Source organism: Vitis riparia, chromosome 14 (assembly GCF_004353265.1).
Source record: "Vitis riparia cultivar Riparia Gloire de Montpellier isolate 1030 chromosome 14, EGFV_Vit.rip_1.0, whole genome shotgun sequence".
Lineage (NCBI taxonomy): Eukaryota > Viridiplantae > Streptophyta > Magnoliopsida > Vitales > Vitaceae > Vitis > Vitis riparia.
The window spans coordinates 17,587,511-17,659,599 of NC_048444.1; the positions used below are offsets into that span (position 1 = coordinate 17,587,511).

Here is a 72,089-nt window from a genome sequence, read left to right on the forward strand (position 1 = left end):
CTCTAGGTCGTGATCTTTGGGCTCTAAATGGAAAAGAAATGACTCTGGGTCATAAATAACAAAAATGACTCTAGGTCGTGAGCTCCAGGTTCTAAATGGAAAAGAAATTACTCAGGGTCATAAATGAGAAAAATGACTCAGGGTCGTGAGATTAGGGCTCTAAATGGAAATGAAATTACTCTAGGTCATAAATGAGAAAGATGACTCTGGCTCGTGATATCTGGGCTCTAAATGGAAAAGAAATAACTCTAAGTCATAAATGAGAAAAACGACTCTATGTCGTAGGCTATGGCCTTTAAATGGAAAAGAAATTACTCTAAGTTATAAATGAGAAAAATGACTCTAGGTCGTGAGCTCTAAGCTCTAAATGGAAAATAAATGACTATGGGTCATAAATGAGAAAAATGACTTTAGGTCGTGAGCTCAGGACTCTAAAAGGAAAAGAAATGACTTTGGGTCATAAATGAGAAAAACGACTCTAGATCATGAGCTCCGGGCTCTAAATGGAAAAGAAATGACTCTAGGTCATAAACAAGAAAAACGACTCTAGGTCATAAAGAAGAAAAAAGACTATGGGTCATAAAGAAGAAAAATGACTCTGGGTCGTGAGCTCTATGCTCTAAGTGGAAAAAAAATGATTATGTGTCATAAATAAGAAAAACGACTCTGGATCATGAGCTCTGGGCTCTAAATGGAATAGAAATGACTCTAGATCATAAATGAGAAAAATGACTCCGGGTTGTGAGCTCAGGTCTCATAATGGAAATGAAATTACTCTAGGTCATAAATAAAAAAACATGACTCTGGGTCGTGAGCTCTGGGCTCTAAATGGAAAAGAAATGACTCTGGGTCATAAATGAGAAAAATGACTATTGGTCGTCAGCTCTAGGCTCTAAATGGAAAAGAAATTACTCTGGGTCATAAATGAGAAAAACGACTTTGTGTCGTGAGCTCTAGGCTCTAAATGCAAAAGAAATGACTCTAGGTCATAACTGAGAAAAATGACTCTAGGTTGTAAGCTTCGGGCTCTGAATGGAAAAGAAATTACTCTGGGTCATAAATGAGAAAAACGGCTCTCAATCGTGAGCTCTAGACTTTAAATGGAAAAGAAATTACTCTGCGTCATAAATGAGAAAAACAACTTTGGGTCATGAGCTCCGGGCTCTAAATGAAAAAAAAAATGACTCTAACTCGTGAGCTCTAAACTCTAAATGGAAAAAAAAAATGACTATGGATCATAAATGAGAAAAAAAATGACTCTGGGTCATGAGCTCAGGGCTTTAAATGGAAAAGAAATGACTATGGGTCATAAATGAGAAAAACGACTCTAAGTCGTAAGCTTCAAGCTCTAAATGCAAAAAAAAATTACTTTGGGTCATAAATGAGAAAAACGACTCTAGGTCGTGACCTCCGGGCTCTAAATGGAAAAAAAAAATGACTCGATGTCATAAATGAGAAAAACAACTTTGGGTCTTGAGCTCTAGGCTCTAAATGGACAAAAAAAACTCTAGGTCATAAATGAGAAAAAACAACTCTTGGTCGTGAGCTCTCGACTCTAAATGGAAAAGAAATTACTCTAGGTCATAAATAAGAAAAACGATTGTGGGTCGTGAGCTCTGAGCTCCAAATGGGAAAAAAATTACTATGGGTCATAAATGGGGAAAAAAAAATGACTTTGACTCGTGAGCTTAGGGCTCCAAATGGAAAAGAAATGACTATGGGTCATAAATGAGAAAAACGACTCTAGGTCATGAGCTCTAAGCTCTAAATGGAAATATAAATGATTGTGTCTTAAATGAGAAAAACGACTCTGGGTCGTGAGCTTTGGGCTCTAAATGGAAAAAAAAAAATGACTTTAGGTCACAAATGAGAAAAAATGACTCTAGGTTGTGAGCTCCGAGCTCTAAATGGAAAAGAAATGACTATGGGTCATAAATGAGAAAAACGACTCTAAGTTGTGAGCTCTAGACTCTAAATGGAAAAGAAATGACTATGTGTCATAAATGAGAAAAACGACTCTGGATCATGAGCTTTAGGCTCTAAATGGAAAAGAAATGACTTTGGGTCGTAAAGGAAAAAAAAAAACTCTGGGTCGTGAGCTCTGAGCTCTAAATGGAATATAAATGACTTTTGATCATAAATGAGAAAAATGACTCCGGGTCATGAGCTCTGGGCACTTAATGGAAAAAAAATGACTTTGGGTCATAAATGAGAAAAACAACTCTAGGTTGTGAGCTCATGGCTCATAATGGAAATGAAATTACTCTAGGTCATAAATGAAAAAAAAAAAACAAAAAAAACAACTCTGGATCGTGAGCTTTGGGCTCTAGATGGAAAAGCAATGACTCTGGGTCATAAATGAGAAAAACGACTATTGGTCGTCAACTTTGGCCTCTAAATGGAAAAGAAAATACTCTAGGTCATAAATGAGAAAAACGACTTTGTGTCGTGAGCTCTAGGCTCTAAATGCAAAAGAAATTACTCTAGGTCATAAATGAGAAAAACGACTCTAGGTTGTGAGCTTCAGGCTCTAAATGGAAAAGAAATGACTCTTAGTCATAAATGAGAAAAACAACTTTGGGTCATGAGCTCCGGACTCTAAATGAAAAAAAAAATGACTCTGGGCCATAAATAAGAAAAATGACTATGGGTCGTGAACTCTAAACTCTAAATGGAAAAAACATGACTATGGGTCATAAATGAGGAAAAAAAAAATGACTCTGAGTCATGAGCTCAAGGCTCTAAATGGAAAAGAAATAATTATGGGTCATAAATGAGAAAAACGACTCTAGGTCATGAGCTCCAGGCTCTAAATGGAAAAAAAATAACTTTGGGTCATAAATGAGAAAAATGACTCTGGGTCGTGACCTCCGGGCTCTAAATGGAAAAAAAAAAAAATTGACTCTGGGTCATAAATGAGAAAAACTACTTTGGGTTGTGAGCTTTAGGCTCTAAATGGACAAAAAAAAAAAAAAAAAACAAAGATCCTAGGTCATAAATGAGAAAAAACAACTCTTGGTCATGAGCTCTTGACTCTAAATGGAAAAGAAATGACTTTGGGTCATAAATAAGAAAAATGATTGTGGGTCACGAGCTCTGAGCTCTAAATGGAAAAAAAATGACTATGGGTCATAAATGAGAAAAAATGACTCTAACTCGTGAGCTCAAGGCTCTAAATGGAAAATAAATTACCCTGGGTCATAAATGAGAAAAACAACTCTAGGTCATGAGCTCCGGGCTCTAAATAGAAATAAAAATGACTCTGTCTTAAATGAGAAAAACGGCTCTGGGTCGTGAGCTCTAGGCTCTAAATGGAAAAATAAAATGACTCTAGGTCACAAATGAGAAAAAAAAATGACTCTAGGTCATGAGCTTCAAGCTCTAAATGGAAAAGAAATGACTCTGGATCATAAATGAGAAAAGCGGCTCTGGGTCGTGAGCTTTAGGCTCTAAATGGAAAAAAAATGACTCTAGGTCATAAATGTGAAAAACGAATCTGGGTCATGAGCTTTGGGGTCTAAATGAAAAAGTTATGACTTTGGGTCATAAATGAGAAAAACGACTCTAGGTCGTGAGCACAAGGCTCTAAATGGAAAAGAAATTACTCGGGGTCATAAATGAGAAAAACAACTCTAGGTCATGAGCTTTGGGCCCTAAATGGAAAAGAAATGACTCTAGGTCATAAATGAGAAAGACGACTCTAGGTCGTGAGCTATAGGCTCTAAATGGAAAAGAAATGACTCTAGGCCATAAATGAGAAAAATGACTCTATGTCATGAGTTATGGGCTCTAAATGGAAAATATATGACTCCGGGTCATAAATGAGAAAAACGACTCAAGGTCATGAGCTTTGGGCTATAAATGGAAAAGAAATGACTCTAGGTCATAAATGAGAAAAACGACTCTAGGTCGTGAGCTCTAGGCTCTAAATGAACAAAAAAAAAAACTCTAGGTCATAAATGAGAAAAAACAACTCTAGGTCATGAGCTCTCGACTCTAAATGGAAAAGAAATGACTTTGGGTCATAAATGAGAAAAACGATTGTGGGTCGTGAGCTCTAAGCTCCAAATGGAAAAAAAATGACTCTTGGTCATAAAAGAGAAAACCGACTCTGGGTCATGAGCTCTGAGCTCTGATTGGAAAATAAATGACTTTAGGTCATAAATGAGAAAAACGAATCTGGATCATAAGCTCTGGGCTCTAAATGAAAAAGAAATGACTTTGGGTCATAAATGAGAAAAATGACTCTAGGTTGTAAGCTTAGGGCTCTAAATGAAAAAGAAATGACTTTGGGTCATAAATGAAAAAAAAAAACGACTCTAGGTCGTGAGCTTTGGGCTCTAAATGGAAAAGAAATGACTATGGGTCACAAATGAGAAAAACAACTCTAAGTCGTGAGCTTCAGGCACTAAATGGAAAAGAAATGACTTTGGGTCATAAATGAGAAAAACGACTCTGGGTCGTGAGCTCTGGGCTCTAAATGGAATAGTAATGACTCTATGTCATAAAGGAGAAAAACGACTTTGGCTCGTGAGCTTTGGGCTCTAAATGGAAAAGAAATGACTATGGGTCATAAATAAGAAAAACGACTCTAGGTCATGAGCTCTGGGCTCCAAATGGAAAGGAAATGACTCTAGGTCATAAATGAGAAAAACGACTCTAGGTCATGAGCTCGGGGCTTTGAATAGAAAAAAAATGACTCATGGTCATAAATGAGAAAAACGACTCTAGGTCTTGAGCTCGAGGCTCTAAATGGAAAAGAAATGACTATAGGTCGTGAGCTTCGGGCTCTAAATGGAAAAGAAGACTTTGGGTCATAAATAAGAGAAAGGACTCTGGGCTGTGAGCTCTAGGCTCTAAATAGAAAAGAAATGACTCTAGGTCATAAATGAGAAAAACGACTCTAGGTCGTGAGCTTCGGGCTCTAAATGGAAAAGAAATGACTCTAGGTCATAAAGGATAAAAATGACTCTAGGTCATGAGCTTTGGGTCATAAATGAGAAAAACGACTCTGGGTCGTGAGCTGTGGGCTCTAAATTGAAAAAAAAAATGACTATGGGTCATAAATGAGAAAAACAACTCTAGGTCGTGAGCTTTGGGCTCTAAATGGAACAAATAAAGAAGACCAACTCGAAAGTGGATAGGTAGCAAATGGGCTCAAAGTTGTATACTCGAAATGTTGAGGGTCGGACTACTAAACTTTGCAAAAGAAATATGCCTCAGTATCTAGAGTGCCCGCACTACTGAAACAACCAGTGAATCAATTATCCGTTGAAATCAACAGGTCAAAAACCAGTGCATCATGATGAACCATTCAAAAATTTGAACTAAAGGAACTCTTTATGTCTCAAGAGCTGCTCTGTCGACGAATCTCAAAAGGTAAATCTCAAAGTGTGTATATCGCAACTCATCTTAAAACAAATCTCAAAGTGCATAAAAATACTGTTCATCTAGATAACCCAATCTGCATGGTAATCAATGACGAAAGCAATCTATCTCATGAGTATCTGGTTAAAGGATCCACCTATGCTCCTCAGGTGAAACCTAATGTGATCCATCTCTATCTCAACAAATCCATGTAGGGTGGTCCTAATACAATCAATCTTTAAAAGCCCCATACTAGTACTCAATCTAAAGCCAAGCTTACCACTTTCCCAATCTCAAGAATACCCAAAGAAAATGGGTAGATATGCCCTAGTATAAGATTTGATGTCAAAGTCATGAGGTAAATAATCAATTCCTATCATCCATCCTCATAACACTATGCAAAAAAAATCTTGAAAAGAAGAAGAGAATATGCCCCAATATAGATATCTGATGTATAATAAATAATACTTCAAAATCAATCAAACATCTCTATAACCATGAATAAGGATAGCCATACCATCCAACAACAACTAGAAACCTCGGAGAAAGGTGGAAATATGCCCCAATGTGGGTATCTAATGCACAACAAAAGAAAGAATCCAACATCATCAATCAACTATCTCCAGCTCAACAATAATCCACTAGTCCATCTCAAAAATACTCCACAAATGGAACCTAGAATCATGAAAACGGTCAATGAGCTCAATAATCCTCCACTAGAATTGATATCATCTCAACATACTCCATTAGGGATCTCTAATCGATGAAAATGCCCAGGCTCAAAGTAGGGGCTTATCTCAACCAAGTGAAAGGAGAATATGCCCTAGTATGATAGCTGATACACAGTAGAATGGGAAGCCAAACAACGTCAAATATCATCCATAAGATGAAGCAATCGTCTATATCTCTCACTAAATCACCTCCAAGCATTAAAGAAGCATCTTCTAGAAGAAGAAACGAGACAACATCTATATGTCAACCAAATCCCAAACACTAGCCTAAGTAAAGGTTGTCAAAGATAGCATCTAATCTCATGGCCTCAGTGTGGTCTTAAGACACGGGACGTAATGTAGGCCAGGGTGAAAGGGTGAAAGAAATGAAAGGAAACTAGGCTCAAATACCCAATGATTCAACCCATACCCTTGTGTACAACATGTAATGCATAGAAAAATCTCATGAGCCATGGACCTAAAGTTAACCAAAGGAAATGTCTATGGCGGAACAAGAAAAAGGATAAGTGGTCAAACCATCAATGAAACATGTGAATGATGTGAAAAAGGTATCGAATCAGAAATGTGTATCAATATGTAGGAAATGGATAAAGGGTGGAATGAAGATCTGGAAAAATGTGATGAGATACAAAATAAGGCAATAAGAAAGTGGAATGAATGATGATCAACCCATATAAGTACAATAAGGGAAAGTCATATCACCAATGATGGAATGGTGGATAAGACAACGATCCGGAGACCCTAGTAAAAAGTTACTTATTTCTCATATCTAATACATATCAACCATGATCCAAGAAGCATAGGATCTCATAGAACTCTCACATGAACCCTCGACACTCCAAATGCATAACAAGAGTGGCTCAAGGAGTGAAAACTCATATGAAAATCTCACAAGAATCCACAATGACAAATACATCCAATAAATATACCTCAAAAGGTGACATAAGTGCCTAATGGAGTAAGATACCATATACGAACATATCATTGTGCTTTTTTTTTTTTAATACACATGCTTTGATCATCAATAAACTAAACTCCAATGGGAAAGATATAAGGAATGAACGAACTCTCTCAAATCACTGATGAATACATGAACCCCATCCCATGAGACAACCTCTCAAACTAAAATCTCTAAATCAATGCAAAATGATGGGATGAATAGAGTGATATCACTGCCCTTTTTATACCAAGATGTGAAGAATCATCAACCTATGGAAGAAAAGAGATAAGATGAAGCAAATAATGATAAAAGCAAGAAAGATAATGAAAATGTGATGATAATAAAATATAACAAATGGGATGATAAGGATATGGTAACAAGAATGAGAAGATAGACCTAATAGTCCAAAGCTCATGAGACTTTCCTAGCAAAGCATGCATATACATCAAAGGGCCCCAACCCGAGTGTAGAAATGGTAATCAAGGCTATAAGAAAAGAAAAAAGGCTTTAATGTACCGCATGAGGCTCAATGGGCTAGCAAAGATCCAATATATAGATAGAGGGAGATGAAGTGTAAGGCTAACCAAAATGATGGCCACCCATCCTGTGACCATGGTCTCAAATGTAATACTTCTTCAGCTTATCCACATTGGTAGGGTATGGGAACTGGTCTCTAACATCAAAAAGACCCCCCTACCCCTAGTCCGAAGAGAGCTAGCCATGTCATCTGCCTCAATCAAGCACAATCAGAACTCTTCCTCCCTAAACATAGCCCTTATTCTATCCATATACACACTGAATGTTTTCTTTTCCTCTACCCCTAATAGCTTTGGTAATTCATATTTCAGAAGAAAAAAAATGACATCATCCTCACGAATTGATTCTCCACTTTCTAAAAATCACTGCCTCTTTTCTAAAACTTTCCTATCTCTCTCTTTCCTTTTTCATATCTATCGTGGGCTAAATGCCACCATTTCACAGCCCTCCAACCTTCCTTCAAAGATTTCCTCCATTCCTTTCCATCACTTGTCGAATCATATCCTCCAAAATGTGTTGAAATTCTCCCTAAGGTATGGTCTTAAGCTTCCAAAAAAATGTGTTAACTTTCCTTCTTCATGGACTCCCCCTCAGGAATCTCTTCCAATTCAGAAAAACCTTCTTTTCACGTGCCTTCTGGTAAACCTTACCAAAAGACCACCAAAACTAAATCCTACACCTTTTCATGTCAAAGCACAATCTGGTATCTTCCAAAAACCTTCATTTTCACATGCTAGTCAAATTTAGTACTCTACCATCTTAAAAATGGCATCCTTAGTGTCATCTCATGCCCATGGACTTTCTTTTTTTTCCAATGGGTTTGGTTCCCTACAAAAGCATAAAATTATTAGATTAAATAAATGAATTAAAGTGGTGTTTTGAAAAATGATAAAAAAAAAAATGAAAATAATAAAAAAGAAAAAAAATAAACAAAATAATAAATAAAATAAATAAATAATAATAATAAATCAAGTGTCATGTAGGCTATGTAAGAATGTCATGCAACCATGCAAACCACACAAAAATGCAATCCATACCAGCCATGCAAACATGTGAAACTTACTTAAAAGGCGACTTAAATGGGCCTAGGGTGCCTAAGTGGGCCTGAGGTGTTGCCTAATGGGCCAAATGCATCTAAATGGGCCTAGGGTGCCTAAGTAGACCTAAGGTGCCTAAGTAGACCTAAGGTGCCTAAGTCTAAATTAGGGATGTCAAGAGTCACAATGGGGTTATATAAATCCCTCAACTAACGTCCCCAAGGTGGCTTATAAAAGATAGGTCACACGAGTAGTACTGGGCCACCAGGGAATTATTGTAAAGTACTGAACAAATACCTGATAGGACATGTGCTAGGAGGACAAAATGGAGGGTCTACACAATATTTTTTATTTCCTTCATTGAGTTTGCTTTTCCAATGGGTAGAAGATCACAGACCCGAGTTTTGTATCTTGATCTAATATCATAGAATAATGAAATGCAATTGACTCTCTTTAGTGAAATTTGACTCAACTTCAAAATTTAATTTTGAGAGAGCTAGTATTTTCATATGGTTCATAGACTCTTAGTAGTCCTTAATCAAGCTCACATTCTTGGGTTACATTTATTTTGAGAGGGTTTTTAGTATTTAATTATAAGTGTGTAAAAGAGTGTTTTAATATAATATAAGGTTGCACATGGACTTATAATCGACTAACTTAAGGGTTTTGTTTTTATACTATTAATTAATTAGCCTAAAAGGCCTAATTAATTAAATTAGACTCATTAGACTAGATTAAGTTACCTAAGCTCTAGTCACTTAAGCCTAGTTAAAAGTCTATATAAACCGGTTTAGGGTTTAAGGTTAAACTAAATATTATCTTCTACTTTGTTTGGAGAGAAACCCTAGCCATCACTCCCTCTAAAGAGAAGCCCACTCTTATCCATTGGCAAGATGCAAGGGTCATCAGGTGTAAGATTATGATGTGTTCAAGATTTCTACTACAAATTGGAAAAGGGATTTAGGAATCCAAATCCAAAGTTATGCATTCTAAGAACACCTTAGAGTAATTTTTGAAAAATTATGCATCTTTTGTTGTGCCTAAGATCTTAATTGCATGCACCTTTAATCTAGATCTAAGGGTTGTTTTCCTAATAAGTACATCATTTGACATAATCTATATAGATTGAGACTTAAGGATAGAGAAGTAATCTTAAGAGGTTTATATCTACTACCTTATTAGATTACAAACATAAGTTCATGGGGAACCTGCATGCAATGGACAGTAGATAACATACCCGAGTTAATTAATTAATTAATTTCTATTTTGGTTTATAGCCATAGGATATAGAGTATAGTTGAATCTCTTTAATAGAGTATTAGGTTGAGGAAGCTAGTGTTTTTTTATGGGTCTCAATGGTCCCCGCTTGAACTCACATGCTTTGGTGTCACATAGTTTAAAGGAAATTTATATCTAATTAGAAATGTGCATAAGGGTGCTTAAGCACATAAGTGTTTTTGCATAAGCACAAGGTTGCACAAGATCTTATAATTAAGTATTTTTTGTTTCTACTTAGGCTATTTAATTAATTAAATTCTAATGGGTTAATTAATTAAATAGGACCCATTAGGACTAGATTAAGTGTCCCAAGGCCCATGAGATAGGTCCTAGTCACTCAAGCTTAATTATTTGTTTTTATAAACCCTCTTAGGGTTTAAGGTTGGACAATCTTTATATTTTTCCATTCATTGGAGGGAAATCATGGCCACCATACCTACTAAGAAAAGAAGCTCGTACTTCTCATGTGTCTAGATCTAGAAAGAGAGTCATCAGGTGGAAGACTCCCTTGCTTTTCAAGAGAGCTTCTACAACTTAGTAAAAAGGTTTGGGAACATCCAAACTCAAAGATATGATCTTTAACACCCTTGAGAATTTTTAATGATAATTAATTCCACTACATCTAGGATCTTAGAAGCATGCTCCTCTTTCTATTGATCTAGTGATCCTAACACTAACCACATTCTAAAGATACATGTTAAGCATTTTTTAAAAATATGATAGAGAATGTAGTTAAAATTTTCATGGACAACCTAATGATCTTCATAAATGACTTTGATGATTGTTTGAATAATCTTAAGAAGGTATTAGAAAGATGTGAGGAAACTAATCTGGTTTTGAATTGAAAGAAATGCCAATTCATGGTTTCCTCTAGCATAGCATTAAGCCATGTGATTTCTAAAAAGAAAATAAAGGTGGATAAAGCTAAGATAAATATAATAGCTAACCTGCTGACACCTACATGTGTGAGTAATATTAGATTCTTCCTTAGCCATGATGGTTTTTACAAGAGATTCATAAAGGATTTTTAGTAAAACAACAAAGTTGTTGTGTGATCTTTTAGCAAGAGATGTCCCTTTCAATTGGACTGGCCAAATGAGGAGACTTTAGGCAACTAGTATCTTCTTTGACTTTTGCCCCTATTATCCAACCTCAAATTGGTCTCAACCATTTGAACTCACATGTGATGCAAGTGATTATGTAATAAGATTGGTATTAGAACAGAATGGAGAATGTATTCCCTATGTGATGTTTTGCAAGACCGACCTTAAATGATGCTCAAATCAACTACATAGCTATTGAGAAAGAGTAGTCGGCAATCTCCTTTGTGTTAGATAAGTACAAGCTATGTGATAATCTCCCCAATAACAATATTCATTAATCACACAACCCTAAAGTACTTGTTTTCAAATAAAGATTAAAAAAAGGCAAGATAAGATGTATTTCATTGTTACAAGAATTTGATTTAGAGGTTAAAGACAAAAAAAGAGTTGAAAATATGGTGGTTGATCACATTCCAGATTCCCTTCTCGTCAATAAGCAGTTTCATGAATCTATTAATGTCAGCCAATTTTCCCCAACCAACTCTTTAGGAAGCGTGCACCCAATGAATAAATAGAGGATTTTCTTCCCATGTGCTACTAGGAGGCATGTGAAGGGCACTTTTCAACTAGGAAGGTAGCCCTGAAAATTTTCCAAGTCAAGTTTTGCCGGCCGCGTTTTTTTAAGGATGCTTTTGTATATTGCAAGGCCCATGACAAATGTCAATCAATGGGGATCTCCAAAAAAAAAACTAAAAAAAAAAAAAAAAAAAAACAAATGAGAAGTATTATCTCATCTTTTACTGGTGTTTGTTTTTTGGTTGAATAGAAAAAATCAAAATATTTGGTTTTTTCTATTCAGTTAAAAGTAATATATCGACATCATCCAATATAATTAAATTGAACCTATTGATAACAAGTTCATTTTAACTATATTGGATGATGTCAACAAGTTACTTTTAGCTGAATAGAAAAAGCCAAATATCTTGGTTTTTTCTATTCAGTCAAAAAACAAACACCACCTATTTGACAGTACTTTTAAAAAATAGTTCGAATATAAAAAAAAAAATGTTTAAAAAAATTGTGGGTATTTGATAAAATTTAAAAAGTACTTTTAAAAGTTGAAAAATTATTTATAATAATTCTTAAAAAAATATTAATAAATGATTTTTCCAAAAACCCTTTCGTTGAAAACACTTTCGTACATGTACTCTTAACTCTCTCTTAAACCCAAGCAAAGCGTTCTAACTGGGTCCAATATAACTCAGCCGCAGCTGTCCACCATCATAAATCAACGACAATCTACTGCATCTCACAATTCAAGATCCAGAGAGTCACCCACCAATGCATCATTATGGGGATGCATTAAACCTCCGTCCTTAAAAGCGTGAAAATACCAAGTCCCCTCCTACTAATTGTTGGCTCCGGACTAGTCTGACTTTTACACCAACCTCATTAACCACTTCAATGTAGCCTAAATTTTCGGGTAGTGGTGGGAGAGCTTGTCACAAATAGTATTTAGTACACAAAATTTTAATTGCTAATCCAAATATTTAAACAGATTTTTTTATTTGACTTAAAATTCAATATTACGCCAACCTCATTAACCACTTCAAAGCATTTTGTTTTTTACTTTTTTCTTTTAAAATAAATATCTTATTTTCTATTTTAAATAAATTTACATTCATATTTTAATTTTATTTATTTATTTATTTTGAATGTAAGAGGACAACTTAATAAAAGGGAATTATTTAAAGATGTAATGACTACCTTAAAATAAAAAGATCTAAAAAAATCATTTTTAAAAAGTTAGGTCTATGTGGCCATATTTTCTAAAACTTATTTTTTAAAATTATTTTTAAGTTAAAAAAATAAAAATATTTTTTTGTATTTACTAAAAATAAATGTATTTGATACGTGGTTTTTAAAAACAAAAAACAAAAAATTTAAATATAGTTTTTAAAAAAAATAATTTTTCTAATTTTATTTTATAAAAAACTTGTAAATTCAATTTTTGTATATTAATTAAATTTAATTAAGATCATTTTAAAAAATAATTATCTCACTTATGAAAAGTGTATATATTTTAAAATATTTTTAAATTGAAAAAGATAAAACGGATTTATAAAAGTTCAAGTTTTTTTATATTTTTTTCAAATTAGTAAGTCAAAACTCATTTTTCTCTTAGATTTAGGGAATAAATCTAATCAAACAAGTCTTATTTAATTTGAATTATTGAGGATAAAATATGGTCTATGACTATTTCATATTAATTAGATTAGTTTTGAATTTTATGATTCTCTAGTATTATTAATTAGATCAATTTTTGAATTTTAAATTATTTTTAAAAAGTAGCAAACTTAATTGGGAATCGACTTATAATTGAAAATATTCTAAAGAAGTTCAAAAGAAATCTAAAAAAAAAAAAAAAAACACACAAAGAGATTGTATTTGAAGATTTTACGTAATTAGGTGATGGAGAAAATGAAATAAGAAAGAGGTTGTTTTACTTAAGTTGCTTTTTACAAGTTCTGAAAATATTTTTTCATGTTTTTATTTTTAAAAATATTAAAAAATAAAAAATAATTTCTATTTATTTTTAATATCAATGATTAATTCTCAAAAACTGTTTTCAAATAATAAAGGTTAAATAATGCTATAAATTTTTTTAAATGTTTTTTAAAATATAAAAACACTATTTAAATCACAAATTTAAACAAATTCTAAGTGAATTATCTATTTTATCTTTTAAGAACCAGTCTTTTTTATTTCATCAAACAAGTTAATTATAAAAAAAAATGACTGTGGAAATGACTTTGAGGGGCTAAAATCAAGTTTGAAAAGGAGTCCATAATGAAATCCTATTTGTGATCTACCATATCACATTTGAGCTCATTCTTGTCATCTATTGAAAAATATTTTAACAGAAAAAAATAATTAAATTAAGTGTGGTCCAAAGTGAGCTAGAAAGGAGCCATGCAAAAAATAAAAAATAAAAAAATATATATATTTAAAGTGGAAGACAGCTAAGTGAGTTGAGGCATGTTGCATATTTGTATCTTTTAGGACTAGGAAGCTCCCTCCTTACCTTACGAAAGCGATTTGCGTGTGAATAAATACAAATTAGTAATGCTTCCTACGCTGCTTCTACATATTATATATATATATATATATATATAGAGAGAGAGAGAGAGAGAGAGAGAGAGAGAGCCAAAAACAAAAAATAAGAAGATATTTCCACCACCTACATATATCATTAAAAAATTTATTCTACTTATTAATAGAAGATAACGTCTTTTATATAATTTTCAATTTATTTTATTCTTTTTAATATTTGTTAATTAAATAATATGTAAGAAAAATATTATATTATTTATTTGAATTTTAATATTTTATTTTTATTAAAATTTATTAAATAAAAAAGGATAGTGGATAATTTTTTGTGTATAAACAAAAACAACATGAATTTAATAAATAAATAAAAAGAGTGATTTTGAAAATTTAAGATTTAAATGCTTAATTAATCATTTTTATCATTTTAATAGTATAATTTAAATTTGTAGTAATGTATGTATTAAAATAAATATTCAAAAAATGTGAATTAATTGAAAATTTAGTTAAGCAAATGAATTGAATTTGAATATAAATAAAGAAATCAGGGTTATGTACATTGTGAAGTATGCTTTGAGTGTGTTTGGTTGGAAGAAATGTGGAATGAGAATGAATATCATATTTTCATTCATATTTCCTCTTGAATGTGAATGAATTTGGTAATTAATTCTAATTCTTATACTTGACTGCATATAAAAATGTAAAGTTTGAATGATAATTTGTTTCGATTTTAGTGTAAGTAAAAATATGAATAAAAATAAATAAAAAATTGTTCATATGGTTTAAATTATATTTTTTTAATTTTTATTTTAAAAAAATCTCACATTATACATAGTTTGAAATAATTTTTTATTTTTATTTAAAAAATTTTATTTGAAAGTTTTTTTTTTTGTTAAATAATAAAAACCTATTTGAGCGTATGATTTAACAAAATTTACATCATTATAAAACCATAATAAAATTTAATTTAAATAATATATTTGAAATAATAGTTAACACAAATTAAAAGGTCAAGATCATTGTAAAAAAATAAATGTATATATTGTTTTACCTTTTATCCAACATAATGATAACGCATTTATTATTAAAATTCAAACGTTAAATTATTGATATTATTTAAATTTGGATTTAAAACTTTTTTGGAAATATTCTTTATCTCCAAGAATATAAAAAAAAAAACATCACTCAAACATCTTTAATTGAATTAATAAGTATTAATATTATGTAATAATGAAAATCATAAATTTAAAATATAGTTTATATTTTAAAAATCATTTAAAAATAAGTGAATATAAATTTATTATTAATTTATATTTAAATTTTTTTCTATTAGTAAAATATTAAAAAATTATACTTTACTAGCTGACATGCCTTGCACATGATTTTTAACGTTAAATAATTGTAATAAAAATTTTAAAAATTAAATGAAAACATAATAATTCCTTATAAATAAATCCATTGGCATAAGTATGAATAAATTATTAAACCATTCTACAAAATTAACTCCTCAGGTAATAAAATGGGAGATTATTAAGTAAATGTTGGATGCATTTCCTATTTTTATTTTTTTTAAATAAAAAGTCTCATATATTATAAATAAATTTTTATTTAAAAATAGGTAATACTTTATGTACTTGAACATTTTTAAAATTTATGGCAATAAAAAACTCAAAAGTTTTTCAAATTTTGAAAAAAAAAAAAAAGTGTTTAAGAAACTAATTGCATTAAGTAATTTAAATAAAATTGACAATTTTGTTATATCTATCCTAATTAACACTCTTTTGAACATTCGATGTTGCTATAGAAATCAATCGGAATTAAATAAGTAAATATGGTTAAGTGAGAAGAATGAGCTAAAAGACATAGAGTGGACTTATGCCAATTGGGAATAAAATTAATTGGAAGAAACTTCAAATTGAGAATTTAGAAAGAAAATTATTCAAATTTGGAAAGGAATTTTAAATTGAGAATTTAAAAAGACCATCTTTTAACATCTTTTAAGCAATTTAGAAAGAATTTAAATTAATAATTTTAAAGGAAATTTTTTTTTGCAAATCTTGTTGAAGTTAAACTATGATATCTTTCCAATTTTTTTTATTTTTTTAAATTCCTAAGTTTTCTATTTTTTATTTTTATTTTTGGTAAATATTATTTCTAAATCAATTACAAGTCCAATGAGCTTTCTCTAATATATAATTATAAGGAGAGTTCTTTTAAGATTTCATGTACCTAAATTTTAAATTCATTATTCTTATTCTTGGGCACATGAGGGTCGCATTCCTGAAAAATATAAGCATAAATTAAGTATAGGTTTTAGAATATAAGTCTCAAGGAGCAACAACTGACAAGTAAATCTTGGACCCTATGTTTTTACATTTGCAAAGTAGAGATTTTGTGAGTAGTTTTCTATGTAAAATCTTTTATATATTATGCATTATCCTTTCTTTTCTCTTCCTAATAACAAAAGAGAAAGTTAACAATAATAATTTTTGTTCTAAATCAATTTTAACCTTTAACTTTGATAAATCAATTTTATCTTTATTCATTTCAAAATATGTAAAAAATATCAAAAGATGAAATATGTAAAAGTTGAGGTTCCTTTTTCTATATTTTTTTCAAATTAATGAATCAAAACCCATATTTTAAATAAAAAGAAAAAAAAGAAATAGAGCCTGAATAGATTCCAAGATAATAAAAGTGCATGTAAGAACACCCTTATCCATATTCATTCATTTGAGCTTGAGAGTAAAAAAAAAGAGGGGGGGGGGGGGGGGGGGGCGGGGGGGGGGGGGCGCGGAATTTTTTTTTTTTTTTAGAAATTCTTTTAAAGAATATTCATATTAAAAGTAAGGATGATTTTGATATTTTAAAAAGTTAGTCAAGTCAAAATATGACTTATGTTTGAAAAGACTTTTTAAAAATTGAATAAATTGTAAGTAAGAACTTGTGTTTAAAAGCTTTATTTACTTATTAGAAAATTTGAAGAAAAATATAAGGGATGTTGTGGTAGCAGAAGCTATAATGCAAACAACTATGCCTGCATTTATAGATAAAAAAAGAAAAAAAGAAAAAAAAGTTCATCTCGCTATATCATATAAAATATTATAGAGACAGAGTTTCACGTTCCATTAGTGTCTCACATCTCTGTCCCTCATGTATAGTTTTTACAAGTTCATCTTTATCTTATAACTTTTTCTATTATTTCTTATAATATTTATAGAGATATTCATAATAAATTTTAAAAAAATCTATTATTACACTAACATATTTAGAAAATACTTTATAAAATATTTTTTTTAAAAGGTCTATTTTAATTAGGATTTTGAAACACTTTTCAACATCGAAAAAATAAAACATAGAAAAATAAAAGAAAAGAAAATATGAGAAAAAAAAAATAATAAAATTAATAAATCATTATTATTTACTACTATAAATTCATTTGACTTATTGTACATCCCGTATTTTCGCTCGATGTGTTCCCACTCAATGGTGAAACTCGCTTTTTTATTTGTGTTGGTGAAAATTTGATTTTTAGAAAAAAAATTTGGAGTTGCCACTTATTTTTGTTTTATTTTTAAGGGAAAAACAAAATAAGAAAGAAAAAGCCTAAGTGTGACTCATTATTTGGAAAAGATGATATATGGAAAACCAAAGTTGAGTTCGGGGGTCAGGTTACTTATCAGGAAGGTACGATAAAAGATTGAAGCACCCCTCTAAGTCCCTAAAAATGAGTTTCTACTAAATAAGGTGAAGCAAGCATGATAATTAACTAGGAAATCAATAGATACCAATGAAATGATCATACACCGGAAATCAAACATGCATAGAGAATGGTCAAGGAGAGAGTGCATGCGTACTTTGGCAGCAAGCGATAATGCGTTATCATGAAATGAGGTTAGTGCAGAATAATGAGTATAAAATATATCACACTCATATCAAATAGCAAGGCAAAGATCAGACGATATTCATTAAGTATAATAATTGATAATTAAAAGAGAAAACTCATATATAGGACCCCCACCAAAGCCCAATTGATTTTGCATGAATTAATCCCACAAATTCCATTATTTTGGAATTATGAAAATTGCATTCATCCTTATTAAAAATCAAGAATAATATAAAATTATTTTAAAATCAAAGGAAACTTGTGAAAGTGTTTACCTGAAAGGAAATGTATCAAATTTATTTAAAAACGGGATTTTTAGTGACTTAAAACCCTAATGATAAAAAGTTGTAGAAGTAGAATTAAAAAATATTTGAAAATTGGAGTGGAATTAAAATTATTTGATGGAAAACTATAGTTTTGAAAAATATTTGAAAGTTGAAATCTTAAAAATTAAATTTAAAAAGGAATTTAAAAAAAAAATTGAAAATGGGAGTTTTGAAAATTGGAATTTTGGAAAAGTATTTGAAAATGAAAATTTTGAAAATTGGAATTTTGGAGAATTAAATTTAGGAATTGAAGTTTTGAAAATTAAATCTAAAAATTATTTGAGAATTGAAGTTTTGAAGATTAAATTTAAAAATTGGAATATTGAAAAATTATTTGAGAATGGAAATTTGGGGAAATTATTTTTAAAATCAAAGAGGAAAAATGACACGTGGCTACTATGGTTGCATGCCAAAGGGGGCCATGCATAGAACGTTTTCTCCTGTAGCTTCTCTTTCCTTCATCAAACTCTGAAAGTGGGTGAAATTTGCTGCACTGCCGGCAGAACCTTTGCATCTGCTTTCCCACTAAGGCTTTGGATAACTGCTGCTACTATTGTTCAACCTCCCGCCTTGCCTTTGCAATGACCCTATCATGCACAGGCACGTACTCCTCAAGCTTTTGGACTAGCTTTTTGGCGTTTGGAGCTGACACAATGATATGGCGTTGTGAAGGCTTGATGAAGTCATCATCCACTGCTTTGTCAATGAAGGTGAGTAAGTAGTTGTAGTAGCCATCCACATTGAGCAAACTCATTGGTTTGTCATGGATTCTGAGTTGTGCCCAGGTGATGACTTCCATCAATTCTTCTAGAGTTCCATTCCCACCCGGTAAGGCAATGAAGCAATCAGAATGACGGGTCATTTATGCTTTTCTTTGGTGAGCGTCGACCACAGGCCTATCCCATCCAACAGTCTCTCCAGTTATCTCTTTGCACATTAGAGTTCTGGGAATGCTCCCAAGAACATGTCCTCTACCACGATGAATAGCTTGGGAAACCAGACCTATCAAGTCAATACTCCTACCTCCATGCACAAGGTCCAACCTTCTCGCTGTTAACAGTGGATGTGATAGATGGGGAGTGATTAGATGAGCATTGGGACTTTATGCACATGGGAAGGGGAAGGAAATGAACCTAAAAAGAGCTAGGTGGTGGGTTTGGGAAGGTGATGAGCTGAACGGGATGAATGTGTCATGGTGATCCGGTTTAATGGCTATGAATGATGGGAATTAGTGGGTATGAAATGTGTGGGTTATAGTGGTGGAAGGTAGTGAGAGAAATGAGTTTAGTTGGTATAAAAGATAGGGGAGTGGTGGAATGGTGATGGGTATGGTGGGTATGGTGGGTATAAAGAATGAGGACCGGTGGGTATGAAAGGTAGGAAGGTTGGGTAAGTGTGAAAGAAGTTGAAAGTGGGAATGTGGTGACAAGTTTGGTGGATGGGTTTGATGGATATGAGGGATCGAAAGATGAAGGTGGCCATGTGCTTAAGACTCCATGTACGTGGGAAGATAAAAAATAAACGAATGGGAAATGAATGGAATGGGTGGTGGAAGGTGGTGAGGGAAGTAGGTTTAATGGGTATTGAGAAGTGGAGGCCTGGGTGGTGTGGTTAGGGAAGTGATGCGCATGAATGGTGATGGGTATGGTGGGTATGTTGGGTAGGGGGTATGATTAGTGGATCAGAGATTGAGAACTGCTATACAGCATGTAACTTCCCATCTTCCTTTGCAGAAGCCAACTATGTTGTGTTTGGACGTAGTCCAAAAACAACCAAAGGCAGTCCATTTAGCAACCTTGTTAAGGTCGACATCCTCAAATACAAGAATGAGACTCTTTCCACCAAGCTCCAATGAAACCGGCTTCATCAATTGAGTTGCAGTTGTCATGATCTTGCTCCCTGTAACAGTGCTTCCAGTAAATGCAATCTTGTCAACATGGGGGTGAGATACTAATAGAACACCAGCTTCAGAGCCTAGGTGATTACTACTCAAAAAGTGCTATTTTGTAGCTTGTAATTAACTCTTTTAAACACTCTTGAGTAGTAATTATTACATTTTAACTCAATTGACATGTTAAGGACCCTTGCAATCGTTTCTAATCAAATTGTGTTAAGTTTTGGTGTTTTTGATAGCTTTTAGCTAGACCAAAGCAATCCAAGAATGAGGGAGAACTATATATAGTTCATGGCAAAGCTTTTGGAAGCTCAAATTCATGAAAAACCAAGCTTTGGAGCTCCATAGCCCTTTGCCAAAGTCGTTCAAAGTATGCAAGGAAAGAACAACGGAGAGAGGAAAAACAGAGTGAAGAAAACAGAGGACAACAGCTGCAGTCAATTGGTGCTTTTTCTTTTCTTTGTTAGCTTTAAAAGAAGACATAAGTTTGAATGAAAACGGATGGTATTAAGCTAACCTAACATAAAGTAACTAAAATTAACTAGAAAGAAATTAGAAAGAAAGATGTTTCTTGGGATTTCAGGTTACTAGGATCAGGTGCCAACAGTCGTTCAAAGTATGCAAGAAAAGAACAACGGAGAGAGGAAAAACAGAGTGAAGAAAACAGAGGACAGCAGCTGCAGTCTTCTTTCGCACTTTTGGAGCACTTCCCAAAGTCCATTTTCTACATGCTATATACCATTTCAAAGCTCAGGAAGTCAAGAATCCAACGCTGGTACGAGCCATTGCAAGGTGTATCAGTGAGAGGGATTTAGTGTTGAAACCATTAATGACAAGCATTTGTATCACACCAATTCGGGAAATAACTATAGGTTAAATTCCGAATGCGAGGAAAAGATTCAAGTGACCGGAATCTCCCTCTTTGTAGTTGGCACCTGATCCTAGTAACCTGAAATCCCAAGAAACACTAGGCCAGCTAGAATATTAAGGACGCTAGGTGGCAGACCCACCTTTTTACACACATCAACCAACTCTAAACAAATCACAGAAGCCAACTCATATGGCTTTAGTATTGTTATGCAACCAATAGCTAGGGCAACAGTCACTTTCCACGTAACCACCACTTATCCTCTTCAAGTCATTAAAAACCTTTTTCCACCCAGAAATTAGCTTCTTACATTGTCCACACCATGACGAGGAAGAGTACAGGCCACCAATCAATTCAGAAACAAATTCCTATGCATTAGTTCCTTCTCAATAGATCAATGTAGCATCCTTAGTGATGAACTGATCTAAATCAATCATAGCAAACATTATTTCCACAAGACATGGCTTGAGCAATTTCTTGCTTTTTTCCTATCCAAGGTCTCTGCACAGACTCCAAATCATCTGGGAACTTCAGTAGTTCTTTCCCAGCTTTTAGACAATAAACCAACCCTTGATAGGACAATCACCCATCCCTCAACAAATTGAAAAACCTTTTTGGCCCCAGTGATACAGCTTACCTTCTTCAGCTACACCAATACAAGATCCCAAGCTTACTACTAAATAAACTAGGAGCAATTTCTCAGAGCATGTGAGATCTATCCACAGGTTCTTCGTCCCTAAGAGGTCATGCTTGCCAGGGTTTATAATAAAAACAGACTACATTTGAGGCCTCTTCCATCCTGGGACTTGACTCATTGCTGCAGATATATAGTCCTCAAATCCTAAAGCATCTTGAAGCTTCTCATGCAGCGACAACTCAGAACAACATGCTCAAAGGAGATATCATTTGCAACATGCCTCAAGGAAGGAAAGGAAAGAAACCGGAATAGGGAAGAATGCATTTAAAAAGAAAAAAAAAAGACAAATAATCCGAAGCAAGCAACATTGAGCTTGAAAACCAAGTGGGACATCAAAATAGATCTAAGGATAATACTAACAATAGCGAAAATTCCGACAAAATCTTAGCAAAGCCAAGTGACACACAAATAGAATTATATGAACAAAACATGAATCAACAATATCAAAGCTCATTGATAATTTAGGCCTTAGATGAAGACATATAAATGACCAACCTCCCACATCGAAACCAAAGAAACAGTAACCAGAAATAACAAAAAAAAGAAAAGAAAAAAGAAATGGAACTATAAGACGATAAAGAAAAAAATAGGGAGTTTACAACATCATACCTGAGAATGCTCCATTCCTCTCCCTCAGTTTCTTCTCGATTTTTCTCTAGTTCGTTCTTCTTCCTATAGCTCCCTCTCTCTCTCAAAACCTTTGAAAATCCATCACACATGGACAACCCTCCTCTTCTACTGCTTGCTCTGTTTTTTTCTTTTTTCTTTTTATTAGCTTCTCTTGCAAGCTTCTAATAGCTCCACTACTCACCCTTCAGCAAGTCCCCATCCTCAACCACCACCATGGCAAGGTGGCCATATGTCCTATGCAGCTCGTTTATACAAGTCGTCCCCCACTCCTCCAAAATGTTCAGCTCCTCCTGGGGTGATATGAAATACCCTTTGTTGTTATTAAATAAAGCAATAATAATAATAATAATAATAAACAAATAGGATTTGGTATGGAAAAAGGGGTCTACACTTATTTTTCCTCTTCTACATTGAAATTAAATAAATTTAAAATATATGAATTTCTAATTCATTTTATTTATATTTAATATTCTTTTATATTTTTCACAATAAAATCAAACACAAGAATATAATTTTCTTTAACATTTATTTTATTTTTTCTAATATTTTTCTACAATCAAACATAATCCAAAAGTTTTATCCCCATCTTTTTTATAAAAATCAAACTCCACCTTTAGATTTAATTAGCTATCATCTACCACTCATTGATTGAGAGTGATGAGTCATTTAATTAGCTATTAAGTATTAAATATAATTGAAGTATTATTAAATTCATTGTAATTCGTAATTTTGTGGTCTTATATTTTTTTTATTGTGTTAAATTATTTATTTAAAATATAACTAATAATTTATATATAGGTCCCACCATAAATAGAAGAAATAAATATAATATCCAAAATCATTATAAGAATAACTACCACTTAGAATTCGGTTACAACCATAATGTAATAAATTTTAACTATTATATTAATTTTAACATTTTACTTTCTTAAATTTAATTTTTTTTTTAAAAAATTTCAAGAACATAAGGACTGTTTGACAATTGTTTTTTAAAACAATTTTTTGATTTTTAGAACCAAAAAAATATAGAAAACTAGTTTGAGAATTAAAAACTGTTGTTTGTTTTATTTTAAAGAACAAAAAAAAGGTGTTTTCAAAGAACGTCTTTTAGTTATTTTATGTTTTTGTTGTTTTCACTTATATTTTGAGGTATATTTAAAAAAATAATTATATAAACATTTAAATTGATTAAAAATAAAACATTAGTCATTAAAATTATTTTAAAATATATTTAAAATAAGATAAAAATATTTTAGGTTTTTAAATAGATTTTTGTTTTACAAAACATTAAAAATAATTTCTAAAAATAAATTTTTAGAATTGTTTTCGAAAACAATTATCACACATGCCCTAGTATTTCATAAATTATTTTTAAAAAATTTGCTTTATTTTTTTTTATAAATTATGGAATAACTAATTGAAAATAATTTTTGAAAGCACTTACTAAATAGATCTTGAGTATTTGATAAATTATATTTTAAAAATATTGCTTTATTTCTTTTATAAATTATGAAATAACTCTATAAAATTAATTTTGTTACCTAACAATCGATTTGCGGGACCCACCTGGTATAAATATAATATACCTAACTAGTTGGGGGTGATTGTAATTTTGGAGAAAGTGAGGGGAGGCATATATAAAATACCCAAATTGCTTGAACTAAAGAGATGCCCACAGAATTTGTCCTTGTGGGAGCCGAGCCTGGAGGGGGTGGGGGAATCGCAACAAAAAGTCTTCCTATCTCCTCACGCCAAGTAAGGGGAAAGAAAAACAAGGAAACCACCACCCCCAGGTAACAATTCCAAAATCTCCTCAATTTCTCGGGCCCTTTCAACTTCTCTTCCCAAAATAAAATAAATTTAAATCTCCATTTATTTTTAATTTATTAATCTTTACCCATCCGTTGGTAAGATTTTTTTCCCTTATTTACCCTTCCAAAAGAAATTTGTGCTGAAAACCCATCTAAACTATCTTTTTAATAGCTGTCACATGATGGTAATGGTTTCTGGAAAAAGAGAAAATCAAATTGATAGTAAGGAATTATTAGCCAGTCCTTAATTAAAAGGTTTTGATTTTTTACTTCTCTTCTATATGCTTTTGTTTTTCTTGTTTTTCAGAGGTTAGGGTTTTGAATTATTTGGAAAATTTATTGAAAATTTCATCCGATGTACCCTTATCCGCATCTTGTGTGAATTGGGTCCTTTTTGTTTTGATGAATTTGTTGTGTTTGTTGTTTGATTTGGTTGTGGGTTTCTTGATGATTTTTTAGGTACCAGTGTCATTGTGGAAACTGGTTTTGGGTTAAATGGGAAGTGGGATTTATTCGTCTTTTTTGGGTTTGTGAGTGCCCTTCAGACCACTTCCTGTTCTAGACCATCTGGTTAGGGTTAGATCTGTTGAATCTGATATATATTTTTTTCCTTTTATATTTTTGTAGTTTATTTTATTTTAGCTCATTTACGGTTTCTGCTTTATGTTGTTTTTATTTTTGTTTTTGGGGGAATTTAATTTTGGTGGTTTCTTTGACACCTGGATGTAGATAATGGAGTATTGAGCTTCTTTAGGTCCATGGAAACTTTGGATCAAGATTATGTAAGTCCAATAATTTTTTTTTCCTTTTCTAATATTGGTTATTGTGTGATCTTGATCTTTTCTATATATTTCCTCCCCTGATTGTATGAATTTGTTGATGAAATTATGAGATTAAAAGGTTTTCTTCGATCAATGATACTGATATATTTGTCACTTTGAGTTGTTCAATTGATGGATTTGGTTGATGCTGTTGACATGAAAATATTGTTGCTTTTCATCACAATATGATGCACATAGGGTTTGTGGTTTTGAATCACAAGTGGGTTTCAAGGATGACCATCTTTTTGCTTTAGGAATTAAATTTCTCTGTTTAATATCCTCAAATGAAAGAATGTTGTTATTTATAGGGATCATGTACCAATTGGTTGTAGATACACACAACTTCTGGATCTTGAGTTATTTGCTGTCTAAAAAATAGTGATATGAATTAAGCTATTTTAAAAAACATTTGAGCTGCCAGTGGAAATAGCAACTTGTGTGCTGCTTTTACTTATAAAGATACCATTCTTGTCTATGGATTTAGGGTTCTTTAAGTACTACTTGAAACCTGTTTGGAAACTTGGGTATATCCTAGGCTTAGCCCAAGATTTAGTTATTGGAAGGACATGCATCAGTTTGTGTATTTGCATGTATATTGTACATGTTGTTTTATTCTCTGGTTTATCAAGATGTTGAAGTATATACTTAAATGAGTTGGTTGTGCTCTGCTGTGAATCCATGTGTATATAGCTTGGAATCTTGTTTTTAAGGATCTGAGCTACATCCATTTATTACATGGTATTTAGATGCTGTTTTAATAATGCAGGATTCAGGAATCTCTCACTGAATGTCACTTTTCCTTGCATCTCAGCTATTGAAACATCAAATCCCTTGTTTTTGTATTTAAATTTGGAATTTGTGGCTGAGGATTTTGTTGGGGAAATGTAGTGCATCCTTACTGATGTTTTTGTGTGACATAGATGCTAAGTGCCTAATGTAGCAACAACATGATCATGTAAATTGCAAAATGGTTATAGGTTCCTTAGATAGTTTGATGTACTAAATCTTCTTGTATTGAAAGAAATGTCTAGGCTGGAAATTAAATAGGCTGGTAGGGTTGTTTTAGGTTTGGGGGCATTCTTTTGCTATTTATCGCAGGTGGGTTTTAGGGGAACTTTCTGAAATGATTCAATAAGCTTGTTGCTAGATAACACAGTTGTAGATAAGAAATAAGGTTTTGAAGTAAAAAAGAAGGGAGTTTTTCAAGGAAATTCTGGCTTTCAACAGAAAAGGATATGGATCAGGTTAAGTTATCAAGAGAATTATTGCCCTTGATGCCTGGCACGAGTGGCAAGCTTTTGGGGTGGGGATATGGAAGGTTCTAGGTTTGATTCCTAAGTAGGGTACCCTCCAAGAAGGTTACCTATCTGAAAGAAAAAAGAAAAAGAGATGGATTGAAGGACTCAACAATGCAATCAGAGTTGTAATTCCTTAAGGCAAGTGGATTTGGAGATTTTCTAATGAGAGTTAGTCTTTTTGGAAACAAATCATTGTAGGAAAGTTTAGAGAAGAGGTCGGGGGTTGGAGCCCAAGGGTTTTGCAGGATGGTTATGGGGTGGGAATGTGGAAGGAAGTACAAAAAGATTGGGAATGATAGAAAGATGAAATTTTGGAAAGATAAATGGTGTGGGAATTTGAATTTGGAAGAGGCTTTACTAGAGTGTTTTTCTATAGCTGTTTCTAAAGATGCTTGGGTGGTACAGATTTGGGAAGAGAAAAGGGAGGGGGTCCGGTAGAGTCCCAATTAGAAGCAATGGTGAGGATTAGATGTGTTGATTGGAAAACCAAGAGCGATATTTTCTCAATTAAATCTCTTTATACTTCCTTGGTGAGGGTTGAAAAGGGTTTTTCCTTGTCAACATTGTTTGGAACCCCTTGGATGCCTACAAAGATATGGTTTTTGCTTGAGAAGTGGTATGGGGGAAATTTTTTGACAATTGATCAGCTAAAAAAGGAGGGGATGGAATAACGTGAGGGTTGTGCATGTGTGGTTGGGAGAGTGGGGAGGGATGAAGGGCAGAGTGTCGCAGAGGCTTTACAGGTGTCTGGTTTAGTGCCGAGTCCCTTTGTGCACGCAACAGCGGTGAAAGTGCTCTCTGGAAACAATGGCAGCAGCTTTCTGTTGGAGCAGGTTGGGAAAGTGGGCTTTGGGCCCTCTGTGAGTCCAGTTGAGGCTCTTGATGGGCTTCTTGATGCCTAAAGACAACACAGAAGTGGTCTCTAAAGAGTGGCACAGAGATTCAGAGGTTAGGGAAGAAGGTGAGGGTCGTGCATGCATGGTTGGGAGAGTGGGGAGGGATGAAGGGAAGAGTGTTGCAGAGGTTTTACAGGTGTTGGATTCAGTGTCGAGTCCCTCTGTGCATGCAATGGTCGTATGCAGATTAGGATAAATGTTACAACCAGTGTAAAACTTCTAAGTCTTACTCCCCCTTAAGGGGTTTGTGTTTAGTTAATGTTCTGACTTTCTGTACTGGCAGTTGAATTGTGACTCTATGCACATCTAACAGTCAACTTTCAGGTTGAATGTTTAATAAGTAGGGCAAGATATTAATAAAGAATATGCCATAAAGTTGTTTTGGAAAAATATTTGTAAGGTTGTGTTATTAACCACTAATATGCTAAAGGCCTTAGACTGTTAATTGTGTGAAATCAGGAGATTTTAAGAATCTGGGATCATGACATACGCCTATGCATGCTGATGATTCCATGGCTTCTGTAGCTACACCCAACCAAACTAGAGGTGGCCCTTTCCACATCATGTCAGCTACATTTCCATTCAGCTGACTCGTCCATGACTTAAATCAATCTAGGTTATGGCTTCTGATGCCATATATGGTACAATACCAGTTAGGGAATGAGAGGCATGCAGATTAATGTAATGTATCAAAATCAGCACTTTCTAAAAATGTTCCCTTTTGAGTATCTTTGTTTCAGAAATTGAGGCAGTTTATGTGATACTGCGTAAAAGGATGGTTATCATTAGGATCAAGGCTGTTGTTTGGACTTTAGCCCAAGATTAGCTTGATGGTTCCATTAACTATCAGATTTAGCATTCAGGCCAATTTGCAGTTAGAATCTTGATTATTGGAGGTTGTGAGGTCAACCTCTTTGACATTTATTTCCACTATTTATTGAGTTGATGGGCAAGCCTAGACAAGGCTGCCTTAATGCTTTGAGAATTTTTGGTTTTTTTGGTGGGGGGTGGGGGTTTGGTTGTTAGCTTGGTATTCGTTGTTGGTCAATTATCTAATAGTCGAAGCTTCCCATTATTTCAGTGTGGTGACCATGAGCCATCTGAAAAATGTCATATAGCCATGGAGGAAAATATCGGTAATCACGGATATATCGGTACTTCGATTTTACGGATATATCGGATATATCGGAGATATATCGGCAGATATTCTGGAAAAAAATATCGGTAGGCTTAAAATTATTAAAAACTCATAGAAATGCAAGGAAAACCTCATAATAATATAATTAGAAGTATAATGGACATTTTAAAGTTGTTTTATTGAAAAATTTGATATATATATATATATAATATAATTTGCGATATTAGATGTAGTTATATCATATCGATCTATAAGAAATGTTAATTTTGTAATTGTTCTCATTATAAAGTCACATAAAATATTTCATTTCATTAAATATCAATAATTTGTACACATTAAATTCATTAAATAAACATATTTCATATTCAAAATATACTAGTTCATGTTAATTAAATTAATTAAATAATTTAGCATGTTAATTAAATTAATTAAATAATTTAGCTAAGTTAACTAGTTTAATTTAATTCTAGATGTGAAAATAAATCACAAATAATCATCTAATATAAACATATCAATTTATAATTAAATAATCAAATTAACCTAAGTTAATTCAATAAAAATATAAAAATTAATTACAATTGAATGTAAAAATAGCATTAAATCATCTATATTGCAAACATACTAATTAATTGAAAATACATGAATTAATTACAATTGCAAACAAAATTAATTACAATTTAAAACAAATATACCTTAAAATGATTAAATAATTGAGCAACCTTAATAAAAATTGGAGTAATGAGAGAGCAAATGAAGAATGAAAGCAAAAATGGATGAAATGGATGAAATTTGGGCTATTTATAGAATAAATTTGGGCCAAAATAGCCGTTGGAACATTAATTTACCGTTGAAAATCAATTTTGGCCGCTGGATAAAAAATTGGGAGCAATCTGGCCGTTGGATCGCCATATTACCATTGGAATCACATCTAGGCCGTCGGATCAACACGGGCGTGATCTGGGCCGTCAGATCAAGTTGCATGAAGGAGGGGAAATATCACAAAAAAAATCAGCGATATATCTCCGATATATCACCGATATATCTCCGATATATCGCCGATATATCACCGATATTCTGTCACCAGAGGCGATTTTTTCAAAATATCTCCGATATATCTCCCAAAACCGATATATCGCCGATATATCGCCGATATTTTGGCGATATTTACGGAAATATCTCTCCTCGATTTTTCTCCTCAAAATGTCGTGTCGCCGCCTCCCGATACAAGATATATCGGCGATATATCGCCGATATATCCCGATATTTTCCTCCATGCATATAGCTACATGCATGCGCATCATCATGCCAAATTTAGATGATGATGATGAGCCTGTTAGATGTGATTGAGCATATGGATGTTCCTTTTAGTATATTGTTTCTTATATATCATTTTGTTGTTGCTATTTATGTGGACAGTTTTTCTCAGCTCTGCTTAATGGTACCTGAGATACTGGATTAGCTTCTCTAGAAGACTTCAAATATTGTTGCAGCTTCACAATCAGCTGTTCACCTTTCAGATGCAGTAGAGTTTTGAAGAACAGAGTGCTGCATAAATCTATTTGCCTCTATAATTGCATTTAGTTTTTATTTAGATTGGTAAGCCCTAAATTAGTTCATTTTCTTATTGAACTTTTAATTGAGATTGTCTCCTCCTGTATTTGAAGAAAATTTGTGATGACATCATCATTATCCTTGTTTCACAGCATTGATGGGGACAGAACTTATTAGAGCTTGTGTTAAGGAAGAGAATCTTGATGTTCCACCAGGGTTCGAGTCACTAACATCTTTCACGTTGAAGAGGGTAGAAGACAATGAAATCACGACTCCTTGCTTGGCATCCACAAGTGGTTCTGAATCACAGTCGATCAAGATGGAAACTGAGTTTGACATTAGTGATGCTGCAAACATATCGAGGTCCCTTAGGCGTAGACCATGGATAAACTATGGTCAATTTGATAATAGTTCAGATGATGAGTCTGATTCTGAACATCTTAACCAAGTTAGTGTTTTCTTTGTAATTTTATTATTACTAACTACTACCAGCAGTATTATTGTTTTCAATTTTCAAGAACCTTCATCAAGCTATTTTATGTTATTTTTTCCACTATAACTACAACCATTAAATTGCTATTATTATTTTTATTGTTATTTTCCAATTTTATCGATATCTGAGTTCTGGATGTGAACCATATTTCTAGATGTTAACTATATAATTTGGTCTTCTTCTTCTTCTGATTTTTCTGATTTCTTGAAGTTAACCATATATATTTGGTATTCCCATTGGTGACTGCCATATTTCTTGCATCTTATGTTCTACTTATTTTTGCAGAATCTTCCTTTCAGGCGGCCTTGCCTTCCCAAAGGGGTTATCCGTGGATGTTTAGAGTGCATTCACTGCCAGAAGGTTGATTTGTAAACTTTATGATCTCTCTTAGTTAGCATTTTTACCTGGTTTGATCCAATAGGGCATTGCTCTTCCATATTCCTTTTTAAACTTTACAATTGTTACAATCACCAGGCTCTGGTCATTCGTTATGTGCTATGGTACTGTGATTGATTACGAGCTGGTGACTGATGATTTCATAGGATGAACCTGATAAAATCCTAATGTGGTGTTTTATCTTCAGATCCTTGTTTAGCCTATTGAATCCTTTCATTTTCTGAATCTGATATTGGAACAGGTTACTGCAAGATGGTGTCCAGAAGATGCTTGTAGACCTGATCTTGAGGAGGCTCCAGTATTCTACCCAAGTGAAGAGGTCTGTATTGTCACTTGGAATATTCAAGGCTTCCAATTTAAAATATTTTCCTCTATTCTTGTTTCTTTCATTTTCTCATTTGGGTTTTTTCTATTGGCAAAATTTAGAATTTTTTTCTAAAAGCAAGTTTATAACTTGTTTACAGGAGTTTGAAGATACTTTAAAGTACATAGCAAGCATACGATCAAGAGCAGAACCATATGGAATTTGCCGAATTGTTCCTCCCTCCTCTTGGAAGCCTCCCTGTCCTCTCAAGGAGAAAAACATTTGGGAGGGTTCTAAGTTTGCTACAAGAATACAGAGGGTAGACAAACTTCAGAACCGGGGTTCAATGAGAAAGATGTCAACGGTACAAAACCAAACAAGGAGGAAAAGGCGAAGATGTATGGGAACAGGGATAGATTTTGGACCTGGCACTGGAGATGTCTTGGGCACTGGAGATGTCTTGGGCCTTGGTCAAGTTGGATCATGTGATGGGGAGACTTTTGGGTTTGAACCTGGTCCAGAGTTTACATTGGATGCATTTCAGAAATATGCAGATGATTTCAGGGCTCAGTACTTCAGCAAGAATGGAAATGCTACTGATTTGAGAGGTAACATGACTATATCTCAGGAGCTGCGGGAACCATCAGTGGAGAATATTGAGGGTGAATATTGGCGGATTGTAGAGAAACCTACTGAAGAAATCGAGGTATGATAAACCTATCAAGAGTTTTTTTATTTGATGTGTCCGCACCAATGCCAAGCATCCACCCTAATGCTTATTGTTGTTCTACTCTATAGGTGCTTTATGGGGCTGACCTGGAAACTGGGGATTTTGGCAGTGGGTTTCCCAAAGTTTCCAATCCTGTTGGTTCTACCTCAGATGACCGATATACAAAGTCAGGCTGGAACTTGAATAACTTTCCTAGGCTACCTGGCTCTGTTCTCGCTTTTGAAAGTGGTGATATATCTGGAGTATTGGTACCATGGTTGTATATAGGAATGTGCTTTTCCTCGTTCTGTTGGGTAAGGCATAATTCTGCTTTCACTTAGATGGAATAAATGATTTGTTCCTTCAATATCGCTCTTTCAATTGACCCTGATATCATGTGCTTATCAGTATGTGTGGACATATATATAATATAGATTTATACTTAGAAATGTTCATGTATGTGTGCAGTTGTATGTGCATTTTGACTGGGGCATGGAGACTGACTTCACAAGTGCACCTTTTTTAGAATCAATAAAAACTTAAAGCAATTAAGAAGATACAGAATATGTGAGAAAATCAAGGGAAAGCCATTTCATCATGCAAAGTGTTATATTTGTTTAGTAGTAATTAGCCTTCAAACTTCTGGGTTCTAGGTTCATGAGTTTAAATTTTTTATTATCAACATTGCATTAAATGGCATTTTATGCTGTAAGCATTTGATTTGTAAAATACATGGTAGTGACTAATGTTTTTGTTGTAGTATTTTGGGTACACTATGATACCCAAAAAATGGTTTATAAAAAAGAAAAAATGAAAAGAAAAGAAAAAACTTGTGAACATAAGAAATATTGGAAAAATAATACATATTTTAACAGTTAAATTAGATGCATGAAATATATATATTGTTTGATAAAATATGACAAAAGTTCCCATTGTTTAAACATTGATATTATCTTGTAAATTTAAATAACTAATATAGAAAAAACTTATCTTCACCATGAGTGGTTTTCTCACTATGTTTTGGTTGAAAAGAACCTCATTTTTTTTTTTTTTGGATAAATAAAGAGTTCAGTTGAAAAATTCAATAACAAAAATTGATTTTTATTTCTCCCAAATAGTGTTGTTATCAAAGTTTCCTTTTATTCTGTAAGATGCTTTCTATTGCTGGATAAAAATAGTTTAGGGTGGTGTTACAAATGTTGTCTGGCTATTAATTGCAATCAGCTGATATGGTCTTTAAACCAATATGCCATGTCTGATAGTCATGATGACTGGGAGACATTGCTCTTCACTAAATTTGTATATCATACATATGTTGACACATGCATAATGTGTAAGGGTGAAAATTTAATGGGAGGAGAGCAGGAAGACATCCAAAAGAGATCTGAGCAATGGAAAGAAACAAAACTAGAGAATAAGAGTGAAAATTTAAGCCTACATTTGGTTCTGAGAAATTTTGAAGGAAAATGTGAGAAAAGAAAATAGAGGAAAAAAGAGAAAAGAAAAAGTGTAGGAAAATAAAAAATGGATTTAAAATTAATAAAGTGTTGTTTGGAAACACTTCTTGGTTGGTTCAGTCCAATTTTTAAATCATTGAAGTTTTTAATAAAATTTAATTTGTTTCATTTTCTTTTTTATTTTCCATGGTAAACCAAACATTAAAAAATGATTTTCCTTATGCTATGTTTGGTTCTAGGAAATTACTATAGAAAAGAAAAAAAATGTTGAGCAAAATGATTTTCTCATGTTTGGTTTTACCATGAAAAATACAAAAGAAAATCAAATATAACTAAAATTGGTTGGAAAATTATGCATTTTCAAATTATTTAATCTTTATATAGAAGAGGCAAAACAAGCAAAATGTGTTTGAAGTAGCATATAAAAATAATGTATTTTTTAAAATTTATTTTTAATTTTCCTTAATTTTTTTTTCTTTCCTTTTACTTTTCCTCTCCATTTTTTTCCTTTTCATTTTTCCTTAAATTTTCTAGGAACCAAACATATCCTTGGCATTTTTTATCGTTTCCTCAGTACTTTCTAGGAACCAAACATAGCTTGAAGGAACAGAAACAGGAGACTCATCATGCAATATGTTGTAGTATTTGATGACACTTTTAGATGTTGATTATGCTGGTTCTTTTGTTTTGTTTGTTTATTTGTTTTCTTTTTTTTCAAATTTATTTTTGAGAACAGCATGTTGAAGATCATCACTTATATTCGTTGAACTACATGCACTGGGGTGCTCCAAAAATTTGGTATGGTGTCCCAGGGCAAGATGCCCTTAAGTTGGAGGCTGCTATGCGAAAGCGTTTACCGGATCTATTTGAGGAGCAACCTGATTTACTTCATAAGCTGGTGAGTTACTGTTGTGTGCAACCAAAGATGTTTGATGTACTTTGCCTATGTTACATGGGTTTGGATATGCGGGTATGTGTCAAGGTGTCTAATCCTTCAAGCTCAAATTTTAGGACATGAAGACTCGACTTAAAAGAATCCAAAAAATGAGCATGGGTACTGAGATGCAACATAAATAAACGAAAAATGAAATAAAAAATAACTTGGAAGTGAAGATATCTTTTTTAAAAGCTATCATTTTTTTCCCTCTAATCCTCTTTTTATTTTTTGTCTAAATATTCTTACGAAAATTCACTTTTCAGCTAACTTTTTCTCTAGTGTAAGTATTTTTAGGGAAGTTGAAAGAATAAAAGGATATCAATGAAAATCAAACCATCATATACAAAGTGAAATAGGAGTGTCTGACAAGGATCCCATACCCATACCCTTGTCTTGTGTTGACACTAGTATGTCGAGTGAAATTGAAGGATCCAGGTATCATAGTTCTTTGCTATTGTAGCATAGTTCACTTATGCAGCTGTTTTTAAGACAAGTTATGCAGCCAGATAAAGTCCAAAGCAGATTTCACTACTTTTTTTTTTTGACATCTTTTGAAAACATTTCAAAGCAAAAATTGCTGTTTATTCTTTAATTTTCAAAAGATTGTGAAGCTTCATCTTAGTTTCTGACAGAAGGTCAATATTCCTCAACAAAAACTCCCTGTATCTAGATAGTTGAGAGATTTTATCTTTATTTTGTAATTTTCATTTTTCTGAAATAAAATTATTTTCTAATTTAGTTGTCTTAATGGTGAGAGTTTATAGGTTACTATGTGGGTTGGATTAATTTTAAAAGGTTTTTAAGGGTTTTATAGAGCCTATAACTTGGGCATCAAATGTAAAAGCTGGATCTTGGTTTCTTTGACTAATGAAATTTTATGGAGAGTTCATTTTTTAATAGGAAATGTTTATTGGAAAAAGAAAAGGAAAGTATGAGAGAGTTTTATCATCTTCTTTTGTTAAAGATGGTGAAATTCCTTAATATTACGCTTCCTGCAACGTTCTTTTGTACCATGGCCTTGATTTAGCATGGTTGAGTGGTCTGAACATTCTTTTGTGCTTAGGCTTGATTTAATTTGATCCAGTGGCTTAATATGTATGGTTGCAACACTTTAATGATGGTAATCATGGAAAGCTTAATGTGAATATGGTGGCAACACTGATGATGGTAATCATGGAATGTAGGCCTGTTGGGTAGCAACAGGGATTCAAAAACAAGATAATCCTTGCACTAGAGATGTGGTTGCTTACAGCCTAATTGTGGGCAAATTCCTATTCATCGGAATTTGAGTATTATAAAGATATTCCCACTTTAGGTGGTTTACCTTTCAAGGAAAATTTTCTTAATTAAGTATTTGAGTGGTTTTTATTTTTTGTTATTATTATTTTGAGAAATGTGAATATCCTGAAAGAGCAAAAGGTCTGAGTGGCATACAAGATCAGATGCAGAGTGGTAACTGAATTCTTTGCTGCAGTTGTTTAGAGATGACAAGGTGAATTCCTAGATTTGTTTGTTGTCAAGAATGGAGATATTAACAATCATGCATTATGATTATGGAGAAATATAATTCAATATGAATCAGAATTACTTAATGGACCACTTCAAGGAGTTAATGTCAACTGGCTAAAAAAAATTCATATCAATAAGTTGTGTATTTTAACCAACATCTATTTGTGAAGAGAATTTGGATGTTAAAGAAGTTGTTTTGAGACTGAGCCCATACTAGGATGAGAGCAATATTATACTGATGATACTGATGATACTGATCATGCCCTGACTTATGATTTTGTGCAGGTCACCCAACTTTCTCCCTCCATTGTGAAATTTGAGGGGGTACCTGTCTATCGTTGCGTTCAGAATCCTGGAGAGTTTGTTCTGACTTTTCCTCGAGCTTACCATTCAGGGTTCAACTGTGGCTTCAATTGTGCTGAGGCTGTAAATGTAGCTCCTGTTGACTGGTTGCCCCATGGACAGAATGCCATAGAACTTTATCGTGAGCAGGGACGGAAGACATCCATTTCCCATGATAAACTGTTGCTCGGGGCAGCGAGGGAAGCGGTGAGAGCTAATTGGGAACTTAATTTATTGAAGAAAAATACTTTGGATAACTTAAGATGGAAACAGGTCTGTGGAAAGGATGGAATCTTAGCAAAAACGCTCAAGGTACGGTTTACCTCTATCATTTCTTGTCTTGATGGTCATTGGACTAATCAATAACATCCACATTTTTTTTTTAATTGTTCCTTTTTCTGGGGTTCTGTGAAAGGGCATAATGTGGAGGAAATAGAGTGACAACAATCTATTAACACTTAAAATCTAATGAAGTTAATACTTGATAATGAAGTTGCCCTTGACGCTTAGCTCAAGTGGTAAAGGGATGGGGGGAGGGTTTGTGGGAGGTTCCTGGTTCAAGTCTCAATGGGGACAAAAAATTCACCTATCAAAAAGAAAAAAAAAAAAAAAAAAAACACTAGATATCTAATGAAGTTACTTGGAATATTTCAAAAATCATTCACAGTCCTGAATAATTCCCAAAATTTCAAATGCTACATCTTTTTTATCAAACAAGGCAAACCCAAATGTTGGGTTATCTATAATCAAAATTATATATTCAATACAATGGCATTATAACTATAATGTCGTACAATTTTGGGACTTATGGCACCTTGAGCTTAGTAAAATATAAACTTCATCCCTATTTTTACTTCATGTACAACTTTGGGGATTGGTGCCAATTCTTGTTGCTTTCTTGACTTCTTAAATATATTTTTTCTTGTTTAGGCACGTGTTGAGACAGAGCATAAGAGGAGGGAATATCTTTGCGGTTCTTCACGGGCATTGAAGATGGAGGCTAATTTTGATGCCGTCAACGAGAGGGAATGCATTGTATGCCTCTTTGATTTGCATCTGTCAGCAGCAGGTTGTCACTGTTCTCCAGATAGATATGCATGCCTAAATCATGCAAAGCAGTTGTGTTCTTGTGCTTGGAATACCAAATTTTTCCTCTTTCGTTATGACATCAGTGAATTAAATATCCTTGTTGAAGCTTTGGAAGGAAAATTAAGTGCAGTTTACAGATGGGCAAGACTAGATCTTGGTCTAGCCCTGAGTTCTTACATTTCCAAAGACAATTTGCAAATTCCTGGGCTTATTGGTAAATTATCTCAGTCCTCGGAAGGAACAGTACTGAATGAGCAGAATTCTAAACCTGTATCATCCTTAAAAAAGGTAGGAGGGGCAGAAAATTCTACTGGTATCCCACTTAATTCAACAGGGAACATTGGTGAGACCTTGTTGCCACAGAAGGAGAAGCCATCCAAAGCTTTATTGGATTTGGAAGGCAGGAAGGTTCCCAGTTCAAGAAACCGAATGGGAAATCAGAGGTTTCAGTTCACGAAGGAAGAATCTGTACTTTCAGCTCCTAGTTTAGGAACCCCAGTTTGTCATCCCTCTCAAGAAGACATGTATAATACTGAAAACTTGGCTTCAGTGAAATCTGAATTGGAGAGGAATAGGTTTCCAGGGCATGGTAATGTTATACTTCTCAGTGACGATGAGGGTGAGGAGCTGAAGAAGCCAGTTCTAGATATTGCTAAAGAAACTCCTTTTGCTAAGCATTCAGAATTTTTTGAGAGGCTAACAGATTCTGATGCTAAAGTGAATACCTGTAATTATGTTAAAGATTCAGTTTTAACCACCCCCGCAACTAATGCTGCAGTATTGGGTGAAAGAAATGCTATTTCCTTACTTCATGGTGAAATGAAGAATTGTTCATCTTTCTCCATGTTTGCAAAAGATGAAGACCATGGAAAAGGTGTAATGCTCCTTGGATCGAATCCACTGAACTGTTCTTTTCATGTAGGTTCTACTAGTATAGATTCTGACAGAAATGCTCAGTACTTGTCGACTACAAGAGAGAACAGTGATTTTAATGTGGTAAATGCTGGAAGTTACCTTCAGCATCCGCTGCCACATGTTGGCGGAAAACCTAATGGTGAGGATAACAACGACAAGGTAGGACCTGCTGCTGGCCCAAAGTTAATAGACAATGCTAGAACCATTGCAGGAAACCCATCTTGCTGTCAAAACAATTTGGATAGATATTTCCGCCAGAAGGGACCTCGCATTGCAAAGGTTGTGCGAAGGATCAACTGCATAGTTGAGCCTCTGGAATTTGGAGTTGTGATTTCTGGAAAGTTGTGGTGCAACAGGCAGGCAATTTTTCCCAAGGGTATGTTGCATGTGAATTATCCACAAAGATAATAGTTTTGGAAGCATAGATTTTGTCCCAAAATGAAAGAATGGATGCACGTGTACTTATTTATTTTGTTTGATGCAGGGTTTCGAAGTCGGGTTAAATACATAAGTGTTTTGGATCCAACAAATATGTCTTACTATGTCTCAGAAATTCTGGATGCAGGATTAGCTGGACCTCTGTTTATGGTAATTAAAATCTTAAACCTTTGTCTGCAATTAATAGCTCACTGCTGCATCCTTTATATTTCTTTCTTTTCTTCTTGAAAAAATTGGTAACCATTATCATGTTGCTTCTCTTTCTCATGTCCCATGCAAATGAGAGTTGATTTCCAGTGAACGTTGACGAAGATCCGGAAAAAGGGTTTGCCCCTATTCTATATATATGATATTTAAAATAGGGGCAAACCCTTTTTCCAGGTCTTCATACAACTTTCAGTTGCAATCAATCAACATCTAAATGTTAGTTTATACCCTGTCTGGATCTCATCAGAAGTTTTGCCAAAGTTTGTGCATAATTAAGAGAAGAAAATGTTACATTATTTTGGAGATGACTTAATATCATATGACCCTCCTTCCCCTTCTTCAAACTCCAGTTGTTATTTTTCATAGAGAAATATCTAATCAACAATAGAGCAATATCCATTTTGCACCATATCTAAGGGGTTCCTTGGTTCAGGCTGAAGAAGCAATGATTCAATCATTATCAAACTAACTGCAATCTTTTTCTGTCTTTGAGGATCCCACCGGAGCGCTTTCTACTTCTAATAGGCTGTGAACTAGAACAAAATAATTCTCGATGTGTCCATAAGAAGTGATCCCATTTTTTTATCATTGATAAAGATAAAGAAGTGTCATTAATTTCTTCATGCTTGTCAAAAACTTATGATACACGATATGTATCACAATTTGTATCTTATTTTAAGTATATCTTACTATGCATATGCGATACACGATATAATATGTAATACAACGATACAACAATACATATACTTTCAACTATTTTTCATAATTTTTAAGTAAAATCAAATTCATTTTTTTATTAAAAGAATTATTAAATCAATTGTTGAAATGTATAGAAAGGTTAGCAATTAGTCATAAAAGAGAGAGAGAGAGAGAGGGAAAATAATCTTGCATAAAAGGCTATTTTATTGTTGTCAAAGATCATATTAGAAGTTAAGTAAATTTATTTTTGTAGTGAATATTAAATAATTTTTATTTGAATGCTTTAAATGTTGACATTGAAAATTGTGGTGATTGGTGAATAAAAATTTTTATGTAATACATCAGGTTTTTATTTTTATTTTTATTTTTTGCGGTGGGGAAGGAATGATGATGAACATAAAAAGTATGACACATAAAGACATATATCAACAACACATGTAAGTGCATATGTCTAGTTAGAATTTGGAATTAAAAGTTAGATCTAAAAATTTTAAAATTTTATTTGTGGATTTTGTGATAAAAATACACATTAAATTCATATTTTAAAATCAACTTTTCAAAATTCTATTGTTCAATGTTTTCATATGATATGATATAGTTTAACTCTGTAAATCCTACTAGCTTTCATGAAAATGGTTATAAATTACTCTATACTTCATGCTTCCAAAATGTATGTACATGTATGCATATTGTTTCTATTTATTTTCGCTATATAAAAAACTTATGGTGTGATACATAATATAGAAAAATAGAAAAATAATACATAATATGTTTTACAAGTTAATAACCATGGATACGATTGCTAAACTGCATGGACAGTGCTTGCTGTCAAAGCTACATCTATGCAGCAAAAATCTCCCCCTTCTACTCGAATCACATTTTTCTCTGCCCAACAAATAACACTGGGGCCTAAATTGTGAATATTAGAGTTGTCAAAAATTGAGCAAATTTTTTTTGTTGAAAAATTGCTATATATATATATATATATAATTTTTTTTTAAAAAACAAATATCAAAATTAAACTATGAAACATGTTTAGTATTTATGAAAATTGGAAACATAATGAAAAAAATATTCATCTTTTGTTTTAAAAACATATAAGATTGAAAAACATAATCTATATTCATGTCTGAATTTTGTATTTGGAATTTTACATGAATATAGACTTCGAAACTCCATCATAGTAATATATATATCACCTTCTGGAGAAAAGAAAAAAAAATTTAATTACTTAATCCTTATGTTATGGTGCCTTTCAGGTTTCCTTGGAGCATTATCCAAGTGAGGTATTCGTCCATGTTTCTGCTGCCAGATGCTGGGAAATGGTGAGAGAGAGAGTCAATCAAGAGATCACGAAGCAACATAAGTTGGGAAGAATGCCACTTCCTCCTTTGCAGCCTCCCGGGAGTCTTGATGGCCTAGAAATGTTTGGTTTTTCTTCACCCACAATCATGCAGGTAAACCTACTGTTGGATCTTATCCCATTGTTCTCATCATAGTTCTAATGCCCTTTTCCTGATAGGCAAGCCAAAAAAATTTATCAATGGTGCCTGGCCAAAATGGCTCTACCAAAATACACATGCTTTATACAGAGGGTGACAAAAGTCAGAAATAAAAAAGGGAAAAACTCCCTTCCCCAGCTAGCTCCTTGCCAATCTACAAAATTAACCATAGACATCGACACCCCATCTATAAACATCCTAACTCACATCAAAAGAGTAGCAAGAAACATGGATTTGAGTGCTTGATTCATCTGCTCCTCATTTTTGAAGGATCTCCAGTTTCTTTCTTTCCAAAATAGTCCCAAAAAGGTAAAAATAAATAAATGTATAGAAGAGCAACCCTTGCACTTTTCCTCCACAAAAGACCTGTGCCAACCTAATAGTTGCTCTCATGCATGCTATGTCAAATAAAGAGAAAACTAGCTACCATAAAAACCTTGCTTTAGCGTAATGGTGGAGAATGTGATCTATGGGTTCATCCTCTTCTTTGTAACTGGTCCAATGGCAAAATATTCTTTAAAGTTGTTTCCCAAGCAGAAAAACGCCACTTTTATCAGAACCAAGAATTCCAAATTACGCCTACTGCCAAAGAAACTCACCTTCCCAACGCCACCAAAGAATAGATCTGACTGAAGCTTCCATCCTTGTATCCATTCAAACTGCTGTACTGTCCTCATCTCTGTTCTCTGAATTTTGCATCTTGAGAGAAGTGCCTTGACGCCATCCAACTCCCAATCATTCAACTATTAGAGAAACTAGGTTTCCTAATACCCTTTTCATTTTGATTTTGGCAAATTTTTTTCTTTAATTTTTGTCCCTTACACTTGATCTGTGAAACTGGAACTTTTACAAATCATTCTCTAAAAGGTTCTTAAAATTTTTTCTTGGTTTTTGGTGAATTGTGATTGTGTTAATTCTGGTTCCTCCAAAAGGGGATGGATCCTCTGCCATCCATTGGCTTATGATCTTCCATTAAATCTCCAAATGTGCCTCTTGGTGAGTTGCATTTCATTGACATGAGAGAGCTATGCATAAATGGTGGGAGATGGCGATGGAAGAGGATATCTGAAAAATGGATAGGAGAGGACCATCTTCCCCACTCAGTCCTGGAAATTCTTGAAGTTGCTGAAAAAACTATTTACTGTTTTGTCCAAATCCATAATATTGAAAGGTTCATCTGCAATATGAATATCAAAATTGTCCAAAACCTTTTGAATTTTGTTAAAAGTTATATGAAGTAGATGAAATATGCACTCCTAATACTGTTCTTCTCTTGTATTGTTTGTACACCTTTCTGTTTTGTAATTTTGAGAACACAAATTGCAGCATCTTTGAAAGAAAATGATTTAAATCTCCTCCAGATAATCTAGGCCTTTCATTCAATTATCAGGGACATAAATTTCTTGCTCCCTTCTTATAAAAAATAAAAAAAAAAGAAATGAAAAAAATAAAAATTTCTTGCTCCCTTGAAGCTTGTTCATTTGTTGCTTTATGTGCTTGGCTTCTGTTTACCAAAAAGGCAAGTTGACCCGAGCTGTGATTGGGCATCATCAAAGTTTCACTGTATGCGTTGAACATCAGCTGTCATTTGTCTTATCAATTGCAAAACTTTGAAAGTTTGATTGTTGGTGACTGTCAACTATTCTTTTTCTCTTTTTATGTTCAAAGCAGACTTAGATTACGTGAAATATATTATATTTTCCTTTTTGTGACTTAAAACAGGCTGTAGAGGCAATGGACCGAAATCGAGTCTGTACAGAGTACTGGAACTCTCGTCCCTTGATTGCACAACATTCTCAATTAGAAGGTAGTGTTGGAAACCTCCATCGGATGCCTGAAGAACAAAATTATCAGTATGGCCAGAGTAACCATCCGTTTCCAGTTGGAGTTGACACAATACTGAGGGGCCTATTCATGAAAGCAAACCCTGAAGAATTACACTCACTGTATAGCATTTTAAATGACAACAGTAGGCCAACTGGTGATGGTGGGCTGGTGACTCGGCTTCTGAGTGAAGAGATTCACAAGCGGCCTAGGTGAATGGCAGTGAGTAATCTGTAAATTCTTCAACCTGGTAAATTTGGAAGTTGATGGCAGTGAAGTGAAGAAGCTGGAAAGTGAATCCAGTGGATGCCCCTGTTTTAGTTAGTGGGTATGGTATCCACATTCTTAGAGCAAAAGAGAGTGGGGGTAACAAAATGATGCAATACCACATCTACCAATTTTTTTGTTCATTCAACTTGTATGAGGTTTAGTGTTGCTTAAGCGTTAATAACATGAAATGAAATGGGTTATACAGGTGGATGATACTGATTGACCTTATTTTTGACAATAATACAGCATTCACTAAAACATGTATCTTTTTTTTCTTTTTTCTATGTTAACATTTGAACTTTCTACTTGCGTGTCTCTATGCTTCTCAATTTCTATTTGTCATATACAGCTAGCAGCTTTAGGATGAGTGTTGTGTTGCCTTTGATGTCCACGCTCCACTCTACTCTGCTTTCCCACACCACACGACATGGGTGTAGGTGTTGGATTTTTTCTTATACCTGCCTGTGTACAAATTTATGAATATTTAGGAATAAGAAAAAAATATAAAGATAAAAAAAAAAATGAGAGGTTGTTTTGAAGAATAAATTTTTGTTTTTTGAGGACAAAAAAACATAAAAATGTTTGGTTAATGTTCATTGTATTAAGTAGCATCAGATTCATATTGAATATAAATTTTGTAAACCTAAGTTTTTTGAAAAATTGATGGTTTAACATAGTATTGGAATAGTTTGGTAATGGAAGGTCATGTGTTCGAGCCACCTATATACCTGATAAGTTTTGATAATTGTTTCAAAACTATGATTTTTTTTAAAAATATTTTAATTATTTTCATATGTTTTTTTAAAATTGTTCTAAATAATACTTGTATAAATATGAAAAATGATTAAATATAAAATACCAGAAATAAATGTTATTTTTAAAAAATACCAAAAAAATAAATAAATTGAAACATTTCAACTTAAAACTACCTTTTCATTGTAATACTTTAATTTGGATTATTCTCCATATTTTATTGAAAAAATTCCTTAAAAATAAATAAAAATAGTTAAAATATGTTATGAAAACTATTTTTTTTTTATAAGGAAATTATTAAAATTATTTTCGAGTCTAGAAAATAGCTTTCCACTTTTAAAAATAATTTTTTTTCCCCCTTTTAAGAATAGAAAACTGTTTTTTTTATAAAACAGTATGGTTCTGATGAATGTTTTTATTGACATCCCAACAACCTAGACATGCATTTCTATTGGAGAAAAAGAATTTTCAAAGAGAAAATTACAACTCTCCTTAAAGCTAACACAATTACACTCTTAGTATTTTGGTTTTTTAAGATTACACTATTATCCCATTGCCCACCTTATTATAGTAAGACCACCCTTTCTTAACTAACAGTGATCGGTTGTGGTTGAAATTTGAAGGAAATACCCAAAAATACACTTCGTTATCTTATCCTATACAAAATGTTTAAACTATCCTTACAATCTTATCTTACCTTAGGTACCTTATTATATCTAATCATCTCTTTACTTGTAATTGTGAGTGCTTTAGGTAGGTTGATAATTCCAAGTCAAAAGTTCTAAAATATACTCCTAATCCTTGGACTATTTGTCTATTTAAGATCAAGATTATTTGAAAGTGCTTAGAGACAAAAGCAAGTGGTTGATTAATGTTTGCAATAGAAGCATAAAGAGTCATTACGTGGCAGTTTTTTTACTCGGTCTTTTTCACACTACTTTATGATTGAGTTTTTAAATATGATTGATCCATCTTCATAACTTTGTGAAATTTTAGTTGTTTGATTAAGTTTTCTCATTACTATTTAAACCTAAAATTTCATTTTAAGGTCAAGGGAAACCCAACAATTGTCATTTCTCCTCCCATTATCCTCATTGGTCATTCCAATTTGGGAGTGTTTGCTTCCCTCGAAAATCTATCTTGTTTTGAGTTATATAACTATTTTTCATTGGGTTTTTCTCACAAAATATGAGTTGATTCATTTGGTTCTTCTATCTCATCTCTCATTGTTCATATTGGATTGGGTTAAAGCCATTTATCTTCTTAATTGAGCTTCAAGAAATGATATGGATAATTGATCGTATTTGCCTCCAAGTGTGCTTTGGAAGAAGACATATAACTAAAGTTAGAAGGTGCTAATGAAGTAGTTTGAGAGTGGATTGGTGAACTTAAGTTGGGTAAATCGTTATATTCACTTTAATTGTTCATATTAAATGTTTTTATACAAGTGTATGTTAGGATAAAACCCTTAAAAGCATGTCATGATGTAATAATAAACAAATTTTATTATTTATAATATGATTTTTATTTCTCAATTTATGTATTCTATATTCTTGCATTATATTATCAGAACATCAAACCTGATATATCTTGCATTGTACATGACTTATGTGTATTAGAAGTTATACTAAAGTTCTAAGTCATGGGTGTTGGGATTGAGCTCCTAAAAGCAAGACATTATGTAACAAAGATAAACTTTATTGTTCCTTTCGTTATCCCTTTTATGCATTGATATTGATTTGAGCATTCAACCCATATCACTTGCATTGTACATGATTTAGGTGCATTAAGATTTACATAGAGGATACAAGTCATGGGTTCCTTGCAAGATGATAAGTTGTTTACAATCGATTCATGAGTTTAGGCAATCTAGTAGAAATTGTAGTGCACTACCTCTTAATTGGAGGAATGGATTATCTTGGTCCTCAGGATAAGGTTCTTATGGTGAGTGCACTAGTGTGTATGGTTACACATTGGATAAGACCTATTGAATCATGATGTAAAACTATCAGATAGTCATGATTCATTAAACTATTGTGTTGCATGGACTCTCAACCTTGAGGGGATATCGAGCTTGTAATGAAATCAATAGGAGGCTTTGACCTATGGGTTAAACCTTAAGATGGTCATATATTTCCTATGGATTGGGTCACTATTGATAGAGACTAGTGGCAGTAGGTAATCTCAATAGAACTAATATGATATCTCATGGGATTGAGACAATATGTCCCTTGGGTGATCCAAAGGACATACAATCATGAAATTTGTGGCCACAATAATTCTTTTAGTGGATTTTGACATATGCTCTTTAGGGCTAGAGTATGTCAATTGATCACATATTAAGTGAGATCTATAACTCAAGGATTGGAGTGGTAATCTTGATAGGTGATAACGCTATCTTGTTAGATTAAAAACACTAGTTGATGGAGAGTTTGCATGCAATGAATAGTAGGTCATAGACTCGAACTTTGTTTCATTGTAATTTCATAGGATATTGGAGTGTAGTTATCTTTATTTAGTGGAGTGTTGAGTCAACTTCAGAGTTAGATTTTGAGGAAGCTAGTATTTTCCTATGGGTTTGAGTGTTTCCCACTCGAGCTTCTAATTCTTGATGACACATGCTTTGAGGGTATTTTAGGTATTTAATTCATAAGTGTGCATAAGGGCATATTGGTAAAATGTAAGGTTACACTAAATCTTATGAATGACTTTTTTTGATTGAGCTAATTAATGAATTAGATTCAATTAGGATTAATTAATTAATTAGGACCAAGTACCCTGCATTAGGTGACCTAAGCCCAGTTTAGGTTGAAATCACTTAAGCCCACAAAGGAAGTTTATATAAACCCCTTAGGGGTTTGGGCTTCAATATGAAAATTTAGTTTTTTGAAATTTCAAAGAGAAGAACCTTAGCCAACCTCTAGAGAAAGAAAGAAGCCCACCATTCTGTCACGCTAAAACCTATGGAGGGAGAGATCGGGTGGAAGATTGTTGGGTAGATGAGTTCTATGATGACCATTGCAGTTTTAGAGTCTTTATTAGATGAAAATTGATTTGGGAACATCCAGATCTTAGGTTTTAACTTTCTCCTCTAGATCTAATATTCTTTTTGGGTTATGAAGCCATAATATTATGTTGTGTTAGATTTAGAAAAGGTTAAGATAGATGCATGCACCTTACAAGATTAGGGTTAGGGAATGGAGTAATTCGAGATTCTGAATAATAGGTTCCTTGCAACTAGATGAGTTGTTCACAACTAGTTCATGAACTTAGGTAATCCATTTGAGGCAGTAGTGCACTACCTCCTAATTGGAGGGATGACTTGTTTTGGTTGTTGAGATGAGTTTCCCTTGATGAGTGCACTAATGTGTATGGTTACACATTGAATAGGATCTCCGGTGAGTCAAGACATCGACTATCAGGTACTCATGATTTCACCAAACTACTATACTGTATAAGCTCTCAATTTTGAGATGATACTGAGCTAGTACTAAAGTCTTTAGTGACTTTGACTTATGAGTGAGATCCTAAGATGATTATATATTTCTTATGGATTGGGTCATTATTGATTGAGATAGGGATAACATATATACTTAATGTAGGCACTATGACATCTCATGGGTTGAGAAAGTGTGTCTTCTTGGATGATCCTAAGGACATATGATTAAGAAATCTATGATTGTAGTAATTCTTTAAGTGGAATTTGAGATATGCTCTTGGAGAGTTAGAGTATGCTAGTTGATCAAAGTTTTTAAAGGTGAAGGCGTAAGGTGAGGCAATTTTGTGATTGTGAGGCAAGGTGTAAGCCTTGAAGCATTGAGACATAAGCTTTTTGAGACCCTTATTTTATAATTAATAAATATTTTTAAATATATAAAAAATTAAAATAAAATAGCATATATTAAAAACATGAAAACAATCCATTAGAATTATAAAAAAAAAAACCCTTACTAGTTCCATGCTTTCACAACAAACCATAACTAAGTCACAATAGAAAATAGAGTCAATCATACTAATAGTTCCAAACTTTTACAAACAACATAACCAAGTCACAAAATATCAAATAGAGTTAAACACATATCACTGGAAGGTTTCTTAAATAATAATCTCCAATGTCATTATTATCCTCATCCAATGTATCAATAGTAAGAAAGTTCCCACAATTAAATCTTCTCATTTCATCTAACTCCCCATCTTCATGAATTGGTGTCAAATTCAACTCCTTCCCTCTTCCTTTGTCTCCACTTTTACCTAGCATGAAGTATAAATTAGGTGTAAATATTATAAGTTCATTAATAAATTTAACAAAATTTACAACTTAAATTTTTTAGTACTTACTTACAAATTCATCATGTTTTCGTTTGTTGGAATGTGAAGAAACCATGTTGTTCGATGACGCTTGAGTCTCTTGGTCTCGGGATGACACAATTCTAATAGCATCAACATTAAATAGTTCATATCTTCAAGCCAATAAAGATCAAGCGAGATGAGGTGATCTTATTTATCTACAATTCATTCATCATCCGAATTAATCTCATCTATCAAAACTGGATCAATATTTTGTTTCCTCTATCTACTGTGCTATCTCAATCTAGTGTTGTACCTTCATAAACTAGAACTTTTAACCTCTTATGTTTGATTCTATTTTTTTTTTTGTATGAATCTAAAAATAATAAAAGAAACACATTTATATGTTGAGATTAAATTAAAGTTCTCTAACATTAGAATATATATATATATATATATATATATTTCTCTCACATCCCGAAGTACTATCAGTGGGGCTAAGGACTCGAATAACAAAATTCAACAACTTTGGTGTTGAACCCCCAAAATGCATCCACCAACTCGTGGGACTTCTTAATTTTCAAGAATTTATTGCAATACGACTTCCAAATTCACCCATTGCTTGGTCATATGAGTCCAACTGAATTTTAACTCTTAAACGTTCTTGGTAATCCAACATCCTATCCATGCATTTAAATAATCCCTTCCTTATCTCATCCACATTAGACACTTATCTTCGTAATGCAATTGAGATTTTAAATAATAATCTATTGCATGTAAAGGTCGATGAAGTTGCGGAGTCCATCTTACATCTATTTTTCTCCAAATTGGACCATATTTCCTCTTCATGCCCCCATAATTAAATGCAATCTTCTCCTTGGCTGAGTTCATCAACTCATAAATATAACCCATGGGTGGCCTTTCCTCTGAATCAACATTTCTTAAGACATTAACTAATGGAATAGTGGTCTTAATATAAAAAGCAACATGTGGCTAAAAATTTGGATCAAACAACACTTTACTTTGAGCTTTTACACCTTCTACTTTTTTTGCTTATGTACTTGAACACCATTTTTCAAAGGAGAACAATGCTATAAGAGCTTGTTTTTTCTTATAAAGGCTTTGGAGAGTAAGAAATGTAGTAACAAATCGTGTAATTGTTGGGTGAATAAGTTCATGATTTTTTGTAAATGTTCTCATCAAGATAAAAACCCAAGTTTGTCCATATATGAACTTCACCACTTACCTAGCTTGCAAAAGTGTATTATCATGAACATTTAGCTTCCTAACATCCTCCAACATCAAATCTATGTAATGAGCAGCACAAGGAGTCCATTACAATTTTTTTCTCTTTTCCATAACCTCATTTCAACATTCACATAATCAGTAATAACTTGCATTATGAATTACAAATACTTAAAATACCCTCAAAACGTACCACCATGAATAGGAGCTCAAGTAGGGACTGGTGGGACTTAGGAAAATATTGGCTCCCTTATAATTCAATTCTGAAGTTGACTTAACATTTCAATAAAGAGAGTCAACACCACTCTAGTGTCCTATGAATTTACAAAGAATAAAGTTTAGGTTTGTGACTTACTATTCATTGCATGTAGACTCTCCATGAACTAGTATTCCTAATCTAAGTAGGTAGTGCTATCATTTATCAAGATTAGATTTCCAATCCTTGATTTATAGATTCCACTTATTATGTGATCAACTGATATACTTTATCTCCAAGGAACATATATACGTTAAACTCCATTAAAGGAATTACTGTGACCATAAATTTCATTATCACATGTCATTTGGATCACCCAAGAGGACACATTATCTTAATTCCATAAGATATTATGGTGTCTTTATTGAAAATACCTATTGCTACCAGCCTCCATTAATAGTAACCCAATCCATAGGGAATATATGACCACCTTAGGGTTTTTCTTATAGGTCAAAGCTTCCTATTGATTTCAGCACAAACTCAATATCCTCTCAAGCTTGAGAGTCCATGCAGTATAGTAGCTTGGTGAATCATGCCAAGTGATAGTCTTACATCATGATTCACCATAGGTCCTATTCAATGTGTAACTATACACACTAGTGCACTAACCATGACAAACCCATTCTAATAGCTAAGATAAGTCATCCCTTTAATTAAAAGGTAGTATATTACGGTCTCTATTGGATTCTCCAAATTCATAAACTGATTGTGAGCAACTTATCATCTTGTAAGGAACCCATGACTTGTATCTTTTGTGCAACTTATAATGCACCTAAGTCATGTACAATGCAAGTGAGATGAGCTGAATGATCAAATCAATGTCCCTACATAAAAGGTACGGCTAAAGGTCAACCAAGTCTAAATTTGTTACATCATGTCTTACTTTTAGGGTCTCAATTCTAATAAGAACCTTTCTAGGATGTGCTAACCTTGGTGTTATAGGGTATTTTGCTCATTCCATGGCCCCAAGAATGAATGTATGTGCATTCTATATTGTGAACTTATAATATGATCATTATTATGATTGTTATTTATTAGGTTTGCATTTGTTTTTCTCTAGATGGGTTGTAAGCCTTGTAAAGGGCATAAGATTTTGTTTATATGTAAATTTTTTTTCTTCGTAGATTGATATGTAAACTCCAAATCTTTAGAGTATATATTTTTGTTATAAAAACAAAGTTTTTATCTTTCTATGTAACCCTTAGAGAGTTTGGAAGCAATCTAGATCATCATGAGGTTATCTTGGATACTACCTTATTAAAAAGTTGAAATCTTTGGAGAAAAACTATCAATGGAGGTGCAGAAACTTGCTCTCAAGTTTTGGAAATTTGCAAGAGTGCACAAGAGGAGGGATTATCGCTCAAGTGCTTTAACTGATCGAGAGATGCTTTCAATGGTGGTAAGCTATATCTAGTGGCTCAGAGTCTCCCATGTGCGCTACAAGCCATTTCGAAATGTTCTTGGTCACTCATTTGATGGTTTTAGGGTTCTTAAGGGTATTTTGGTTGTTTGTAAATGCCATTAAGCCTAATTTTGTTGTAAATACAATTTTTTTTTTTTGGGATTTTGGAAATCCAATTATTTGGGTTACCAAATTAGCAATAGGATGCCTAAGGCTATGGGATTTAATTTTATTTCCTAATGTTATTTCTTTTATGCTTATATTTTATATGGCATCTATTAGGAAATTTTTAGGAAATATCTAAAATATTTTTCCAACGTTGGTAATTTTGGAATTTTTTAAAGAAATATTTTTTCATGAATATTTTATTTATTTATTTATTTAAAGGATTGATTGTTGCTATACTGAATTTTATTTTCCTTTTGAAACTTTCCTATTGGTATGAATTAGGTGGTTCTTAAGGCTCTCCCCTTAGAGAAAAGAAGAACAACACCTAAATGTGGTTTTCTAGGCTCTTCCCTTTGAGAGAAAGAGGATAATGCTAAGTCCTTCAAGCTCTCATAAGATAAGAACTATGGTTAGAAAGGAAAGTTCAAGGATAATGAATTTAAGGGTAATTCATATTTAGCACAAGAATCCCAATTCAAGTAACAAATAAAGTTTGGAAAATTCTTATGATGGATAATTTATTTTAAGAAGGTTACTAAAATTATCTTAAAGTCTCTTTCACAAAATATTAAGTAGGAGTGGGCCATAAGTAAGCCTATAGTTTCCAAGATCGAGTCCATCTTGATTTTAGGCTTATCACCATCCTAAAGATAGGATAACCCAAGGAATCAAAGGATATGGACTATCCTCAAAGGATAAGACTATAAATGTTTATAGTGGGAGTGACCAATCCTAAATATGAAACTTTTCATTTGGCAATATTGATATCAAGGATCTTGGTTATACACTTAACTTAGACATGAAGTGGTAGAATCACCTAAAGTAGTCCCAATTGTATGCGCTAAAGGTTGAACACAAAGGTATGTTAATCAATGCCTTAGGATAACCTTTTGAGGTTTAAGGCACGTAGATTAATTAGAGAGAGTCTCTACCTTACTAATAAGAGTCATGACTTGCCTAAAGTAGACTTGATTCTTATGATACTAAGATACCTTGAATGGATATACGTAGTTTAAGAGTACTACATTTTTACCAATTTAATTACCATATTTTCCTTGAATGCTTAGTTTCCTTTATTAATGCATGGAATGTGTTGTTTATTATAGGAATCATATCCTATAACCCTATTACCTTGATTCTCACTAATAATAAGTTGATTGAACCTAATTATATTGTCTGGAAAAGGAACCTGGACATAGTGCCCACAACAGAATAATTGAAATGGGTAACTCAAGAGCTTTCTTTGCCTATTCCTAATGAGTTTTCCACATAGGAAGAGAAAAATGCTCATTTCTAGTGGCAAAGGGTAGATGAGAAGGCCCATTGTATGATACTTAGGTCTCTTAATAATGTGTTGCAACAACAACAAATGGACATTGCCATTACTTATGAGATTCTCTTAAAATTGCAAGAGATGCTTGGTGATAAGGGAAAATTGGCTAGCCAAGCTACTCTAAGGACCATTATGAACACCAGGATAATAGAAGGAACTCCCGTTTGAGATCATATGATTCGTATGATTGCATTCTTTAACAAGATGAATATTTTTTGAGTTAAAATTGATGAAGAAACCTAGGTCGATATGATCCTAAAGACCTTACTAGACTTCTTTAAGTAGTTTAAGCTTGATTACACTATGAATAAGTTAATGATGAGCTTGCTAGAACTGATGAAGGAACTTCAAATGGCTAAGGGGATTCTTGAGGATCCTAAAGGTCATGGTAATGAAAAATTCTTTAGGTTTTTCCCATAATAATAAGAAGAAGATTTATTTTAAGAAATCCAAACAAGGAAAGCCTAAGACTAGGAAGGAAAATAACAAGAGTAAGGGCAAGTGTTTCATTTGTGGTAAAAAAGCCCATTGGAATAAGGAATTTTTTTACTACTTGAAGAAAAAGAAAGGTATGTCCCATTCACTTTTAGTGGTGGATTCCACCAATTCATGGTGTATAGATTCCAGGACCACTAATCATATCTATAATTCTTAATAGAGGTTTCAACTAAGGAGAAGGTTAAATGAGTGAAATATTTACCTAACACTGCATCTATTTTGAGGATAACTGTGCAGACAATATGAGATGTTGCCCTGTATGAGAGAATAATAAACATCTAGAACTCAAGGATTGTCTTTATGTACTTGAGTCTAAAAAAAATTTGATTTTGGTTTCTAGTCTAAATAAATTAGATTATTTAGTTCATTTCAATGATTCATTTTTTATTATCTATTGCTGAAAATAATCATGTCTTAAAAGCAAAGTACCTAGCACTAATAAGACTTATTTATGACATCTATGCCTAGGTTATATCAATCTAAATAGGATCCAAAGACTAGTTGAATTTAAAGCATTACACTCGTTAGTTTTAGAAGTATTCTAATATCCAAATCTTGTATAAAAGGTAAGATGACTAAGAGGCCTTTTACTTCTAAAAGGGTTGGAGCTAAAGAATGCTTGGAGTTAGTGCATATTGACGTGTGTGGACCTTTTAATGTCCAAACACATGGAGGTATGAGTATTTCATCACCTTCACAAAAGATTACTCTAGGTATGGTTATGTTTACCTTATGCATAGGAAATTCGATGCCTTGAATAAATTCAAGGAATTTAATGCAAAATTGGAGAACCAGTTAGGTAAAAACATCAAGGTACTTTGGTTTGATTGAAGTGGAGAGTACATGTCTAATGAGTTTGATTCTTACCTAAAGGAGCATGAGATTATATCCTATTTGACTGCTCCTAGTATTCCACTATAAAATGGAGTGGCGAAAAGAAGAAATCGAACTCTTATGATCATGGTGAGATCCATGATGAGTTTTTTTTTACCACTTCCTACATCATTTTGGGGATATGTCTTAGAAACTACATAATATCTTTTTAATCTAGTTCCATCTAAACCAGTACTTTTGACTCTTATGGAGATGTAAATAGAACGAAAACTTGGTTTACACCATGTTCACATATGGAGGGGTGCCTAGCACACATACTAAAACCAAAGGTAGATAAATTGGAACCAAGATAAGAAGTTTGCCAGTTTATTAGGTATCCAAGAGGTACAAGGGGTTATTACTTTTATGGATAAGTTGACCAAAAGAAGTTTATGAGTACAAATGCCAAGTTTTTGGAAGATGACTATATGATGAGTTATAAGGTTAGAACTAAGGTCGATTTGAGAGATCTAGATGAGATTCCTACAATAACATAGAACATTATGGATCCAGTACCTACTATGAAACTAAGGTTTGGTTAATCTTGCTTTTGATGATAACAAAACAAAGTTTGGAACTAATGATTATATTTCAAGTGTAATTAGGCAAGAAGATTTCCAAAGTGGTAATCACAAAGACAAAATCAAGTTAAAGGAAAATCAATAAGAAGAAGAAGACGTCAAAGATAAGTGATTTTCAAGACCCAAGTTTCATAAGATCTCCTTGTAAGGTTGTTGGTGCACTAGGTTTTTCATGCATTATATTATTTATTTTTGCACCAAAATCATCCAAGAGTTATTTTGTTTTAATTCTTTTAAAATTGAATGATTTCATGTTTTCAACTAAAACCTTGTGTCAAATTCTTTTCAATCTTGTTTAAAAGGTTTTAAGTTTAAAAGGATGGTTGTTGAGCCAAAAATGGTTCAATCGGTTGAACCAGATGAAGAATTGGTCGACCTATTATAGACCCTCCATTTTGTCTTCCTAGCACATGTCCTATTAGGTATTTGTTTGATACTTTACAACAATTCCTTGGTGGTCTATTACTACTCATGTACTTATCTTTTTTTGAGCCACCTCAGAGACTCTGGTTGAGGGATTTATCTGACCCCTTATTGTGACCCTTGACAACCCTGATTTAGACTTAGGCTTTTCCTTTCCTTTTTAGAATAGTACACTTAGGCATGTTTAGGTCACTTAGACAATGTCCCGACCACCTCAAGCCCACTTAGGCACCTTAAGCCCATTTAGATACACTAGGCACCTTAGGCCCAGTTACGCACCCTAGGCCCGTTTAGATACACTTGACCTATTAAACACCACCCTAGGCCCACTCAGGCACCCTAGGTCCATTAGGCTCGTTTTGGCACACCTTGGCCCATTTAAGTTTACCTAGTCCTGCTTAGGTCACTTTTTTGATACATCTTGCATGTCTCACATGGCTTGCATGACTCATTGTTGTAAAATTATGACTTTTTATTATTATATTTTTGTTTATTTTATTTATTATCTTGTCTATCTTCTCATTTATTTTATTTTCCTATTATTTCGTCACATTTCCATAATACTTGTCCTTATTTATTTTAATTTAATAATTTTGTTTAAATGTTATTATTATTATTATTACTTTTACTCATTATTATTATTATTATTATTATTTTGTTTAATGTATTAACTTTGAAATTTTGTAGGGAGGTATGGAGCAGCGTTTTGGAAAGAGATTTTAGGGGAAAGATTTGGTATGCTTTTAGGGAAGGAGCAAAGGCTGGTTAAAGGGAGAACTTGGAGCACATTTTGGGAAGGAGTTGGGTTGACATTCTGGAGGATTCTGAGAATGCTATGGAATTCTGAGAGCTGATCTTTGAACGACATAGAGGCCATGGATAAGGAAGATGAAGAGTTTTTTGGAAAGGGGGATCCTTCAGCGGTAAGGAGGAGGAGGATGTTTATTTATTTATTCCTTTTGGAGGGTGAGATTCGAGGCGAGGAGGAGCAGACATCGGGAGGATCGACAAGATATTTTCTTTCTGGCTGTTGAAGCTGTGAGGGGGAGGATCTTCTCCATGGAGGAAAAGAGAGAGATGGGTGTCTCAGCCAAGGAAGAGCAGTAGCGAAAGCTGGGGTATGGGTTTTCTTCTGGTCTTCTTCCCTGAAGACGACCCCATTATCAACAAGAAGAAGAATCTCTTCTGTTCTTCTTCTTCCTCTTCTACTTCCTCCTTGAAATCCACCACGAGAACCCACAGCTTCAACATCTTCATCAGGGCGCAATCCACCATCTCCATCTGCGCCTTGATCGTCTTCATCACCCTCCTTCTCTTCACCCATCTCAAAGATTCTTCCTCACACGCACCCAGATTTCCATCATTTTCACCATCTCACCCACACCCATTGCACCACCTCATAGCCTCACTCCGATCACCACCATGGATGGCCATCACCATCCTCCATCGCCTAGAGTCACTCACCGCTGCCATTAATCGAGTGGATACGCTTCAGAGGAAGGGCTTGCATCCTCCCCCAAAGGCTGGTAGTTCCTACCCCGGTCTCGAATGTTCTGGAATCATCGAAGCTGTTGGAAAGGTCGTCGTTCAATGGAAGGTTGGCGATCAGGTGTGTGCTCTTCTTTCTGGTGGAGGATATGCTGAAAAAGTGGCTGCTGGGCAAGTTCTTCCTCTCCCATCTGGTGTTTCTCTGAAGGATACTGCTGGTATTCTTGAGGTTGCACATACTGTTTGGTCAACTGTTTTAATGATGAGCGACTGTCTGCAGGAGAAACATTCTTGATACATCGTGTCCCACGATTTCATTGCATCAAGGCCACACTGTTTTTTTATTGCACAGTTTGTCATGCTTATTTAGCCATTCAGGCTCCACTGTTGAAGAAGTATCCAGCTAGCCTTTCAGTCACAACATATTCATACTTTTTTGGTGCTTTATTTATGTCTGCTATGCACTTTTGCCATTAACTATGGACTCCCGAGCGAACGCACGGATTTTGGGAAGCAGTAGGGGAGCCATCAAGCACTCACTCGACAAGCAAGAAAAACACATAGGCCGCACCATTCTCCAACAAACACAACAACATACATTCTTGAAGGTAAGTTTTTTTTTCTAAAAAAAAAATTATTTTAGCTTAATTTTAATTCATTTCGTTAGTTTAAATGTTTTTATTTAGTTTAATTAATTCTACATGATAAAGTTCTTATTTTGCATTCCGATTTAGTTTAGTGTTGATTTTTCTCTTAGTTTAGATGTGTTTGTGAGTTTCTAATCTTTTGGTTTAATCAATTTTATGTGAAAAGGAAAAAAATCATGTTTTTAGTCGACTTTAATTAAATTTAATTTCTTCTACTTAGTTTAAATACTTTGTAGTTTTAGATCATTGATAAAATTGATTCTATATTTGAAAATTCATGTTTTTAGTTTGCCTTGAATTAATTTGGTTCATTAGTTTAAATAATCATAAAGTTTATGTTTTTAGTTCCATGTTAGTTTATTTTTAATCTATTTGTTAGTTTAAGTGTGTTTATGGTTTTAATTCATTAGTTTAATTAATCATATTAGAAAAAGTCTGTATTTTTTTTATATTCCGAATTAGTTTAGTTTTAATCTATCTTTTAGTCCAAGCAAGTTAGTGATTTTAATCCAATAGTTTAGTTAATCATGTTTTTTAATTCCAATTTAGTTTAGTTCTAATTTATTTTTTAGTTAAATGTGTTTGTGTGTTAATTGATCCCATATTAGTTCTCGATTGTTATTCTCAATTGATGTGTTCATTGAATCTTAGTTATTAATTCTTGATGGATATCTCGTTAGTTTATTTGATCTAAGTTTTAATAGTTTATCGCTTTGGCAGTCTATTATCACATTGACTTTTGGAGGTCCTCATAAAATAATGAAGATTGACTTCCATTCTCACCACTTGAGTTTGCTTGGTCGTCAAAAATTTCACTTTGTGATTTTGTTTTTTTTTTTTTTTTTGCTTGGTATTCCGTTTCTTATGTTTTGTGCTTTTCAAATTAATTCCTTTTATTTTAAAACAAAACACTTTTCTCAAAAGATCCCTTTGAAAATCTATTTTAGAAAAATTCATTTAGAGTCCTTATAATCAAAATCTCATTTTCTTAAATAATATGCAACCATGTCTTGATCGGTTCGTATCTTTCTCAGTTTTCAATAAAAGTTATGGTTTTGAGTAAGATACGAATCCAAACTTGTGGTCCCAAATAAATGGGGTGATTCTAGGCTAGATTTGTGTATATCAATTGGGGAATTGGTAGAACCCCTACATAATTTTTTTTTTCAAAACTCATCTTTGCTGCCATCTTTGCTATTTGTTGTAATCATATCTATTTATATATATATATATATATATTAGGAATTATGCACCAAATATAAGTGATAATTGATGATTTTGTATACTCTTGATCATTTTTGCTATGTTATTTAGACAATAAAAATGATAGGATTATTTCTTTTGCTAATCATTATTATAACTTTGATCTAACCCCCATGTCCTAAGGAAACGCATTATAAGTTATCTGTGCTATCCAAGTACTCCTTCCATCACCTATCTTCTAAATTTTGTGAATATACTTGTCACTGTGAACTGTGTCTATGTTTGATAGTGCCTGGATGTCTGGATACTTGTTCCATTTTTCGATTATTTCTAATAAAGCGCATGCTGAATGATATACTATTTGAACTAACTTTGATGTCTTGTAATGGTGCTTAAGAAACAGTTCAGGTACGCACCCTAAATCTCCTTTATGATTGTGATTGGTTTTCTTGTTAGGCATGCAATCTTTCGAAATCACCTAGCCTACCTAGGTATCTATAATTAACCAATTAATTACCATATTTCCCTCAACTTAGTTAGTAGAGACCTTTGTAGGGCTTAGAGGGGTGCTACCTTTTAGAGGTACCTTCCCAATAGGTATCCTGATCCCCGGACTTAGACTCGAATTTTTCAAAGACACGTCTTTCCAAAAACTATGGAGTTACTTTTTTTAGGGTTTTCTTTCTTGTTTTATTTTTCCTTTTAAAATAAAATTAAATAAGTGGCGACTCTAACTTTTCCGAAACTAATTTTTCATTATATAAAAGCGAGTCTCGCCGATTGATTGGGGATGCACGTGAAAAATGCGGGTCCACACCTATTCAGCTCAATCAGTCGAAGGGTGCAAAAACCTTATCTCTTTTCCAGAATGCTTGTTCAATTGGTTAAGGTTGAACCTCAACCGATCAAGGGTGAACCTCAACAGGTCGAGAGTGAACCTCAACCGGTTGAGGTTCAGTTGAGGGGTGGTCGAGGTCCAACGATCACCTACTATGCATTAAATGCTAATGACTAGTGAACCAGTTGAGCCAGAGCTCGACCGAACGAGGCCCCAATGGCTAGTTTGACTTTTTTTTTTTTCTCTATAAAAAAGGCTCCAATCTTCATTGTTTCAAGAGCTCAACCTTCCTAAACATTTTTTGAATATATTTGAGCCTTAGAAGAGTGTTTTTTAGTGCACCATTGGCATATCATTAGTGCACCATTTAATCCTTATTTTCTTGTACATTTGAGCCTAAAGTTTTGTACTAGGATTTTGTTAAATTATTTCTTATCTTAATCTGTAAATCTTTGAGAGGAAGAATCTAAGCATGAGGTATCACTTAGGGATTCTCAAGTGTGGGGTATCACTTGAGGGGTTATTCAAGAGTGAGGTATCTCTTGAAGATTATAAAGGGTGCTTGAAGCTAAAAGTCTAAGAGGGTGGATTAGAACCATAATCCAATTATATTGCTTGAAGGCTTGGTTTGGAAGCCTTGAAATAGTGGAACCTCAAGCTTGGGATTGAAGCTAGAGGAGAGTGGACATAGGTTGGGTTGCACTGAACCACTATTAAAATCTTGTTTGTGTTTGCATTTTCTATTCCCTACTCTTTTACTTTATATGCAATTGTCTTTATATTGTTTTATTATATATTTGCATATAATTGTCTTTTGCATTCATATGATATAAATTTGAAAAAAGAAACCATCACCCTATTCACTCTTCTTCTAGGGTGATTACCTTAGGTTGGATTAGCCTAATTTTTCCAACACATACCATTCTCGTTTTTATTACACCGGTGCCTCATCATAGTGGGAGGGTTGTTATATAAGTAGACTGATTCATGTATCTGAGAAAGTCTTTCAAGGCCATTCTAGAGGAATAAGAGATCGATCTCATAGATCACGATGAAACAATGAGAAATGTGGATGCACATTTTTGGCAAAATGCCATGAAGGTAGGGTTAGAATCCATGTATTCTAACTAAGTTTAAGAGCTTGTAGAAGCACCTAAAGGGATAAAACCCATAGAATGCAAGTGGATCTACAAGAGGAAGAAGATAGTAGATAGAAAAGTTGAGACTTTTAAGACTAAGCTCGTAGCAAAAGGTTATAGTCAAAAACCTAGTTTCGACTATAAGAAGACCTTCTTGATGGTAGCCATGCTCAAATCCACTAGGATACTCTTATCCATTACAACACATATTGAATATGAGATATGACAAATGGATGTCAAGAATGCATCCTTGAATGACAATCTTAACGAGAACATCTATATGATGTAACCGAACGATTTCATAGCAAAGAGCCAAGGGTATATGGCATGAAAGTTGCATAAATCCATTTATGGATTAAAGCAAGCATCTTGCTCATGGAACAAATGTTTCGGTCAAGTGGTTAAGTCCTTTGAATTTGATTAAAATGAGGATGAACCTTGCGTGTACAAGAAGGTACAAGAAAACATGGTGGTCTTTATGGTCTTGTGTGTTGATGACATTCCATTCATTAGTAATGATGTAGGGTTATTGTTATCATTCAAAATTTGGTAATTTACTTAGCTCTAGATGATGGATCTGAGAGAAGAGTAGTAGTATATTCTTGGGATTAAGGTCTTTACAAATCGTAAGAATAGGAAACCGGTGTTGTCTCAAGTCATTTATACTGACAAGCTTTTGGTCAAGTATGTGATGTAGAATTCTAAGAAGGGATTATTACCCTTTAGGCATGAAATTCTTATTTCTCAGGATCAGTGTCCTAAGACACCTGAGAAGAAAGAGCATATGCAAACAAGTACCCTATGCTTTTACAGTGGGTAGCCTTATGTATGCAATGCTATGTACTAGGCTAGATATTTGCTTTGGATAGATATCAATCAAATTTAGGCCTAGAACACCGGATAGTTGTCAAACATATACTCAAGTATCTTAGGAGAATGAAGGATTATATGCTTGTGTTCTAGAGTACGAGTTAATACCAAATGGTACACAAATTCAAATTGATAAGAATTTTTGTTGGTCTATTTCTAGTTTTGTTTTTACTTTTGGTGGTATGGTGTTAGTTGGAGTGTAAAACAATTTTGCATTGTTGACTCCATTATGAAAGTTGAATATGTTGTAACTTTTGAAGTAGCAAAGAAAGGCATTTGTCTTAGGAAGTTCCCCGTAGGACTTGGGTTCGTACCTTGTATAGCCCATGATACTATTTTATGATAATAGTAGGGCTATGACATAGTTTAAAGAACCAAGAACCCATTGGAAAGGTAAACACATTGAAAAGAGTACCACTTGATTCATAAGATGGTTCAGAGAGGTTGAGAAAATACCTTTTTGTAGATAACCTTACATATTATTTCACCAGGACATTGATAGGAAGAGTCTTTGATGGTCATAGGGATAACATAGGTGTTAGATGTGTACTTAGTATGCTCTAGAGGGATGATGCTTTGAGACCTAATTTGATATTGTTAGGATAGAGCCCTTAAAAGTATGACATGATGTAATAAAATTTTGATGCTATTTCCATTTCACTTTTATTTATGCTAATTCCATGCATTATACATTGCAAACATTCTAGCTTGCATCTTTTGCATTGTATGTGACTTGGGTGCATTAAGAGTTGCACAAAAGATCCAAGTCATTGATTTCTTACAAGTAAGTGTCTTGTTCATATCTAGTTTGTGGGATTCAGAAACCTATTAGAAGTTGTAGTGCACTACCTTCAAACTTGAGGGATGGCTAGTCTTGGTCATCGAGATGGTTTTCCTATTGTAAGTGCACTAGTGTGTATCATTACACATTGGATAAGACCTACTTAAGCCATGACATAATACCATCAAGTAGTCATATCTTCACTAAGCTAATTTATTATGTTGTCTATCAATCTTGAGAGAATATTAAACTCATGCCAAAGTTAGTTGTCACTTTGACTTACAAGTGAGATTGTAAGCTGATCATATATTCCTTATGGATTGGGTAATTGTGGATTGAAGCGAGGAGCAATAAGTATTCTTAATAGAGGCACCATGATATCTCATGGGATTGAGACAATGTGTCTCCTTAAGTGATCCTAAGAAGGTGGGTTTATGTAAACTATGACCACAATAATTCTTTAAATGAAAATTCACATATGCTCTTAGAGAGCTAAGACATGTCATTTGAACACACAATAGGAGGATCTATAACTCATGGATAGTAAAGGTAATCTTGAAAGATTGATAGCTTTGATATTGTTAGACTATGAACACTAGTTCATGGGGAGACTGAACACAATCGGTAGTAGGTCACGGACCTAAGCACATAGTATATTTTTTTTATTTACATAAGGTACTGGAGTGCAGTTGATTTTCTGTAGTGTGATGTTGAATCCACTTCAAAATTGGATTCTAAGAGAGCTTGTTCTGTCTCATGGGTCCCAATGGTTCCCATTTAAGCTCATATGCCTTGATGGCACGGTATATGAGGGTTGAATTGCCTCTAAGTTCACTTTTGTGTATAAGGTGTTTTGGTAACTACACAAAGTTGTATAAGGGTTAGTGAACAAAGTCTCTAGATTGGTCTAATTAATTAATTAGATTGTCTTGTGAGGTTAATTAATGAATTAGGACATGTTTTGGGTTAGATTAAGTGACCTAAACCCTTAGTGGGCTTAAGTCACTTAAGCCTAGTTAGGGAACCCTATAAATAGCTTTTAGAGGTTAGGGTTTTCATCACTTTTAAAAGTGAGCCATTTTCCACCATTTAGAGAAAGAAAGAGAGAGAGAGAGAGATAGATAGAGAGAGAGAGAGAGAGAGGGAAAGAGAGAGAGAGAGAGAACCATAACATCTATCAACCCTTCCTTCTTATCAGTTGTGTGCCAAGATTAAGTAAGAGTCATTAGATGGAAGGTCATGGGTATTTGAGACCTCCGACGACTTCAATCCTTATCTTCAATGCATGAAATAGATTTGGGAGTGTCTAAATCTTAGGTGATGTTTTCTAATGCACATTCTGAATCCAGTTATTGTTTAAAGATGCATTTTTTCTATTGTGCATAGGATTTAGAATAACTTAGAAAGTTTTACATGAACCTAACTTGATTTTGGGATAGGGAACAAAGAGATTTGGCTAAAGTGGTAAGATGAATTCTAAGATCTCCTATGGAGAGATTTAGAGAAAAAGTCACCACTATTGAGGAGTCTAAGGATGTGGATTCTCTAAAGATGAACTGTTGGTTTGCTTTAAATGTTTGAGATGATCCTTAGATCACCTAGGAAATAGATTAAAAGAGTTTCCTTAAACACTATTAACAAAGGGTCCTAAGTTCCAAAGATGAAGATGATGAGAAAATGTTAGATGAAAAACTTACTAGGTTTGTTAGAAGATTTAAGAAGTACTTGAGATTTGGATTATCCAAGAAAAAAAATTAAAAAATGCTAGAAAAAGGAGAAACTCAACTAAAAAAAGAAAAATATAGAACAAGGTGGTAAAAAAAAGATTCAAATTGAATGTTCTAATTATGAGGAAATGGTAATTTTTGCAATTGAATGTCCCTTAAGGAAAAAGAATGAAAAGCTTGTGTAAGCCACATGGAGTGAATCTAAATACAATTAAACAAGTGAAAATGAATCAAATGGATGTGGTGAGTGTGTTAATTTCATTGCCTTCATGGTATGTGTAATTGATGAAAACCAAAAAAAGGATGTCTTAAGTGAGTCAAGTAACTTTGAGGATGACATAAGTTTTAATGTGGTTGTATGCACAAATTTCACAAAAGTCCTACAATGTAAGCAAAACAATAGGAAAAATAAGACGAAACTAAATTTTTTATTAAAATTGATAAATTGTGGGGTACAATCTTTGTGGTAATATTCTTTTATAAAAGAATATATCCTTCTAATTCTTTTACCTTGATCACAATTTGAAAAATAACGATGATAATGTTTTCTTGATTTCAGAGATCAATCGAGGGTCATAAGTGGCTTGTTCTTGAATGAACTCATTGAAATACGAAGATCACATGTGTAGACGATGAAGATGTTTTCTTTGTTTCGAAACTTAATTAAGGGCCTAGAGTGGCTTATTCTTGAAAGACTTTGTCAAGAAACAAAGAATACATGTAGTTTTTCTAGGATTTCTCAGACTTGCAAGAAGATTTTGTGAAACCTTTTCTTTTTGTAAAGCCTTTTTTCCCATGCGGATTCATTTTGCCAATCCGAAGAAATCTCTTTGCTAAAGGAAGTCATCCCTATTTATAAGTGAAATTAGGAAATTAAATTTTGAAATCCCTAAGATTTAGTTGCTTAATTCAAAGAATTTGGTGCCTTAATTTTAGCAACTTGTCTTTTTCATTAAGGAAATTTGTCAACAAGAGAATATTTATTTATTTATTTTTTTACTTCAATGAGAATAATTGTTTCCTTTAGAAACTTTTCAATGAGACAATATTTATTTATTTATAATTCTTTTTTGAAAACAATTGGAAGATTTTATTTGCAAGACTAAATTTTGTAGTCTTCCAACTTTCGCCCCATGTCACCTTTTTAATATATGCCACATGTCAAATGTGTGTAGGACTTATCACTTGTTGATTCCAAATTTTGCTGAATTAGGGAGCCACATTTTTTTTTGAAGACCAATTTAGTGATAATTTATTTCACTAAAAAAATTGATGTCTACAATTGCTTATGAGACTTTGTACAAGGTGCTTAACCCTTAAAAAGGAACAAGTTAAATGGAATGGTTTAAAAAAGAATTTAATAAATGAGATTGATGCTTAAAGGTAAGATAGGAAAGGGAAATTTGAAGTTGGTATCAAAATACAAGGATCATTTCAATATTAAAATTGACCTATTGATAGTATACCAAGGAAATCAATTTCAACACTGAGGCCAAATGAAGAAGAATAAAGTTGCAATCACCTTTTGTCAAATTTGATGTGTATGGTATTGAAATTTTGAAGCCAAACGGAGATTTTACTATTTTTACTATTTTTCATCAAGTGTTTAATATGAGGATTGTAATTAACTACTTTTGGTTTTGTTATAAGATGTTTCTAGATTCTTTTAGATGAGGTTGCATTAAGAGATCTTTCTACTTGATTTTTGGTACGCTATTAATAGTAAAATGAGAGTTTCTGGGGAGCTTGTTGCCACTTTTGAAGATTGGATTTGAAAATTTAAAATTTTCACTCTCATTCTTTGTCTCTTTCTATTTTCTATCATTTTCTTAGTTTCCAAATAGGGCAATGAAGCCAAATTTCACTATGTTTAGCAACTAAATTCTTGCTCATCTAGAAGAGAATTGCTTTATTTGAAGATCAATAGTAGATTGCCTCAATTCTCAAGTATAATTTAGTCCCTATTGTAAGATTTTTGATTCTTTGTTCTATAGCTAAATACCTCTTAAAGTCTCTTTTGAATTTGAAATATCTGATGCTTTATAGAAACTTTGATCACTTTTTTTGAGGTTAGATTCACTGTGGATCATTTAGATCTTTAATGTGTAAATTCTTGAGTAGAAGTTAGATAATCTAGGTTTCTAATTTAGTAAAGATTCAGAATTTTGCAAATGCAATTAAATTTGTGGTTGAGTTTGATCCCATTCATTATATAATATGATCCTAAGCTTGAATTTATTAAATGACCTTTTATTATTTGTTATCTATTTGACTTTATTAGTTATTACTGCAATTCTTAGTTAAAATACAAATGTTCATCATCAAAAATGTTCATCTTCATTTCAATTCAATTCTCAATGATTCAAACTTTAGATTTTCATCACTTTCAAATAAATCTTAAGATTTAGATCCTTAAATCCTTGTGAAGATGTGTGAACACTATACTAGTTGTTGGTTTCCTTTATAAATTTATTTTAGCTCAAGGAACAAATAGAGACATTGAATTCAACTACTACCAAATTTGGATCACTTAGTTTCAAAATTCAAAATTGGCACTAGTAGGACATACCAAGGTCAAAATCTAGAACCAAGTAAGGTGGAGAATCCTTATGAAGATTGTAGAATGGTGGTAAAATTTCATCCAAGAGTCTTTGTTTTTTACGTTCAAAATTGGTAATGAAATTCTCTAAGCAGTTCTTCTTATTAAGAGATCATCAATGCTTAACTTGGTACCAATGATGATTGGTTGTCTCTTGGTTATTGAACAACTTATGTTGATTAACTGTGCATGAGTCTCAAATGAATCTCACAAATAAATCTAATACTTAAGTGCTAAACAAGAAATATAAGGGTAAGGTTAATTTTTGACAATTTTGAGATCTAAACTTTAGTTTAGAGTTCTAGATTTAAAATATCAATCTTAAGATCTCATTTATTCTAGGATTGACTTCTTGATCCTTAAAGTGAGTAAAATAAAATAAAAAATACCACTATCTTTGAATGGATTTGCAGTCTAATTTGTAAATTTCTTTGGATGCTGTACTTTTATTTGTTTAACTTTATTAGATATTTTAGGTTATCTTGATTAAGTGATTATTCTAATTATCTCGATTTTTTGATTGTTTGTTAATTAGATTAAGTTTTATGTATATATTTAACAAATAAATTATCATTCTAACTTAAAAAATTAAACATATAAGCGTTGGTTTGAAGGATGAGAACTAAGCTTACTACTAATCATGTTAGTCTTTTATCTTATTTTTCTTGACCAATACTATTGTGTAAAAAATTCTTTATGAAAAAACAAAGAGTTAAGATTAGGATGTAACAAAATGCCAAACCACCATGTATTGAAAGTGTCTAAAATAACAAGAAAATAAAAATACATTTTCTCAGTCTTTTTTCCAGGAAAGTACTATATGCTCATCTATAATGCAAAAGTTTCCAAAATTGTTTTCATATTTTCAACTATAAAAAACAATTGAAAAGGAAAAAAAATATTCTAAAACATGTTTTTAGAACAAATTTTTTTAAAAATTGTTTTTTATCAAAGGTTCGTTGAATGCATTTTGTAAATCAGAAAACTGTTTTATATTCTAAAGAAAAAAAAAGTTTTCAAGAATAGCATAAATAATATTAAAGAGCATGATATATGTTGTAAGCCTAAAGCCTATAAATTTAAGCTTTTAGGAAAATTAGCAGCAAAATATGGTATTAGAGCATCATTTGATGGAAGGTCATGTGCTTGAGTGATCTCATCGTATATTTATTTTCTCAATTAATTGTGTAAGCCTAAAAAAAGGCTTATTATAGTTGTTTTGCTTATAGGTCTTGCATCTCTCCACGTGTGTCTATGACGCCATATGTGAGCAAAAGTACTAAAGAGTATGATCTAATTTATAAACCTGAATCCTACAAATTTAGGCCTTTAAGAAAATTGGTAGTTTAACACAAACATGACCTCAGTTTCATTTCATTTCATTTTCATGTAACTGATTTGCCTCTGTGTTGTAAACCCAAATCTTACAAAATTAAACTTTTAAAAAGATTGGTATTTCTTCTTAGTAATTGGTTTGTTTCTTCATTCTTGCAAATATCAGTTGTTAACTTCAATGACAAAGTTCATGACATGCCGTATGAAGATTGATTGTGACATGGGTTTTAGTAAATAATCCGAGTAATCAAAACTTCATAACATTCCCTAATGTTGGTTTTATGACTAGATGTTTTTTCCTACATTTTATCAATTTAAACTTGAGAAATAGGAAAAAGTGTTGGATATACATTTGAACTATTTTATCCTATTCCTATTAAAATGAAAGAAAGTTATTGCAATTGACAATTAAAGTTACCACAATTGAGTTTGAGATCTAAACTCAATTGTTAGGTTAGGGTTCTAGATTTAAAATATCAATCTTAAGATCTGATTTATTCTTGGATTGACTTCTTGATCCTCAAAGTGAGAAAAAAAAATAGTATTGTCTTTGGATGGATTTGTAATCTAATTTGTAAATTTGTTTGGATGTTCTGTTTTAATTTGTTTAACTTTATTATATATTTTAGGTTATCTTATTCAATTATTATTATAATTATCTTAATTTTTGATTATTTGTTAATTAGGTTAAGTTTAATGTATAGATTTAACAAATAATTTATTATTCCAACTTAAAAATTAAACAGTTAAGCGTTGGTACTGAGGATGAAAACTAGGCTTACTACTAATTGTGTTAGTCTTTTATTTTATTTTTCTTGACCAATATTATTGCGTAAAAAAATTCTTTATACAAAAACAAAGAGTTAAGATTAGGATGTAACAAAATGCCAAACCACAATGTTTTGATAAGTGTCTAAGATAACAAGAAAAGAAAAATGCCTTTTATTGTTAAATTATGGTTTCAAGTCCCAATCTAAGTATATACTCCATAGAGGTATTAAAAGGCTAAGGGACTTATTGGAAAAATTTTCAAAAATACTCCTTAAATAATAATTTTCAAGAATAGTTTTTTTTTTTTTTTTTTTTTTTTTTTTTTTTTTTATGAAAAAATTCATTATTTTTAGAAACAAAATTCTGTTTGGGAACTCAATTATAAAGCACAATTTTCATTTTATTGGCCTTTTTTTTTTTTTTCCAAGAAAGTACTATATACTTATTTATAATGCAACAGTTTCCAAAATAGTTTTCATATTTTCAACAATAAAAAAGAATTGAAAACACAATATATTCTAAAACATATGTTTTGAAAACAAATTTTCAAAAAATTGTCCTTTATTAAAAGTTCGTTGAATGCATTTTGTAAATTAGAAAACTATTTTATATTCTAAAGAACAAAAAAATGTTTTCAAGAAAATCATCAAAACTATTAAAGAACATGATAAATGGCATGAGCCCAAATCCAATAAATTTAAGTTTTTGGAAAAATTAGGAGCTAAATATGGTATTCAAGCCTCATTTGATAGAAGGTCATATGTTTGAGTTGTCTCATCGTATATTTATTTCCTCAATTTATTGTGTAAGCCTAAAAAAAGGCTAACTATAGTTGTTTTGCCTATAGGCCTTGCATCTCTCCAGGTGTGTCCATGAGGTTGTATGCAAGAAAAAGTATTAAAGAGTACGATATAATTTATAGACTTGAATCCTACAAATTTAACTTTTAAGAAAATTGGTAGCTTAACACGAACATGACCTTAGTTTCATTTCATTTATGTATAATTGGTTTGCCTCTTCATTGTAAACCTAAATCTTACAAAATTAAACTATTAGGAAAATTAGTATTTCTTTTGAGTAATTGGTTTGTCCCTTCATCCTTGTAAATATCAATGATAGAGTTCATGACATGCTGTATGAAGATTGATTGCGACATGGATTTCAATAAATAATCCAAAGTTATCAAGACTTCATGACATTCATTAATAATGTCTCTATTTAAATTTTCCTATATTTTTTATGGGATCATGTGACTACCATTCAATAGTCTTAGGTTAAGTGTTTTCTTTTTAACTATACTAGTTATCTTTATTAAATTATTGGACTTAGGATTGGGCTTGTGCAGTTTTAACTCAGACTGAAGACCTTAGAGTCGGCCCAACTGGGGTCGGAGCCCAAATCAAAGGGGCCCAAACTTGGAGCATCATGATTCATTTAGATGCCTATCATAAATAATGTAGTACCATGGATAAACAGAAATACAACACAAATGAAAAAGTCAGGATTACCTTCAAAAAGAGGGTAACAGCAGGTACGCAGTGGAGCCCGAGCCCCCAACCCAATCTGCATTCTCTTTGGGTTATAAATAGCAAAAAGCAGAGAAACCCAAACATGGAAAAGAAAAATTGGGAAAACCTAGGTTCCAAACACCCCCTTAACGACTGAGATCGCTCCACTTGGTGAGATCAGACAAGTGGCAGACAGTGAGGTGTCACATGCGCAGTAGCAGCTGAAGACACACGTGTTTTCCCATGTGGGTTGACCGGGAATTGCGGGTTCCTTTTGTACGGAAGAGTTGATGAATAATAATGAAGGCAGGGGGTTTTGGCAGCTTTTGTGTTTTTCTTTGTCGTTTCATGGCTTGATTTCTCTGTCTACTGTTCACCCTCGCTTTGTCACTCCACGGAAAGTGAGATGACGGGTGGCTTAAAAAGCAGCATTTACATCAAAGGTCCCACGCTCAGTGGTGGACAGCCATCCACCCACTCTTTTTCTGATCACTCACGTTCATATGACTTCAGTCCCTGGGACTTACCCTCAAGCGAGGGAGATTGTTCTGTTCAAATTCCAGAGTACTTACGCGAAATGTTGGGTCAATTTTTAAAAATTTTGTTGGGCAGGTAGCTAGCCTGAATAATTTCATGCTCTCGAGCGTGAGGAGTACGTTGTTTTATAAATATCCGAGTGGACAATCTTATGCTAGGATTTGACTGTTAGTACGTCATTATCAGCTTTTGTTCACGAGCATGCACTGTTGCATGAACCATCAAATATCAAACCGTGGTCCACTAAATAATCAAATCCTTTAATGAGAGGTCACAGTGTTGTAGATACGGTTAGTGTTTCACAAATGTTAAAGAGGCTTAGCATATGGTTGATAGACTTCAACAAATTGAGATCAGTATCATAACAAACTTTGGCTAATGCAACTTGACTAGCTATAATAGTCGGGGTAGGTCGATGTCTCTCCAGTGAGCTGGCTGTTTGCATGCCTTACTTGAAAAGACTTCGAATTACCATAAAGGGATGATGAACTAGCAACTAAACTATTCGCACTACAGAAAGGAAATTGGTTCAAAATAAAAAGATGAAATAAGCTAGAGAAGGTGTCATAATATTCTTTTCCTATTCCATTTTCTTGACGATTCCCTCTTATTCTGACTGCTCATCATTAGCATCCTCCTAGCCATCGTTTTTCTTTTCGATTGGGCTCTTCATTTTCCTTTTTCGCTTGCCTTCAACTATTTACAAACCTTCCATTCTCAATCACCATTTACTTCACTGGGTAGTATGTACTTCCTAATTCCAAAATTGCCTCCTTAATCACTATTGTCCTTTTTGTTAGCCATCCACTTGTCACCACCTATCAGCCCTTTGTCTTGCCTGGTTCTTTAGCATGTGTTATTCATCTAAGCTTTGTCCACCTAAGCGACGACGAATTTGCCATTATTTCTGAAATTGGGAATGTGCTTATCACCTCTTTTTTTTTATCCATTATTATTAATTAGTCATTTCATTTATAACTGGCACCACATGTATCTCCCAATAGGCCAAGGCCCATATACTCGGAACTTCGTGTCGCGGCTGCTCCACTCCGCTGCGGTCTCATGAACTGCCTCTAGAATGGTTGTTCCAACCTTTTAGGCCACTGCTCATATCATTCTACATGTAAATATATGTTTTAGTAATTGACATTTTGATAACTAGACCGAGTGTTTTAAAGGTTACCATTATCAGTTGAGTTCCCAGCTCAGTCCTTGTTGTGAAAACTTCATAAATCATGAAGTTCAGTTTTGAGTTTGAGGCTATTCAGTTGCAGAAGAATTCAAATTCAAGTTCAAGTTTCTTGGGTACGGAAAGGTACTGAAATCTTGAACTAAGCATTGATTAGAATCTTTATTTTGTGTAATTGAAAAAGACATGCATGTACGGAAAAGTGGCCAAGTGTTCAAATTAATGTACTTGGAACTGCCTTAAGTAGATAAGAGGCATATGATGGAAAAATGGAGGAACATTGTGTATGTATTCAATCGTCATTTACTTGCAAATTGAAAAGAACTTTCCTTTGACACAAGTTTCAAGCTGATGTCTATATGTGCTCAATTGGACAAGATGAAAGTGAATGAATCAAAATGAAAAATCCTTAGCGTGCTCAATCACACACCGAGGTTGAACAATTGCACACTCACTTTATTAAAAACCCTTTTAGACCATTATTACTTACCCATCTTATTTATAATAGACACTACTTACCATCTCCCCACGGGCCATGGCCTGTCTGCTCCGTGACTAACCTATAGAATGGTTGTTCCAACCTTTTATACCATTAGTAAAATAATTCTACTTGTAAAAATATACCTTTGTAATTGATATTTTCATGACTATGAGTGTTTTAGAGGGCAATAGTATCAGTTGAGTTCCCAA

General features: G+C 33.1%; 1 protein-coding gene and 1 pseudogene across 6 annotated transcripts; one reads left to right on the plus strand and one right to left on the minus strand.

The window, feature by feature from the left end:
- Nucleotides 1-18,803: 18,803 nt before the first annotated feature.
- LOC117930504 lies at nt 18,804-22,557 on the minus strand (annotated as a pseudogene).
- A 1,487-nt stretch (nt 22,558-24,044) lies between these two features.
- LOC117929734 (putative lysine-specific demethylase JMJ16) lies at nt 24,045-43,258 on the plus strand. Of its 6 annotated transcripts, none has more exons than XM_034850124.1 (14): nt 24,045-24,135; nt 24,883-24,935; nt 29,723-29,902; nt 30,010-30,305; nt 30,636-30,710; nt 30,988-31,065; nt 31,211-31,756; nt 31,849-32,073; nt 33,953-34,114; nt 35,948-36,316; nt 36,935-38,384; nt 38,493-38,596; nt 40,612-40,809; nt 42,577-43,258. In XM_034850124.1, the coding sequence occupies exons 4-14, from the start codon at nt 30,015-30,017 to the stop codon at nt 42,892-42,894; spliced, it is 3,816 nt and encodes a 1,271-aa protein (XP_034706015.1). In that variant the 5' UTR covers nt 24,045-24,135; nt 24,883-24,935; nt 29,723-29,902; nt 30,010-30,014; the 3' UTR covers nt 42,895-43,258. The 6 variants fall into 6 exon arrangements, with proteins under 6 accessions (XP_034706015.1, XP_034706019.1, XP_034706013.1 ...); XM_034850128.1 differs by having other exon boundaries at nt 29,733-29,902; XM_034850122.1 differs by lacking the exon at nt 24,045-24,135 and adding an exon at nt 24,273-24,408.
- The last annotated feature ends 28,831 nt before the right edge of the window (nt 43,259-72,089 follow it).

Excerpts from the sequence above, each read along its gene's own strand:
- LOC117929734 (XM_034850124.1), top strand. The coding sequence starts at position 30,015 with ATGGGGACAGAACTTATTAGAGCTTGTGTTAAGGAAGAGAATCTTGAT. Across the intron at positions 31,066-31,210 it reads TATTCTACCCAAGTGAAGAG|GAGTTTGAAGATACTTTAAA; the intron begins GTCTGTATTGTC and ends ACTTGTTTACAG. Across the intron at positions 38,597-40,611 it reads TAGCTGGACCTCTGTTTATG|GTTTCCTTGGAGCATTATCC; the intron begins GTAATTAAAATC and ends GGTGCCTTTCAG.